Source organism: Quercus suber, unplaced genomic scaffold, assembly GCF_002906115.3.
Source record: "Quercus suber isolate HL8 unplaced genomic scaffold, Cork oak 2.0 scaffold_43, whole genome shotgun sequence".
Taxonomy (NCBI): Eukaryota; Viridiplantae; Streptophyta; class Magnoliopsida; order Fagales; family Fagaceae; genus Quercus; species Quercus suber.
Window position 1 is genome coordinate 1,255,997 of NW_027069508.1, and position 72,089 is coordinate 1,328,085.

General features: G+C 36.2%; 2 protein-coding genes, 2 non-coding genes and 1 pseudogene across 4 annotated transcripts; 4 read left to right on the forward strand and 1 right to left on the reverse strand.

Moving 5' to 3' along the window:
* Nucleotides 1-21,414: 21,414 nt before the first annotated feature.
* On the forward strand, nucleotides 21,415-23,214 carry LOC112037464 (uncharacterized acetyltransferase At3g50280-like; annotated as a pseudogene).
* A 3,004-nt stretch (nucleotides 23,215-26,218) lies between these two features.
* On the forward strand, nucleotides 26,219-31,070 carry LOC112037485 (NADH dehydrogenase [ubiquinone] 1 beta subcomplex subunit 10-B). The gene is made up of 3 exons (XM_024070328.2): nucleotides 26,219-26,620; nucleotides 27,942-27,998; nucleotides 30,897-31,070. Exons 1-2 carry the CDS (start codon nucleotides 26,335-26,337, stop codon nucleotides 27,974-27,976), a joined length of 321 nt encoding a protein of 106 aa, XP_023926096.1. The 5' UTR covers nucleotides 26,219-26,334; the 3' UTR covers nucleotides 27,977-27,998; nucleotides 30,897-31,070.
* Nucleotides 31,071-38,178: 7,108 nt separating this feature from the next.
* Nucleotides 38,179-38,250, forward strand: TRNAQ-UUG (transfer RNA glutamine (anticodon UUG)). The gene has a single exon. It is a non-coding gene; the product is annotated as a tRNA-Gln (tRNA).
* Nucleotides 38,251-40,478: 2,228 nt separating this feature from the next.
* Nucleotides 40,479-40,550, forward strand: TRNAQ-UUG (transfer RNA glutamine (anticodon UUG)). The gene has a single exon. It is a non-coding gene; the product is annotated as a tRNA-Gln (tRNA).
* Nucleotides 40,551-51,378: 10,828 nt separating this feature from the next.
* LOC112037483 (zinc finger protein CONSTANS-LIKE 16) lies at nucleotides 51,379-53,455 on the reverse strand. The gene is made up of 2 exons (XM_024070326.2): nucleotides 52,227-53,455; nucleotides 51,379-51,908 (listed from the first exon to the last, which is right to left on the reverse strand). Exons 1-2 carry the CDS (start codon nucleotides 53,268-53,270, stop codon nucleotides 51,648-51,650), a joined length of 1,305 nt encoding a protein of 434 aa, XP_023926094.1. The 5' UTR covers nucleotides 53,271-53,455; the 3' UTR covers nucleotides 51,379-51,647.
* Between the last annotated feature and the right edge of the window lie 18,634 nt (nucleotides 53,456-72,089).

The window sequence follows — 72,089 nt, forward strand, 5'->3', positions numbered from 1 at the left end:
AAAATTAATTTAAATTAATCATGCGTGGTCGACTCTACCTAGACATAATGCATGTTAACCGTGCAAACTTGATCATCTGATATCTTTTGATCCGATCGTCCAATTTGGAAACTTGACACATTGTTGTGACTGTTAGAATCTTAAGATCATTTTTATGACATGCAATGAATGAATTGATGCATAAAATGCAACCATGATTTTTGGGGTACATGGATGGTCATTTTAGTCATCTTCCTTAATTAAATTATGAGTGCAAAATCGAGTGTCTACAGTCATGTTTGTAAAATACAGCTATAGGATGCTTTAGCCAGGTTTTTAAAACTAGGCCAAAACACATTCTATAGCCACATTTTAAAAAACATGGCCAAAACAAGTCTGTAGCTGCGTTTTAAATATGTGGCTAAAACGAGCTTTATAGCTGCATTTTTATAAACGGGGCTATAGGTCTCAATCTATAACTGCGTTTAAAAAAATGCGGCTATAGACCAGCAGGAGCTATGGTCACGGAGTATGGGCCGCATGTGTAAACGAGCCTATAGAAGCATTTTAAGGGTCTATATCCCTCATTTTTTGTAGTGTGAGAGTAATAAAGTAAGAGTATTGAAATGATAATAGATAAGAGAAAGAAAAACTAATGATATTTGTTATAACTACGAGTTGAGTCATTAAGGAGTGCAAAATTATTGCAACTATAAAGCTAAAAAGAGTATAATTGTTGGCTGCCAAGGAAAACTCATGAAATACAATATTATTCTTTCCTCGTTTCAAGGAAAAATGAAATTAAAGATTATTTTTATGTAATAGGTTGAAAGAATTACAAATTTGAATAATTATTTTCTTTTTATTTTTGAATAGGTTTTTTGTTGAATAATTTGTTAACTCATTTTTGTTTGGTTTAGTCTCCCCCCCCCCCGGGGCCCGATTATTTTTGTTGTTATTTGTGCTTTTTTTTTTTGGTTATTTAAGGGGTATTTTTGGGGTTTAAGGGTTAAGGTTTATTTGTGGGGACATAATTATTTTTAGAGTAATGCTACATCTGCAACATTTTTTAAACAAATCCTATGAAATAATTTGTGATTAGTGGCTTAAAAACTGATGTCAATATTGAGCCAAAATTAGAATTAGTAATCATTTTCTACTTAACTAGCCTTTGAGCACGCGCTTATGCGTGTGCTCAGAGGCTCTTCTATTTTTTGGATAAGGGTTAATTTAGAGCATTTATTATAATTTGAGATTACTAAATTTTCCAATCACAAAAAAAAAAAAAAAAAAAAAAAACCTAGAGGTGTGATGAGTATTATGTGTAGTGAAATAATTTTTCATCAAACCCTTAGTTTTTTTTTTTTTTTTTTTTTTTTTTTTTTTTTTTGTGATTGGAAAATATAGTAATTCCAAATTATAATAAATACTTTAAATTAACCCTTACCCAAAAAGTAAAAGAGCCTCTGAGCAAGCACATGAGCGCGTGCTCATAGGCTAGTTTTAGGTAGAAGTTTTGAGAATATATTTAAATTTAGGTTATGAATTGTTAGACCAAAATATAATTTAGAAAATGTTTATTTTATTTCCCAAACTCATTTCTAGTTAAATTAGTTTAAATTTGTTGTACTCATTTGACACACTTTAAAACAAAATCATGCCTTTTTGTAAGGCCATGTTCAAGTTCTAGTTAGCTAGTGAATTTTCTTACCCAATGGAGCTAATACTAACATTTTTTTCTTTTATGGAAAGTGTGGGGATGAAAGCCCAGCATTGTGTATTGGGCCTAGAAGCCCAGCATTGTGTATTGGGCCTGGGGCCCTTTTTTGGGTTAAGGTATGTCCGAAGAGAAGAAAATGATTGAGAATGATTCTAAATGGGAGAAATATACCTGGAAATGATCAAGGAGGGCAATCTAAAGAGATCATCATCAGGTCAAAGAGCGTATTCTCTTTAGATGTAAAGAGTCTGATCAAGTAAGTACCTGGGAGGTTCAAGTGATCTTCCTGACAATTCCAATGATAAGGGTAAGCTCTGGGTACGTCTGAAGATGATAAGAACGGAGAAATATTTAAAGAAAAAAGCTGCTACACCGTGTTTAATGCACTGAGAACTTTTTGGCCGCATTTATGTGGAGAAGACTCTGAAAGTACAACTTCAACTACCAAACTCTGGAGAACTAAAGAAGAACCTGATGTGACATTACTTAAGTGATTGCTTGGATGAAGAACAAGTGTACGATAAAGATGGTTTAGAAGAAGGCTATATAAATGAGAAAGGTCTACAAAGAAGGGGGATGGAAAAAAAGAAAAGGGGAGGAGGAGAAAGATTTAACTGTAGCTCTAAGAACTGTATTCATTTCAATCATAATATACCTCTTCGAACATCAATATGTTTAGCGGTTAAGTGTGTTTTTATGTTGGTCAATCCCTTAATATCTAGTTAAAGTTGCTAAATTCATAACTAGTACAGCTCTTTCACTCACTCTTACAAATTCATTGTTTTGGCTTGAGTACAAATCTTGACCCTATAATTGGCGCCGTCTATGGGAAGAGCTTGAGCAAGAGTGGAAGCAACGATTGATGATGACAGAACCAGGGCAACAACCAGCAGAATCTAGAGCATCCCAGCACGTTAATCCTTTTCTTAACTTGGAGCAAAGACATGATCGTGAAGGTAGTGTACACACTACGCATACTAATCGAAGCCAGTCACACAGTGAAAGTCACGTGTCTCATGCAGAGAAAAACAAGAACATGCAACTAGAGATTGACAAGCTGAAAAGAGAGTTGCGCCATGCAAAGAGAAGGTGAACATCTTCTTACTCTGAGGATGACTCTGACGATGAGCAGGATGTCTCTTACAGATGTAGGACCAGAACACCAGTTAGTGAGTCTTTCTCTTACGAAGAAGAGCACTATCACGGGCGCCAACCACCAAGTCCATCACATGGGGGTATAGGGAATGATGCTATGAGCAAAGCTTTGAATCAAATCTCCAAATCGTCTTTCACAAGCAAGATCGAACAGGTAGAGCTTCCTCGCCATTTTCATCAGCCGACATTCACTATCTACAACAGGAGGACAGACCCTGTAGAACATGTGAGCCACTTCAACCAGAGGATGGCAGTCCATTCTAAAGATGAAGCTTTGATGTGCAAAGTCTTCCCCTCCAGTCTTGGGCTAATTGCGATGAGATGGTTTGACAACCTGAAAGCAGATTCCATTAACTCCTTCAGAGAACTCACTCAAGCATTTGGTTCTCGTTTTGTCACCTACCAAATAGTGGCCAGACCCTTAGCTTCACTGCTATCCTTGAGCATGCAAGAGGGTGAGACCTTGAAAACGTATTCCAATAGGTACTGGGAGATGTTTAATGATATAGAGGGCAATTTTGATGGGATGGCGCTTAGCACATTCAAGCTTGGCCTCCTTACTGACAATGGTTTAAGGAAGTCCTTAACTGGAAAGCCAGTTACTAACATGCATCAACTCATGGACCGTATTGAAAAATATAAAAGAGTTGAAGAAGATCAACAGCAAGGAAAAGGAAAGGACAAGGTTATCCCCCAGGAGAGGAGGGATTTTAGGTCGGACCGTTACAATAACAGTAAACCACGGAGAGATTTTGCTGGGCAATCAGGATAAACAAATCTTCAAGTAGTCAATGCTGTATTCAAAGAGCCAGTACACCAAGTTTTGAAAAAGATTAAGAATGAACCATTCTTCAAGTGGCCGAATAAGATGGTGGGGAACCCTAAGAGGCGCAATCATAATCTTTATTGCCAGTACCATTAAGACCATGGGCATACCACAGAAGATTGCAAGAGCTTGTAGGATTAACTGGTCCATAAGGGTAAATTGAGACACCTTTTGCACCACTCCAGTAGTCGAGGAAGCCAGGTGAATTCGGAGTCCCGAAGAGATGATTTTTCAAAGCCTCATTTGGGAACTATCAATGTCATCTTCGCAACACCGGGGAGAATAAGATCCTCGCCATCCAAGGTTATGTCAGTGGCCTGGTTACCTGCAGGAGACTTTAGTCATGGTCTGAAGAGAGTTAAATCGGGTACTAGACTGGTGTTAGGATTCTTTGATGAAGACAAGGTTAGGACCATCCAACCCCATGATGACGCTTTAGTGATCACCCTCAGAATTGGAGGGTATGACGTGAAGAGGGTTATGGTGGACCAGGGAAGTGAGGTAGAGATAATGTATCCTGATCTCTACAGGAGACTAAACTTAAAATCCAATGATTTGGAACCATACAATTCTCCCTTGGTGAGTTTTGAAGGAAGAGTTGCTACCCATAAGGGATAAATACAATTGCCTATGCAAACTAGTGCAGAAGTGGTAGAGGTGGATTTCATCGTTATGGACATATATTCGCCCTATACTGCAATTGTAGCCAGACCTTGAATTCATACACTAGGGGCTGTTTCCTCTACTCTACATCAGAAGGTTAAATATCTATCTGAGAGACAGGTTAGTGAAATCTAGGGAGATCAATCTGTGGCCAGATAGTGCTTAGTGGCTGCCATCCGACATAAGCCCGAAATTGAGTCTTTGACCTAGGCCGAAAGGGGTTTATAGCAGTTAAATCCTCAGGCATCACCCATCGAAGATACAGCCGAAGGCGCTAGGTGCGAAGATTTAGTTAAAGTTACTATTGGAAATAATCCAGAAAAGTTCTTTCAAGTTGGGTCTTAGCTACCTTTGCAGGAGATAGAAGAGCTAACAGAGTTCCTTAAAAGAAACCTTTATATATTTGCCTAGAATGCCTACGAAGCCCTAGGGGTGGATCTAGAATTCATATGTCACCATTTGAAGGTTAATCCATTGATTACTCCTAAGAAATAGCCTCCTCGGTGCTCATCCAAGGAGCATGCTGACGCAGTAAGAGAAGAAGTGACAAAGCTCAAACAAGCAGAGGCTATTAAAGAAGTTTTTTATCCTGAGTGGCTAGCAAATACGGTGGTGGTGAAGAAGAAGAATGGGAAATGGTGAGTTTGTGTGGACTTCACTGATTTGAATAAGGCTTGTCCTAAGGATTCATTCCCTATGCCAAAAATTGATCAGCTAGTTAATGCTACTGTCGGCCATCCTCGGATGAGTTTCCTGGATGCTTTCCAAGGTTACCATCAAATACCATTAGCCTTGGAGGATCAGGAGAAGACTGCTTTTGTCACATTTATTGGGAACTACCATTACAAAGTGATGCCATTTGGTTTGAAAAATGCAAGATCCACCTACCAAAGAATGATGACGAGGATGTTTGAGCCACAGCTGGGTAAAAGTATCGAGATTTACATAGATGACATGGTGGTGAAAAGCAAGATCGTCTCTGAACATGTAAAGGATCTTGAAAACATTTTTGAAGTTCTAAAGAGGTACAAGCTACGTTTAAACGCTTCCAAATGCTCATTTGGTGTGGGGTCAGGCAAATTCTTGGGGTACATGGTGACTCACAAGAGAATCGAAGTCAACCCCAATTATATAAAGGCCATCAACAATTTACAAGCTCCTCGGAATCTTAAAGAAGTTCAGAAACTGACGGGAATGACTGCTGCTCTGAACCGATTCATTGCTCGATCAGCAGATAGGTGTAAACCTTTCTTTTCGTTGATCAACAAATGGAAAGAATTCAAGTGGACTGAAGAGTATGTTTTGGCTTTTCAGCAACTTAAAGACTATTTAGCTTGGCCGCCAATCATGTCCAGTCCTGAGCCAAATGAGGTCTTGTTTGCCTACATTGCCGTGGCCCCTTATGTTGTGAGTTTGGTGTTGATACGAGTGGACCAAGGTGTACAAAGACCAGTTTATTACGTGAGTAAATCATTGCATGAGGCAGAGATTTGATATTTGCCATTAGAGAAAGCCATCTTGACAGTAGTGCTCGGCACACGGAAGTTGCCTCACTATTTCCAAGTGCACACAGTGGTTGTTCTTACCTAACTTCCACTCAAAAACATACTCAGAAGTACTGACTACATAGGGAAAATAGCCAAATGAGGCACTATTCTAGGGGCTTTTGACATCAAGTATATGCCACGCACCTCCGTAAAGGGGCAAGTCCTTGCAGATTTAGTAGCTGAGTTTACTAAGCCCTCATTAAAAGAATTGATACCAACACAAGACATGGATGGAAAATCGGTTAGCGTAATCTCCCAAAAAAGCCCTTCATCCTGGGAAGTATATGTAGATGGTGCAACGAACTAGAAAGGATCTGGAGTGGGGATAGTGTTAATATCTCCAGAAAGAATCGTTATTGAAAAATCGCTAAGATTAAGCTTCACGGCCACAAATAATGAGGCTGAGTATGAAGCTCTACTGATGGGAATGGCTATGGTTCAAAGGATGGGAGGAAAGTTAATGGAAGTGTTCTCGGACTCAAAGCTAGTCGTCGGACAAGTGTAAGGAGAATTCGAGGCGAAAGATGAATGAATGCAGGAGTACTTAAGCCAAGTCAAATGCTTGCAGTTGGAGTTTGAATCTTTTAGCTTACTGCACATCCCTAGAAGTGGAAATGCACATGCTGATTCTTTGGCCACGCTTGCCACATCCTCGGTGTAGGATTTGCCTAGAGTTATCCTCGTCGAAGACCTGCATAAGCCTACGGGAACAAAGGGTGAGGTTGTTTAAGTTCATCAAATTAGAGTTGAGTTCAGTTGGATGGATCCTATAGTTAAATTCCTGAAAGATGATATTTTGCCTGAAGAGAAGTTGGAAGCTGACAAAGTTCGAAGGAAGGCAACTAAATTCTGGTCATCCGAGGACCATAAATTGTACAAACACTCCTACTCAGGACCATACTTATTATGCATGCATCCTGAAGCAGCTGAATCACTTTTGGAAGAATTGCATGAAGGAATCTGTGGAAGTCATACTGGAGGTAGATCTTTGGCTCACAGGGCCATTACTCAAAGTTATTGGTGGCCGAATATGGAGAAAGAAGCCCATGAATATGTTAAAAAATGCGATCAATGTCAGCGATTTGCACCAAATATACATCAACCAGGTGGAGTCCTTAATCCACTATCTAGCCCATGGCCATTTGCTCAATGGGGCTTAGATATAGTGGGTCCATTCCCAAAGAAAGCATGAAATAAGAAGTACTTTCTGGTTAGCACAGACTATTTCACCAAATGGGTTGAAATTGAGCCTCTAGCCAACATCAGGGATGTCGATGCAAAGAAGTTTATCTAGAAAAATATTGTCACTCGGTTTGGAATTCCCCATACCCTCATCTCGGAAAATGGCCTTCAATTTGATAGTAAAGCATTCAGGAATTACTGTGTTGAGTTGGCGATCACGAATAGATACTCCACCCCTGCTTATCCCCAAGGGAATGGGCAAGTAGAAGCTATTAACAAAGTCATAGTAAATGGACTAAAGAAAAGGCTAGATGACGCAAAAGGCAAATGGGTAAAAGAGCTGCCACACGTACTTTGGACATATAGAACTACGCCTCGTAGGTCTATTGAAGAAACCCCCTTTTCGATGACCTATGGGGCTGAAGTTGTCATACCTTTAGAGACTGGATTTCTAACACTGAAAACCAGCTCATTTAGTCCGATCGGCAATGGTGAGCTATTGGAGAAGAGTTTGGATTTGATTGATAAAAAGAGAGAAAATGCAATGGTCCGATTAGCACATTACCAACAAAAGCTCAAGTAGGGCTATGATGTCAACGTAAAGCTAAGACCTCTAGAACCTGGTGACTTGGTGCTCAGGAAAGTTGTGGGCACTGTAAAAGACCCCGCTTGGGGAAAGTTAGGACCCAATTGGGAAGGGCCATATCGTATTACCTCAGGGGCTGGCATCGGAGCGTATTTTTTGGAAGACTTAGATAGTCATGTAATACCACGCCATTGGAATGTAAACAACCTTAAAAGGTACTATTATTAATCGAACCTTTTCTTTAATCAATATGTCAATTTATTATATAAAATTTTTGGACAAGTGTTTAAACTTAAATCCAATCATACCTGAAGTACTCGGACTAGATGATTTGGGTTAGTTAACATTCTATTACAGTTCTTCTAAGTGTTTAAACTTAAATCCAATCATGCTTGAAGTCCTCGGATCAGATGATTTGGGTTAGTTAACACTCGTTTGCAATTCTCCTAAGTGTTTAAACTTAAATCCAATCATACTTGAAGTCCTCGGACTAGATGATTTGAGTTAGTTAACACCTTCCTACAGTTATTATTAATACTTAGATTTGAAAGGAATCTTGCCCGAAATTCTCGGATGTGTTTAAGTAAACCCTAACTTACGATAAGCCTCCTTAGTCATGTGTTTAATTCATAATCAATAAGTAGTAATACTCTCTGTGCATGTTTGAGAAGACCTGTAAAGCTTCCATATCACTCCTTACTTTCATTGCTTATTAGTGATTCCTATACAAACTACTCTTTTCAGTATTAATTTAAGTTATTTGCATCATTAGCATAATATCGTGGCTAAGTTTACCTATATTACCATAGTAATAAGTTATAGTTGCAATAATAATGAGTCTTATAGTATGTGCAAAGAAGACATAAGAAATAAAAGAGAAATGATTTCATTGATTAAAAGAAAGTAGTTTGCAAATCATTACATAAAAACTAATACAAGTATGAAATAAAAACTCCTAAACATCTAAGCCTTCATCTCGGTGGCCGAAGAGTCAACTGTCTAGGTAGCCTGAGCAACAGCAGCATCTGGGACTTGAACATCCTCGGTTGGAAGGGTCTGGCTGACTGGGGGCTGCTCTAGAGCTTCTGCGAGTTCGCAAATATTAGGGTGATAATAAATGCTCCAAGGTTGCCTCAAGATAGACTCTGGAGGGACCCCAGCAGCGTTGAGACCTTTGTCCCAAGTCACGTCACTGTAATCTCTGCAGACCTTCGCGAACTCCTCAGTAAGTTTGACCTAAGTCTCCTCTACCCCGAGCTTATAGGCTGCCTTCCTTTCAACCTTGATTGCCTCCTTAGCCAACTGAGCATTCTTCTCAGCCAATTCGGCAATCTCCCTAGCTTTTTGAAGTTCAGTCCAAAGACTCTTCACCAGCGCTCTCTCTATTTCTAGATTAATTAAGTCAAGTTCAGCTGATGGCGTTGGTCTTCGACCTACTTCTCGGCATTTTTAAGACCAACATCTAGACTATTCCTCTGCTTGGTCATCTCTTTTAATTGCTCGGACAGATGAGCATAGTCTTCCTTCAGACTACCCAGCGATTTTTCTACCTCAAACCGAGATTGGGCCTCTGCTTGGGCTTCAGTATAGTCTTTTTGTTCCACTCCTCGGCTACGTAAACCTGTTGGGTAATCTACATAGTAGAAGGAAAAATTTCAATAAAAAAAAATTATCATTACTATCCTAACTAAAGAAGTGGATTAATTTACTTACCATGGCTAAATCCCTTTTTAGGGACAAAATGAGGTCATACTGGCTGAAACGCCTGTAAGATTCCATGTCTCGTGGGAGGAGCAGTGGTTGTTCCAAGGCCTTAGCAACGAGATCTGCCTTCCCCCCATTGTAATTTCTGAGGGAGGTCTCCTAGGGGATTGGAGCATCATCCAATTCCAGCCTTGGGGACTAGGTGCGAGGTCTTCGGCGCACATCAGCTACGAGAGCATCGTCTTGGCTCTCGGTAGATGAAGCACTTTTGCTCCGATGGTCTCTCACCACCTTTTGTTGCTTAGTCCCTTTTTGAGGCACCACCTCTCTTTCTTTATTATAGACGAGGGGCCTCTTCTTCTTCGAATTTGGCAATTGCTTTGAGCCACCATCCGAAGGAACCTGGGGAGGTGGTGGAGGAAGACTGACAATTGGTTGGGACGTACTAGTCTCTTTGGGCCCAGCTTTTTTATTCCTATTCTTCATCAAGTCTCTTAGGCTGGCCATGTCTTCTTCCTCTTTCGAGGAGTCGTCAGGAATAGCAGTTATTAAAACAAGAGGGTGAACACTAGACTGCTTGTCAGTTTCCTCCTCGGCTTCTGAAACTTGTATCGCTTGATCCCCTTCCGAAGCCTCTTCTTCAAATCTAAACTTATTGATTTGCTCTTCAAGTGAAGAGGTTGAAGAAGCGACTCTTTCACCTACTGCTACTAGTTTAAGGGGGACCTATTAAACCAGATGGACTAGTAATGATATACCCTGCGGATTTGGATGTGGCACAGGGGCAAGATCGAACGGTGTTAGGAAATTGCGCCGAGAGACGTCTATTCGTTTGAGCCGATAGTCTCTTTGAGTGATAGCATTGCCGACCGGCTGAAAATCGGTTGATTTTGGCGTGAAACCAAGGATGAGAGGAACGGACCGGAGATGCCAGTCTTCACTTACAAAAATCTCTGATCTTAGTAAGTAGTTGAGCGCGCAGATGTTTGTGAGGCTGAGCCGAGGAGAAATGTGATCCTTATTTGTTAACACCACAACAAAATTTAGTCAGAAACTTGAAAATAACAATACAAAGAGAAGGCAAATTGTTAAAAAACAGAGATCCTAAATCTATTATTAGGAAACCTAAATCTAGGATATCTCACCTGGCTCTCCTAGTTGGGTCGGGCAATGAAGACCGTCATGCCACGTGTCTGAGATGATCAGATAGTCATCTTTTATCCCTTTGTTGGATTTAGGAAGGCAGGAGACGAGCCTGACGACATCGGATCGAGATTTAAGATAGTATCCCGCTCCCTTATGGCTATGACACTCGTACATATGTACCACGTCAAGCCAGGTGAGTCCTAATCCTAGATGAAGGTTCAAAGCGTCAATTGCTCCTAGGATCCTAAAGACATTAGGTGCACACTAATCAGGAGAAATCATGTGGTTACGAAGATAGTTTTGGGTAATAGAACCCATAGGGAGAGTCATTCCTCCTTCTATGAATGCTATCATAGGGATTACGACTTCCTTTCTCTTCGATCGGTTAATACCCTTTCTGGCAGACAATACCTCAGGTTTACCTCCTGTGGTATGCCGTATGTCTCCTTAAATTCCTCTATTAAGGCAGGACTATCGACCAGATATTGAAATCTACCCATTTTTGGTTAACTAGAAGAAGATGCAAAATAATAACTGGGAAACAAGAGTTTGAAGGCCGAGGAAGCTGGCCGAAGAGAAGATGAAAGGCTTGAATAAATGAGAACTTACACAAACTAAATCAGAGAATGACCTTTGAACTCGTAAAAAGATTCTTGCAGATTCTGGGAAGAACTGGGATTGATGATTGGAAGAGCTTGGTGGATTTGAATGCTTGAGTTCACTGGATAATCTGAGAGTTTGCAAAGTAAAGAAGAAATAATCTCTTCTGAGGCTTTATATAGGGATAAATGAAAGGTTAATAGTCATCCCGCCCAAATTACGAGAAAGAACATCATCCGTTGGATTGATGGTCCACCGTTGGATACGAGACAGAATGCCGCTTGGAGTAATTAATAGCGTTGATACTGAAACGACAACAACAGTGATGAAAAGCGTGAACGAATGCTCATACATGTGTGAATTCAAATACTTGTGTTTATATTTCGTAACAAATTAAAATCTTATTTTTTCTTCTCGGATGCGAGAGAAAAATTAAAATTTGAGGGGCTATTGTGGAGGTGAAAGCCCAGCATTGTGTATTGGGCTTGGGGCCCTTTTTTGGGTTAAGGTATGTCGAAGAGAAGAAAATGATTGAGAATGATTCTAAATGGGAGAAATATACCTGGAAATGATCGAGGAGGGTATCCAAGAGATCATCATCAGGCAAGAGCTATTCTCTTGGATGTAAAGAGTCTTGATCAAGCAAGTACCTGGGAGGTTCAAGTGATCTTCCTGGCAATTCAATGATAAGGTAAGCTCTGGGTACGTCTGAAGATGATAAGAACGGAGAAATATCTAAAGGAAAAAGCTGCTACCACCGTGTTTAATGCACTGCAGCAACTTTTTTGGTCGCATTTATGTAGAGAAGACTCTTGAACAGTACAACTTCAACTACCAACACTCTTGGAGAACTAAAGAAGATACCTGATGTGACATGTACTTAAGTGATTGCTTGGATGAAGAACAAGTGTACGATAAAGATGGTTTAGAAGAAGGCTATATAAATGAGAAAGGTCTACAAAGAAGGGGGATCGGGAAAAAAAGAAAAGGGGAGGAGGAGAAAGATTTAACTGTAGCTCTAAGAACTGTATTCATTGTTCAATCAGTAATATACCTCTTCAGACATCAATATGTTTAGCGGTTAAGTGTGTTTTTATGTTGGTCCATCTCTTAATATCATAGTTAACAGTTGCTAAATTTACAACTAGTACACTCTTTCACCTACGCTTTACAAATTCATTGTTTTGGGCTTGAGTTACAAATCCTGACCCTACAGTAAAAGACTCAAACTTTTTTAGTTTTAGTTAGTTTTTATTTTTATTTTTATTTTTGTTAAGGAAAGGCTCCAGATGTGAATCCATATATATATTTCTAGTGGTGTTGTTGTTGTTCTTTTATTTATGACAGTTATCAAGTTGTATTTAATCCTAAAATTTAGCCATGTACTATACATCCACAACAAGAAGTTAAAAATAGCTTATATTTAGAATTTAGCAACTACCATTTTTTTTTTTTTACGGTAAAAGACTCAATTTTTTTTTTGTTTATTTATTTTATTTTATTTTTTTAAAGGAAAGGATTTAGATGTGCATCCACATTTTTTTCTTTTTAGTGGTGGTGTTGTTGTTCTTTTTTTTATGACAATTATCAAGTTGTACGTTTTATCCAAAAAAAGCTACCCCTATTTTGAAAAAAAAAAAAAACATAAAATTATCCCACATTCTATAAAAAAAAAAAAAAAAAAAAACCTTACCTGGCCTTTTTTTTTTTGGATTTCACTTTCCTTACTCATGTTTTCTTTTCTTTAAACAAAAAAAAAAAAAAAAAAAATCTCACGTTTTCCTTTTTTTTTTTTTTTTTTTAAAATTTTAAATCTCTTCTTTATTTTGGAAAAAGAAAAAGAAAAAAAGAAAAAGAAAAGACTCCTACTATAAAACTATTACTATAACTTCTCCATTCATATCCTTAAATTTAGGCACTAACATATCTAATTTTGAAAGAAAATAAAAAGCTAAATTTTAGTGAAATTTAAAAGATTAATGTGGGGAATTGGTGTGACCTCTATCCTATTTTAAAATTTTATTAAAAAAGAAAAACTACACGTTTAAAAATTTTGGATTAAACTATTTTTTTTAATTAAAATCCCACGTTCTATCCAAAAAACACTACTTGGCCACCTTTTTTTTTTCTTCAAATTCAAAGTTTAAAAACAGTACACATTTGTGGATAACTACATGTACTGTTTTAATACTAAAAGTTAGCCACTTACTACACATCCATAACAAAAGTGAAAAAGAGTTTAGATTTCAAATATATTTATTTTACAGTAAAAGGATCAATTTTAATCTTAAAATGTAGTGTTTTAATCCTAATAGTTAGCCACTTATTGCCCATCCATAACAAAAGTTAAAAAGAGTTTAAATTTCAAAGATATCAACTACCCTTAAAACTGAGAAAAAGTACGTAACATTTTTTATGAAGTAGTAAATTAATAATTAAAAAAAAATGTAAATCGAGTTTCACATAGAATTATACAAATGATAAATATAATTTATGTTACAAAAGAAATTTTTTTACAACAATTTCTTAGATAACAACCACTTCATGTGAGGTTTAAATTGGGTAACCATTAACATGATACATCAAATATATAATAATACCCTCTAAAAAAAAAGTAGCGTAAATTACATGGAAAAGCTTGTTTACATTTGTTTAGGTTCTGAAAACAAAACTGATGATTTTGCATTGCTTACAATTTATGTGTGTGGGAAATTGGGTATGTTCAAGTTTGGGAATAAAAATTGGTGTATATGTCAACCTGAGAGAGATAAAAGAGTTAGGGTTAAATATAAGATTACTGATACATTTTGAATGAGAAGGTAATTTTTTGTTTTGGATATTAGGAAACAAAGTTGCGTATAATACCCTCTAAAAAAAAGTAGTGTAAATTACATTTAAAAAAAAAAAAAAAAACCCAGAAAGAGAGTTTGTGTTTGTTTTAAATGGGGTAACCATTAACATGATACATCAAATATATAATAATACCCTCTAAAAAAAAGTAGTGTAAATTACATTAAAAAAAGTAGCGTAAATTACCACTTAAAGCAGCTTAATTCCTTTAAAACCCAACACCAAATTGACCAATCATGCTCACATTTGCTTTGGCCTGCAATGCCTCCATAAATTCCTTAGTCCCAGACCTCGCAATTGTACCCAATTTGTTCACCAAATCTATAACACAAAAACCAGAAAAAGTGTTAACAATCAAAAAAACATTAAATATTAAGTTCTTGGACCAAAACAGAGAAGCATAATATATAAGTACCTGCACACATAAATAGAGAGAGTCTTGTTGACTTTGTCTGTGAGGCTCTCAAATAGAATCTTATCCAATACCTACACACACAAATGCAAAACCAATCAATCTTAATTCTCATCCAAGTAGCTTAATTCCCTTAATAAAAATACCATAAATTCTATTAAAAAAAAACCCAAAAAAGAGTTCGTGTTTAATTGTAGGCCAAAATAAAAAGAAAGACCCTTTACCAATATCTTTTTTCAAGCAGCCAGTTCAAGCACAAACCCTTCTATTTAAAATCTCAAAGTCAACCATGGTAATAAGCCACCGTCAAACACCTTTACAAAAGATAGAACCTAAAATGTTGTTTGAGCCTTTGACAGTAAATGTCTTCAATTTGAAGAAGAATGAGAGATAGAAAGTGAGATAGAAACTGGTAATGTACATGAGTTTGTGGGTGTTAAAGTGTAGGAGTTTTAATTTACATATTTATCCCCGTTAGTTAAAAACTTGTAAGTGGTTATGATGAGGGTACTTTAGGCATCAAAATTGTGGAATCCAAATAAGAGAAGCCCCTTACATAGTAGTATAGATACATAAGATTTGTTGTGAAATTATTGTAAAAAGTTGTGAATGTAACATCACTCCTACTTTTATTAAACCAAAATTCTTATAACTTTCAAGTCAGGGTGGTCAATATTTTTATTAGGGTGGTTCAAATAGGTTAATTTAGTGCATATATATATATATATATATTTTGCAAGTATATATATACATTTTTTGGCAAGTCGAGGCGGTCCTGTGACCACCCTGAGTTACAAGTATCGCTGCCTGTGCTTATATCTCTTTGACTTATACTCTTTTATTAGTTATTCTTTGATTTTATCTTATTGTTAGTTGAATAAAGTTTGGATAGCTTTAGAACAGAACTTTGTGATATGGACCACTCTATCCAAAACTTTGCCTACAAGATCGGACCACTTTCCCATTAACCCATGTCTTCAAAAGAATCAAAATAACTCTACTTATCAAAAAAAAAATGATTGATGACATTCTACTTTACTCAAATACAAATGCACATTTCAATTCTCACTATTCCACATTTAACTCCCATAAAACTCTTTCAAAACAACCCCACATGTTCCATTTGAATTCAAATAACTATTAGCTAAAAAAACCATTCATCCTCATCTAAATTCACATTGAAACCCACTACTATTAAGCGGTTAACCAACTCAAACTTATCCACTAATAAATGTTTCTCCAGATGAAGTTTCATACATTTTTCTCTATGATGGTGGCTAGTGCGTCAGCTTCCACCCATTTGGTAAAGTAATCTATATCGACCACTAGGAACTTAAGTTGTCTCATTACAGTTGGGAATGGGCCCATGATGTCTAGCCCCCATTGAGCAAAAGGCCACTAGGCCATCATCGAAGTGAGCTCTTCTGTTGGTTGTCTAATGATGTTGTTAAACCTTTGACACTTGTCGCATGTTTTGACATAAGCTTAGGCATCCTTTTGCATGGTAGGCCAGTAGTATCCTACTCGAATCAGCTTGTGTACTAATGACTGCGATCCCGAATGGTTCTCGCAGATTCCTTCGTGAACTTCCCTCATAACATAATCTGCTTCCTCGGTGGCTAGGCATCTCAAGTACAGTTGGGAGATTCCTCTTTTATACAGGATGTCTTTTATTAGGACGAACCGTGCCGCCTGGACCTTTAACTTCCTTGTGGCTTTTTTACCATTGGGTAGTGTGCCCTCTCTAAAATACGAAACTATTGGTGTGGTCTAGTTGCCTTCTGAACCCATTTCCTACATAAACATGCCATCTATCAAGGGCGAAAGCTAAACAAAAGAAAGTACCTTACTAGAGATGAGTGTTGATGATCATTTTGGGAATCCAAATAGAAAGGGGAAGCCTAGCAACGCGGGTAGAAAAGAGTTGGTAAATGAATAGAAAAGCCATTAAGCCCAAGTGGCAGGAATAATGGATCATAGGTACATGAAATAAATAAATGGGCCTTGAGGAAACAAACGGGCTTAAAGGAGCCCAGAAAGAGAGAAATAGCAAATCCATGGGCAGTGTATGATGTAGAAAAGTGAGAATGGGTCACAACAGGCCTAAAGTAATGCAAGCAAAAAAAAGTAAGGGGTTGATGACAAGCCCATGAGCCCCAAGGATGAGGGATAAGATATTTGGGCTAGAAAAGCCCAAACAGGTTAGTAAAAGCCCATGGAAATGCAAATTTAGGAAAAGGGCAAGGAAGCCTGAGGAAAGCAAATGGGCCAAGGATGCTTAAGAGAAAACAAATGGGACACAGGAGCCCACAAGTAAATGTAATGAAAGGAACCACTGGTCGTGCTGAGCAATTGGTAGAAGAATAAATGGCAGGCTTAAAGGGGCCTAGCAGGATTGGGTCAAACAACGTCATGGTAGGAATGACAAAGTGGTATGGCAGAAAATGGTAACAAAAAAAGAGCAGGTTGAAGAAGGCAAAGCCCAGCCCCTAAGTGGAGCGAGCCATAAGAGAAAGAGAAATAAAAAACCAACTCACATAAGAAGTCAAAGACGAACGGCAGACTGTGCAAGCAAACCACGGCGAATGAGCAGCAGACAGATTTTGGACATACATAAAAGAGAGGTATGCGCAAGACCCAAACATCATCAGCCTGTACCCAGCCAATACAGGACACGATGAGGTCATGGGTCAGAGGTAAGAGGGCATGTTTTGGTAGTGGGGAGAGGGGAAAACCTATTCTAAGGTTCCTGCTCAGGCTCTTTTGAGGAAAATGTCCTATTGGGATGACATATCACTCAAAAGAAGCAAGACTGAGTTGGAATCACTAGGTGAATGCCATGAGGGATAAGCAAAGAGAGAGCACCACACCGTAGTAGGTAAGGGTGCCATGGCAAACAAACAAATAAAAGAGTCTTCTTTGTCTGGTGATGAGGAGTGGCACAGTCAACACAAACAGACCAATGGTGGTCGACAAGTACACCAAGACAAGACAAAGGTGGTTAAAGGCTAAAATAGTAAAACTCGGTCATGGCAGACATTATAAAAGGAGGCCCTTGCCGTGTACAAGAGGGGGGGGGGATCACGGTAATAGGAACCTCTAAGATAAACCACGAAATAGAAAGCAAAATTAAGAAAAACAGAAAGGAAAAGATAGAAAAGGAATACTAGAAGAGAAGGAAAGGAAAGAAAAATAAAAGAGAGTTAGAATGACAGGCATGTACCAAATAGGTTAATTCCCCCCCTCTCTCTCTCTCTCTCTCTCTCTCTCTCTCTCTCTCTCTCAAGAATGACAGGCATGTACCAAATAGGTTAATCTCTCTCTCTCTCTCTCTCTCTCTCTCTCTCTCTCTCTCTCTCTCTCTCTCTCTCAAAGTTCTACTTTCCAAGGGTTTCTTCTAGGCACCGATCATTCAGGTTCGTTTCCCTAAAAAGTGATTAATTTCCACGATAGGATTTCTCTGGGAGATTATTCGAGTTAAGAAGAAACGTTCTTCCCTCTTTGTTCTTGGTCTTGCGAATCAGATTTATCTGATTAATTTCTTTTTTGATTAGCTCGTATACTACCCACTTATTCCCCTTACTTTCTTTACAAAAGCGATTGTTATTATTGTGATTATCTTTCTTAATTAGGGATTATTTATTCACTTTGATTAAGAAGTTGAAGTACTTTCTTTTGTCATTATTATTATTATGTTTGTTTGCCACAACTCCTTTAAGGGAGCTCTGCCTGTCGTAAGCATGTTCTTAGCAAATAAGGCATAGTTTGCGCACAAGTCGGACCAAATTGAATTGTAGTTGGACTGGTCTCAACTTCCTGACTTAGAATATTTGGGCCTAGTATCGCAGGAGGTAGCCCAGCCCAATATCACAAAGGCCCACAACAATGAGCATGTGTTCTGCTAATGCGGCCTTGGCAAGACGGTCTGGTTGCTCGTTCTCTTCCTTTGAGATTTGAACAAACTTGGCCTAAAGGTCGTTCTCTACCCGCTTCCTTACTTGCTCTAGGTACTTCTTTATCTGTTCACCTTTGCACTCGCAGTCACTATTCACCTGACTCATGATTACCTGAGAGTCACAATAAACAATGACACTTGTGGCCCTTACTGCTTTAGCTAGGTCCAATCTTGCCACTAAGGCTTCTTACTCCACCTCATTGTTGGTCATAGGGAAGTTGAGATGAACCATGCACTCGATCTCGTCCCCTTTTAGAGAGTGGATCACTATTCCTGCATCGCCAGCTTGTCTGTTGGATGATCCGTCCGTATGGATAATCCATTGAGGATGCGCCTCTGCCCCCTGGTCTTCCATATTGGTGAATTTCGTGATAAAGTCAGCAACTACCTGTCCCTTTACTACAGTGCGCGGGCAATATTGTATGTTGAATTTGCTCAACTCGATCGCCTATAATGCCATTTATCTGGCGGCTTCCAGATTACTCATTACTCTCTGTAGGGGTTTGTCTATTAAGACGACCATCGTATGGGCCTGGAAATGGGTTTTAAGTTTGCAAGTTGCGGTAACTAGGGCAAAAGCTAGCTTCTCCATAGGGGGGTATCTTTCCTTTGCGCCTCAGAGTGCTCGGCTAGTGTAGTACACAGGTTTCTACACTTTTTCCTCTTCTCTGTTTAAGGCTGCACTAACTGCAGCTAGGGAGATGGCCAGGTAAAGAAATAGCTCATCTCTAGGTTTGGAAGGACTTAGTAATAGTGGGGAAGAGGGGTATGCTTTTAAGTTCTTGAACGCTTGTTGACATTTGACTGTCCATTCGAAAGACTTCTTCAATATATGGAAGAAGGGCCAGCATTTATCCATTGCTCTTGATACAAACCTGTTCATTGCTGCTACCTTACCGTTGAGGCTTTGTACCTCCTTTACATTCTTAGATGGTGTCATCTCTATTATGGCTCGGATCTTGTCTTGGTTAACTTCAATGCCCCTTTGAGACACCATAAGTCCTAAAAATTTTCCAGCCGTCACCCCAAATGCACATTTACTTGGATTAAGTTTCATGTTATAAGAACGGAGTATATCGAAGGTCTCCTTGAGGTCTTCCAAATGATGATCTTCCCTTCGACTTTTCACTAGCATATCATCCATGTAGACTTGGATGTTCATTCCAATTTGATGTGCAAACATCTTGTTCATGAGTCTTTGATACGTAGCTCCTGCGTTTTTGAGACCGAATGGCATTACTTTATAACAGAAGAGGCCTTGACTGGTGATGAATGAAGTTTTCTCCTAGTTATCCTCATCCAGCTTGATTTGGTTGTAACCAGAGAAAGCATCCATGTAGCTCAGTAACTAGTGCCTCACTGTTGAGTCCACTAGGACATCGATCCATGAGAGTGGGTAGCTATCTTTGGGGCAAACCTTATTTAGTATGTGAAATCTACACACATCCTTCACTTTTCATTGGCCTTCTTGACCATTACTACATTGGCTAGCCAATCGGGATAGTATACCTCCCTTATGAACTTTGCATCTTGCAACTTGTGGATTTCTTCCGCTATAGCTTTGTCTCACTCTTGGGCAAACACTATCTTTTTCTAGCGGATAGGGGGAAAAGAAGACAATACATTTAACCTGTGAATCATGACTGAGGGGTCGATCCTGGGCATGTCTTTGTGGCTCCAGGCAAAGACATCCTGGTTCTCTCTTAGGAAAGCCGTGAGCGCTTGATGAATTGGTGGATTGGCGAAGGTGTCGATCTTGGTTGTCTGCTCAGGTTGGAGTCATTGAGAAGTATCATTTCCAACTCCTTAATCTATCTCTAACATCACTATGTAGCATTATCGTACTGCCACTTGGTCTCCACGTACCTTTCCTACCCTGTACTCGGTGGGGAACATGATCATCAGGTGATAGGTCGAAGTCACGGCCTTCCATGTATTGAGTGTAGGTCGGCCCAATATGGCATTGTAAGTGGATAAGCAGTCGACGACAAGGAAAGTCACATCCTTGGTGATCTGTTGAGGGTAATCTCTGATGGTTATAGGTAGTGTAACTACCCTAATGGGATATTCTTTCGTTCCTCTGAACCCAACCAGTGGTGCATTGGTCAGTATGAGTCGTTCTTTCTTGATTCTCATTTGTTGGAATGTCGGGTAATACAGGATATCAGCCGAGCTTCCATTATCGACTAGGACCCGATGGGTGTTGTAGTCTCCCTCCCGTATGGTAACAACGAGAGCATCATCATGGGGGTGGTGGAGACGTCGAGCATCTTCCTCTAAAACCCAATTATGGGGTTGTCCACCCGCGCCATCTTTAGGATGAACTCCATTAGCTGGACATTTTGAACCATCCTAAGGTAAGTTTTTCTTGCCTTCCTAGTCGAGCCAGATGCTGTGGTGCCCCTTACTATCAACCTTATGTCCCTTAAAGACGGCCTAGGGTGCTCGTTATTCCTCATACCAGCCTGTTCTTGTAGCGGGTTATTATCTGTTCTTTCTTTGATGACGAATCGTTGTAGCTTTCCTTGTTTGATGAGGCCTCGATTTGTTGTTTCAAGTTGTAGCATTCAGATGTGTCGTGACCATGGTCACGATGAAAACAGCAGTACTTGTCTCTAGACCTCCTATTGGGATCTCCCTTTAACTTGACAAGCCATGTCAAGGTTGTATCGTCCCTGATCTGTATCAAGACCTAATCGATTGAGGTAATCAACGAGGTGAAATTAGTAAACCTTTTAGTAGGTAGTTTGGAGCGCCTATCCTCCCATCGGTCTCCATTTCTAGTCATCTTCCATCCTTTTTCCAGTGGGGCATACTCAAATATATCTCTAACATTAGACAAGAGTATAAACTTTACCACTAGCACTAGTTCATTCTAGGTGGGGAGGGAAGGGACCTAACTTTATATATATTATCATTAGAATTTAATAATGCTTAATGGAAAAAGAAAAGAAAAGGGAGAGCTAGAATCAAACATTTGCAAATCTTCAACTATATAAACCAAAATAGCTATTCAAAACATCTGTAAATCACTTCCCTTTAGCCCCTTGAAACAATTCTAAGACCAACAATTCTGAGACCCATTTCTAATGTCTACTACTCCCCCCAAAATCCAATACATTTTAGAGAGCTTTATCAAACCACAATATGCTTTAGAAGAGTCAAAGAGGCCTTTATACCTGACACCATGGGATCTTGCCATGCTTTCAGGAAAATACATGCAGAAGGGCCTTCGTTTTACCAAACCTCTAGCAGTAAATTCCCAAGAAGACTTCGTCAAGTCTCTCTTGGATAGGCTTAAGCATTCCCTCTCTATCACCCTTGCCCATTTCTACCCGCTTGCAGGCTGCCTTGTGACCTAGGAAGCATCAACGCGGTTGGAAGGGTGCCATAGTGGAGTTTGACGTGAGGTGCGGCCACTAACATCGTTGTCTGCGCATCTGAGGTTGTTTTTTTTTTTTTTGGGATTCGCATTGACTCGGCTTCGAATGAGGCCCAAATATCCTAAATCTGTCATTCCTCAATTTTATTTTGAATATTTGTTGCTTCTTTTGTGTTTTCTTTTTTGTTTTGTGTTTCTTGCCTTCTTCTTTCTTTGTTTTGTGAACTAAGGCCATAGTAATGTGTTTTTTAAGAATATTTTAATAGTAAAAATATATAGAAAATATAAATAAAAATATTTTTAATAATTTTTTAATCACCACACCCCGTCACACCTGCACCCTACCTTTTTAAAAATTGCCGAGTCCCACACTTGCGCCCGCAGCCGAATTTGGAAACGCACCTGTGCTTCATAGCTTGTGACACAAAAACATGAAAACTGACCTTCAAGCTTGATTTTTGTTGATTGCAGTAACAACCCTAGAACTAAATTCATCTATGCATATCTAGACATGACAATATCTGATATCCTTTCTTCGATTGACGTACCATCAATCTTTCAATCCTTTTTTGATCATGACAGGGCAGTCAACTATGATGGTCATACCATGCCTTTGCTTTCCATTCAAGTGATAGAACTAAAAGATGGTATCTTTATAGGCTGTTCCACGAACCATTGCATTGGTGATGAAGCCTCTTATTGGCATTTCTTTAACACTTGGTCTGAGATCTTTCAGGCACAGGGAAATAATATTTCCATCACACGCCCACCAATCCGCAAACGATGGTTTCCTGATGGTGTTAGTCCAATTATCAACCTCCTTTTCACACACCAAGATGAGTTCATTTCCATATTTAAAGCACCAAAACTAATTAGAGAAAGAACGTTCCAATTCTCATTTGAATCCATAGCAAAACTCAAAGCAAAAGCCAATGCAGAATCCAATACCAACAAAATATCTTCCTTTCAGACCTTGTCCGCACTTGTCTAGAGGTGCATAACGCGTGCACGTTATTTGCCACATGATCAGATAACACATTGCAAATTGGCCATCGATAACAGGTCAAGAATGGAGCCATCCTTGTCTAATGATTACTTTGGGAACTCACTTTACGCAGTGGGAGGAGTAACGACAGCTGTTGAATTGCTTGAACATAATCTTGGGTGGGCGGCTTGGAAGTTGCATGAGGTTGTGGCTAATTTCATTGACATTCTTAATACCTAGCTGCGGTCTCCTTTTGTTTTGCAACTTGCTCAGTTTTTTGACCCATACAGTGTAAGGATGGTAAGTTCACCCAGGTTCAACGTGTATGAGAATGAATTTGGAATGGGGATAGCAATGGCACTTCCTTGTGGGAATACAAACAAATTTGATGGGAAAGTTTCCTCATACCTGGGTCGTGAAGGAGGAGGAAGCATTGATTTGGACCTGTGTCTTCTGTCAGAATCAATGAGCGCTCTTGAGTCTGATGAGGAGTTCATGGATTCTGTCTCTCTATCCCACTAGATTAGGGGTGTGCATGGGTCAGGTTGGGTCAGATTAAGGAGATTTTTTGACCCAACCCACTATGGTGGGTCAAAAAAATTCAACCCATCACATAAGTCCAACCTAACCCACATGGGTCGGGTTGAACCCAAGAGTTGGACAAATTTATTATTATTATTAAATTGACTAGAAAAAAAATATAAATATAAATATATTAAAAAACCCAAAGATTAGTATTAATGTGACTCCTTAAAGCCAAACAATAACTAAATAACAATAGTAATTTACTAGGATTTGTGTGAACTAATTGGATTTTATATAGGATAGAAAGAGCTAGTTATTTTAAAAAATTTATTAATTATATAATATATTTTAAATATATATATTAAATATATGGGTGGGTTGGGTTGGATTTGGCGGGTTTGGAATTTTATGACCTAAACCAAACCTGATCCGCTATAAAAAAAAATTTTGTGACCCAACCCAACCCACCAAGCCCTAAAAGCCAACCCAACGAGTCGGTTTTGGTGGGTTGGTGGGTTGGCTGCACACCCCTACACTAGGTGCACAGTGTGAAGAAAGTGTAATTTAATGAAAGATTTGTCAGAATTCACATTAAATAAAAAGTTGCTGTCTCTCTGCCCCTCCAGATGCACTAGCATGAAGATAGTGTAATCCAATTAAAGATTTGTTAGAATTCTCGTATAATAAAAAGTTATTAAGTTGTGAAAGTTCACGTCCAATAAATAAATGTTATTAAGTGTGTGTTCGGTATGACTTAAAAAGTCAGTTTTTTTTTACTATTCAGTTTTTTTTGTTACTATTTATGAGTCTCATTATACTTTTTGGTATTATTTATGGGTTCTATTGTACTATTTCAACTACTTTTAGCTTTATCTACATTACTTTCAACAAAAAGTTTTCAGTTTCAACTAAATAAGCTGTTCCAAAAACAGACACTGCCTGTTTGGTAAGAAATTTCTAGTAACGTTGTTTAAGTGTTATGAAAATACATGTGGGTAAAAAAGTGTTGTGGAAATACGTGTTGTGATGTTTAAATAACAAAAACTATTGTTCAAACAACATTACCAAACAAGCTTTAAATAGTATAATATTACTTAAAGTTACACAAGATTCAACTTAATAATCCATCATTGTCGTGTGTGTATATATATATATATATATATTTTTTTTTTAAAATTAATAAATAAAAAAGAGATACATCTTTAGCAACATAAGGTGGTGAGACACTCCTCTAAGCAAACATCGCTACATCAATAACATTTTGCTAATTGAGACTTGTAGATGATCTTCACCCCCTTGAACTTTTGCTTGAACTTTCTTGCCCATGGCCGTCACAACCGTCACAACTCTCCCTTTATGATCACAAGCTAAGATCATCACTCCCAAGTCCAACTAAAAAAATTTGAGAACTAAAATAATAAATTGCCATTTTATATTTAATATTAAGAATTTGATGAATTAATTAACTAAATCAAGGTTTATTTCATAGGAAAATTCTTAAGTACTCTTGGAGTATATTGAAATTGTGCTTCCTCGTCTCACATTCATGATAGATCTTGCTATGAATTTAATGAGTATATCCCACTATGAATGTGAGAGAAGAGAGTAACGTTCACCGTACTCTAAGAGTATCTAAGAATTACTCTCTTTTATATTGAGAATCAAAGATCATAGTTCGAGCATAAAATTAATAAAAAGAAATGAAATTTTATTATTTAAAAAAAAATTACTTTTACTTTAACTTGGATAGAAGGTGATGTATGGTTAAGTAAAGTTGTAAAAAAATTTTCAAAATTGATTTTGGAGTTAAGAGAGACAAATAAAGATTGTTTGGTGTGCGGTCATATGGAAGATTAGGTGACTAATGTTAATGACTTACCCTATAATATATTGGTTTAGAAAAATTAAAGTTTCAAGCTACTAAGGAATATTAATTATCATTGATGATTTATCACATTTATAACAATTATTTTTTCCAAATAGTTTAGGGTTCTAATTTGGTTGGTTTTCTATTGATCCAATATTTTAGAACCTTTGTTAGAACAATAGCATTAGTGTATCAAAAAAAAAAAAAAAAAACTCATTTTACACTCTAAAAAGTTACTTTATATATCTTAGCATACCACAAAATCAGGAAAAAAAAAAAAAATAAGATCAACCCAAAACCATTGAACCCACCACCATAGCACTGCTACAACATCACAATGAACCCTACAACCGGATGCCCAAAACCAACCTCGCAAAATCACAACAAATCCAAATATCAAATCAACCCAAAACCACCGAACCCACCATCACTTCACCATCATAACAAACATAACAACCCAACACCAAAAACCATCGAAACCCAAATTTGCCAACCCAAATCCAAAATTGCTAACCCAAACTACGCACAACTCCATTACAACTGCTGACCTACACCTTAGAGGACGCTTGGTGAGAGAGAGAAATTTTTGTCACATTTTAATTTCTTAAAAGTTTTAGTTAGTGTGAGTTTAGGAAGCGCGTTTTGCGTGTTTCTTAGCGGGTGTGTTTTTTTTTAGTGGGTCCTGTGCACTATTCACGGGACTTACAAGTACTTTTTCAGCAAAACCAATTTCAAAATTGGGTCTCACAACACTATTCACACATTTAAAAATTATTTTGTTACAGTGTTTTCAGTTTTCAATAATAAAATGTATCTAAACAGACCCTTAGAGCAGAATTTTAAATTTTTTCGAAACTTAGGTAATAGAGTTTTATCCAAATTAAACTAAATAGAATTTTTAAAAAAACTCAGAATTATTCAGAAACGGGCCTATAAAGGAGAAATTCTATCTTTCTCACAAGGAGGTGAACTCCACATGTGTAGCACCCACCTCCTTGTGAGACAGGATATATGTTTCGGAAACTTGTAAAACTCTCTCCCAATAAAGGCCTCCTATAACCTTTATACAATCAAAGCAAAAGCCCAATCGATTCTCAGGAAAAAAAGAAAAAGGAAAAAAAAAAGGCCCAACAATCCAACCAACCATTACTCAAACTCACAAACAGCATTTACATTTCCAGGTGGGGGCTGAGGGAGAAAGAGAGTGAGAGACTCTGATTGAGTGATAAGAGAGATTGAGAGAGTGAAAAATGGGGAGAAAGAAGGGATTGGAGTTCGATGAATCGCCCCCAGATGACTTCGATCCATCGAACCCGTACAAGGACCCGGTGGCGATGCTGGAGATGAGGGAGTACTTGGTGAGGGAGAAGTGGATCGAAATCGAGAAAGCCAAGATCATCAGGGAGAAGCTCAAGTGGTGCTACCGCATCGAAGGCGTCAACCATCTCCAGAAGTGTCGACACCTCGTCCAACAATATCTCGACTCCACTCGTGGCATCGGCTGGGGCAAGGACGGTCGCCACCCCTCCCTCCACGGTCGCTCTCTCATCATCATCTTCTTCTTTTTTTCTACAAAATGCTTTAACTTTGAGATTGAAAATCTGGGTTTTTTTTTTTTTAAACAATACTTTCATATATGAAGTGGGGTCTAGGTGCTTTGATATATAGATAAGCTATTTTGGGTCAAAAACTGTTTGGTTTGGTTTCCGGGAAAGCTATGAGAGGAAAAAAAGAAAAGGGTACTCCTTGATTCATGTTATGTTGTTCTGAATTCTAGAAATTGAATAAACATTTGTGGGATTCATTTTGACATCTTTTTGAACATCATTCTGGGTGTTTTGAAAATTAAAGAGGGATTTTAGTGAATTAATTAGGAAGAATAGAAGCAAATGGTTGAGTGGGGTTCAGTTAGTAATGAAAATATGTGCTTCAAATTTGGGCTTTATGAGGGGGTGGTGCAGACTTCCCTTGGAAATTTTGTGTCTCACTGTAGGTTGTGTTCTTTTCTTGTTGTGTGGCATTGGAGAGGATTTTGACAACAGATAATTTAAGGAGAAGGGGTCTTATTGTTGTCGAGTGGTGCTTCGTGTGTATTTTGTTTGTTTGGGTGTTTCTTGGGTGATGGAGGTGTTGTTGAGTTGGAAAGGGAGATTTGGTGGAAGAGTTGTTGAGGAGGTAGGGCAAGCGGTTCCTTTGTTTCTTTAGAGAAAACAAAATGCTCGGTGCTTAGGGTCAAGAACTTAGCGTGATGAAGTTGAAATACTTGTTTCTAAAGTCTTTATACGAGTAGACTTTGTTGTATTTTTCATTTTCCATATAGGGGTTCTTAGATTTCATAGACTTCTCAAACTTTCATTAGTTGCTTTCTGTTCTTTTTTGTTGGTATTGAATCCTTTTTTATGTGCCTACTTCTGTACACAGCCCATGTATTGGGCTTGCACCCTTTTTGGCTTTTGATGAAATTATTTATTTATTAAAAAAAAAAATTTGCTTCAAAGTTGTTTCACACACACACACACACACATGTATATTGTTTATCAGGTGCTGGGGAAATCCCTCACTTGCTCCTTCTAGTGGTTAGGGTTTGTATATAGGGGGAGGTAGGGAAAAGAAAAGTGAGAGAGAAGGAGAATTGAACCAATTGGTTGAATTTAAAGTATGTACCATGTTGTTTTTGTTTGTAGAAGTGTGAATCAAAGACAAATGATTGAGCACCTGTTTTTAGTTTTGTGGGTTTTATATGGTGAAATGTGTGAGAGTTGAATTCATTTATTTTCACTTGACAGCTTCTGTTGTGATTGTATGCCCATTTTCTCTCTCCAGGTCACTGACTCTCTCTTTTGATATTCTAAATCAGGTCCAAAGGTGGTTGAGTCGGTTGAGTCTGACTGATTCACGGCATAAGCTATTTAAGGTATGCTTACAGTTTGGTTTGTGAACTTTATAATCTGTCTTTAAATAACACTTCTGGATTGTATGAATCTTTCTCTTTTGTTGTAATTATTGTTTTTTTTTTTTTTTTAAACTTTTTTGTGCAATCGTGAAGGTTTTTCCCCCCTTTCTTTCCTCCTATGGTTGCCAAGTATATGGAGGGGAGAAAAAAAAATTGACAAAAAATTCAATTTATTTACACCTAAATCTTTGTATATTTTTTAAAATTTTGTAGCAATCTAAGGTAGCATTTTGGAGAATAAGCTACTATCTTTTGCATTCCTTAGGGAAAGAAGTATGTGCATTGGAAATGTGAGATGTATGGATTCTGAATTGTTTCCCATGGTTCTATATGTAACTGAAATTGACATTTTCTTTGTATCTTGGAAAAATAAGAAGGTCATGCCGGCAACAACAAGCCAATTTCATATAAATTTTAAGTTTCAGGGGCAGTTTTTAATTTTCTGGCTTCTTGGAGATGGGCTGTACTAATAGTATATTGGTTCTTACTGTGTTTTTATTTAAGTTGAGTTATTTAGTTTGGAAATTGTAGTAGAAGCTCAAGGAGTTCAACTCTTATTAGGGTTTCAAGATTTCCCTTGGCATCCCCAGAGAAGATTGCTTCACACGACCTCAAATTAAGCTCCATAGCTATGAAAATTTAGAAAACTTATTCTTCTATTTTTAATAGAAAGCATTATGTAGAAGACTAATACCTATTCCTAGTAGAAATTGGACTTCTTAAAACCTTAATAAGAGTCACCTTGGGCTTTTACTACTAAGACCAACTAAATAACTACACTTAAATAAAACCCAAGATAAGACCTAATGGACCCTTAGTACAACCCATGTCTAGAAATTGAGAAACTACAAAATTTCCCTTGACACTTAAAAGTAAATAAAATAAGATAAAATTGAGATCGTGACATCTCATTGCAATGCTTGCATCACCTTATTCGAGGACCCTTCAAGATCTCATCAAGAAATTTAATTTAGTGTTGGGTTCCTAAAGATCCTACATCAATTTAATTACCTTTTAAATTTGGAAGAAAGATCAATATTGTGATATCGCTGATTGTCTGGATTGTGCAGTGTCGGACTCAGATTGTATGAGTTTGTATTGTGCAAGTGTGTTTTGAGTCCTGTATTAGGTGTGCATTAGGTGTTACGGATTATATAAGCGATTATGAGAGCCCAGTTTGTAGCTTGACTAATCTTTTTAGGGTGTAGCATAGATGTGACTAGCACTTTTGTTGAGCTGTGATAAATTGTATCAGACCTCACCTGTGAATGCCGTGTGGCTTGAGGGAACTGCAGTGAAATGCGGCCTTGACAACTTTGTTAGGATGGATTGAAGTTGGGGAGAATCTAACATCCTCTAGATTGGGTGGATTGTTTTGGATTAAATTAATGAGTGTGTATTGCTGGGTGTTTTGAGTCCCGCATTGGGTGTGTACTAGGTTGATTTGGGCTATATAAGTGATTATGGGGAGTCCTAATTGTAAATTGATTTGTCCTTTTGGCCTCTTGGGATAAAGCATAGGTGTGACTAGCACTTTCCTTTGGTCATGACAAATTCAATTGCAACTTTTGGCTTTGTTGGTCAGATCTGATGTTGGTTTATTGAGGTTTTACATTATTTTTATATTTAACATGGGGTTGCAACCAGTTTTACCTAGAAAATGGATTCTCATGATGCATGAAAAGGGAACTGGTAAAAAAATGTGCCATTTATTTGTGTGTGCTGGATGGATGATATGTTAGTACTTAGTATGGTGCCTTTTTCTGCTTCAAAAACTGTATTTCTATCCAATCAAGTGTTGGCTCAATTGAATTTTAATTTCCTTGTAAATGGGGATATGAGATATGAGGGAAAAAATAACAAGAAAAGCCTCTATTGTTAGAGTTACCATTTCAAGAAAAGACTATCATTAGTGTGCAGCCAGAGCAATGTTTCATGTAGAGACCATTGCTTGGGCCTTCATAGACGAATTGTTATTATTTTTCAAAGGAGAAATGACAAACTCATTAATATTATGATAATTACTCTGGATTTTTTAAATCTTTTTTCTCAGTGTTATTTTATTTTATTTTCCTTTTTTCTCTTTGGGGGCTGGGCCACATTAAAAGGGAAATCAAGAACGAACATAAAAAATCCTATGCTTCACCACCCTAGGCTTCACCACCTTACGGTGCTTGGAATTATTCAAATTGTATTGCTCAAAACAATTTTGATTTTTTTTTTTTTTAATAGGCTTCCAAGTATACATCAAAAGGAAAGTCTCAATCAAGCAAAATACACTGCGTAAAATCCTCAACAATATTAAAACTAAATTCAAAATTCAAAAAGAAATCTAGTTCAAAATTCAAAATGAAATCTGGAAATATAATAGATTCAAAAATAAAATTGATTCTGCTCCTGGCATGTGATAAGATTGTTTCAATTCACCATCTGCAATGATAGCCAATCCTTTGCTTTTGAGTAGGCTACCATGTAGATTTTTTTGGGTTATCATGAGAAATGCTACCTTGTCTGGAAAGGTAAGAACCTGGAAATGGGCCAATAGGTGCAGAACCCATATCTTGAGAAAAGAAAAATGAGTAGTATTTAGTTATGTTGGTTGACTGGCTTGCTAACATGACTAGGCTGTTGATCCTCACCCTTTGATGTTGACCATGGTAATTTGTTTATGGAGTGGTAATTGATTGGGCATCTGATCTTGGCTGGCCTTTTTACATTTTAAAGTTTCCCACCATGTACTATTCTGCTACTTTTGCTATTTTCCTGTGCCTAAACAGAGATTTTTTTGTATTAACTTTTAGCAACAACGTTCTTGCCCCACCTATGATAAAGGAATTAAGTTCTGCTTCCTTCTTGCAGGGAACTCAATTTGGGCGGTAGCTGAATGCTCATGGATGGAAGGGGGGGCTTGCTCTTGTAGCAGTTTGGTTGTATTGTTGTTCTTTTGTTTTATTTGGACTTCACAAATATCTCTTTTCATTTGCTATGTGCAGAGGCCAAATGTTATTGCTCTGGCTTTCATCTTAGTTTTTATTCCTGATGGCATCCAAAAGAAAAAAGAAAAAAAAGGCAGGTATCTGGACTTGGCCATGGATGAGAGTACCTCAGTTGATTAAATAATATTTCTTGTCACAGTTTGGTTGCCCCTTATGATGCCTTGTAGTTAATAATGCCTTGCAATCTGTACTCGGGTTGACTGCTGATATCAAGGAAAACTACCTAGGAATTTCATTGCCACTTTGCATTGGAAGGGTGATTATTTAAGGCTTCAATGTCTTGTATCTTGCCAAAATGCCTTTGAGAAATAAATTGGACTATTAGCTAATTTTAGAAAGGAAAATGCTAACGAATGCTCTTAGGGTAATGTTTAATAATCCATTTAAAGAAAGTTTTTATGGAAAAAGAAAAAGAAAAAACAATTAATGTTTTGACAATTTTTTTCATTTCCGGTGTTAAAACTTTCCTATAATGGATTGTCAACTATTGCTCTAAAAGTACTCGTTAGTATGAACTTTTTACAAATTATCATAATTGGATAGGAGTGTACATGCAACAGTGGGTAGTGCCAAGTGCTAGTGAAGATATCTTGGGAGACTATCCACTTGCAAGAAGTGAATGGTTCTAGAAATTGCTTAATAGTTATTGGGGAATTACAACAAATTGATCTTATTTTGTTTTAATATTGGAATCCTTTGTTTGCATGTTTCATTGTTAGGCTAATGGTTTCCCTGATAATTTTGTTTCCCATGCTGTTACATATGATACTTCTAAGTTTATACATTTGTTTTTAAGTGGTTTATTTATTTATTTATTGAGTAATACCAACTACTAACAATAAATCAAAAGGATACATCAGAATACAAAAGGATATTATAAGGAGGGACTTGGCTCCATCTCTCTTGGGGGAAAAAACAAGAGTAGGGATCCCTCATAGTTACACAAAAGAGGCCATTTAGATATATTGTGGACAACAAAATTAGTTTCTCTAAAGGTATGATGTGATTAACACTCCACCCTGCAAAAGAGTTTAAGACAGGTATAGTTTCAATAGTGATATTTTCAATGGCCTAGTGTGATTGCACTGAGAAATTTTGATACGGGCTGATTACATTTAAAGCATACCCTTTGCACATTACTAATTTGTATACTAATTTCGCTGATTTTAACACTGAACCGGCTTCAGCACTATCTGTTCTGTTCTTCTACAAGTTTAGTCCTATCTTTTTAGTAGTTTCTTCCTATGTCCGCTATCCATGCTTCGTCATTTCTCACAGCTTCTTGCATTACTTGAATCTGCATATTCCCAAGAAAACAAATATTCAGTTTATAACTTTTAGTAAATGAGCTTACAATCTAAGGATCAATTGGCCATGGGGATTGAGTGCATATAATTTTTGTTATTGAGTAATCTACGAAAGACTAAGTCTTGTACCACATGAACTGGCACAATAAATGTCACAATTCGCCCATTTGGTGAGTTGTGGTTGGTGGAGGGGTTGTGGTGGGTCCATATGGAGACACCTCTCCACCAATCACAACTTGCCACATGGGCGAATTGTGACATTTGTTGTGCCACTTTATGTGGCACAAGACTTACTCTTTATGAAAATGTTTGCAAGAGTCTCCTCTTTGGCACAACATAAAACGCATTCCATTTCCTCCGCGTGGTTTCTCTTTTGTAATACCAACCTTGTTAGGATGATTTGTCACGTTATCTACCATAGTGGTATTAGTCTCTCATGTATTTTCAGCATACACATTATTTCCTTTCTTTTCCTTCCAATGGGCGGGCATCTTTCATTGTTTCTCATATGTTGGGATAATTGGTATTCTAATTTTGTTGATAAATTCCTCAAGCTTGGGATCCAGATCATATTGTCTTCTTGTGAGTTTTGGGGAAGGTTTATCCTGTGGGTCTCGATGAGCTTGGGATGCTTATCATTGTGTCTAACTGGGGTGCTTTCGAAGGTTTATTTTTTAGGTAATAGTGGGGTAGGGGAGGTGGGGAAGGTATTTTTCATTCAGTTGTTTTGCACTTTGATTTGTTCTAGAGCAATGTTTTACTAAATGGGTGAGAAATATAGTTTTTTTTTATAGCATCTCTCTCTCCTCCAAAGATGCACAAACAGAAAATTAACCAAAACTTTCCTTAACAAAAAAATTGGTGTCAATCATGTCTGTTAAAAAGAGTTCTTTCACATCATTCTGAATGAAGATCTTGTAAGATTATTAAAACATTTCTGGATCTTAAACCTTAGTCTCGCTTCGTAAGTTGTTTGTTAATAAAAGTCACTTTTGAGTTAACTTGTTAAGCAACAACTCTAGTATTAAAGAATTTTTTTGGATGCTATCTAGGATCAATATTTAAAAATTTCATCTGCTTTGCTTTGCTACTTCGGTGAGTGAAAAATACAATGGTGTTAACGGATACAGTTGAAGTGGATCACAATATATATCGTTGTTTCTCTTACATTTGAAGTCTATCAGAGTTGTATTGCTCCGTTCTCCACGACCAAACGAAGAAAAACCCATCAGAACAGAGGAAAAAGTGGGGAAAAAAGTTCATAACAAAACAAGAATGAAGAAACTTTATCATAATCCCTCACAGTTGTAAGTCTAGGAACTAGGAAGCAGCGTTGGGAGAGTGGTCTCTCTCACTCCAATATCTTTGACACTTGGGGTTAAGGCTAGCTGTTATTGTTTACTTCACCATTAAAAATGGTGGGAAGACTCGCAGTTCTTGAGCTTCTTAAAGCATCTTGTACTTCAGTTCTTGTGGCCTCAACTGTCCCTACGGTGCTGGCATCATCAACTCTCCTTTATATCCTATCCTGTCAAAAAGCACAAAACTTTGAAATAATATGCAAGTAAAACCAAGAATAGGATAAGACTAACCACAATTCCAACCCTTATATTGGTATTAATTTGATCGATCTACTACTACTAAACCAGGAAAATAATTGGCATAATATTTAATAATGCAAAATATACGAATATATATGATGCAAATGTGATTGAATAGGGAGCTCCCTTCAGTCCAATGGGCAGGCTAAGCACGCGGAAGGAGTTGCTCCCACACCATGCAAAAGGCCAACACTTAACGTTTTGATTTCTGTGTATTCATCTTTCTCCACCTAGCTGAGTCTTGAGAAAACATTTAAGGGTAGCCTAACGCATGAGATGGCAGCTCTAGCCACTCCTCAGCCTTCACTATTGGACTAAAAGGAGCTCCTTAATTATACTCCTCACCACCCTGTTCTATATTTCCCCACTCTCTTTCTTTCTTTCTTTCAATAGCTAAAAAGGAATGAGCAAGTTGTGTAGGGAATGGTCTCTATCTTTTGGTTATTATATACTAAGTAATATATACGGCTTTTCACTTCAACATAGATTTAAGATTCCTTACGCCAAGTACTATTGGCAATATATTATGCTATATATTGGGGATCTTCTCAATTCTTTAATGTTTTTGTGAATGGGATTCTTGTGAGAGGCCTTGTCCTCATTCAAAAGATCTGCATCTCATTCCTGGAATCAGAACGTCAGGGTCTTGATTGTCCTTGTTTGTAATCCCAATGTAACACATAAGACTTGTGAGGATGGACGTACCAGGATTGCTCCATTCATAGTAGACAAACTAGCTTTACATCTACCGGGGGAGTCAATAATTTTTTTACTTAGGGAGGCTGGATTATAGCATCGAATCAAAATTGAACTACATATATAGGATAACAAGTGTCTCATCAAAGTTGAGTGGGAGACACCATTTTTTTTTTTTTTTGGGTATAAAAGTGGTTTTATCGTAAGTATTCAATCGGTTAAGCATCTCTTATATACTTTAGTAATTTGAGTGGAAATTGTTAAATCAACTTTTATTCTTACTAGAAAAATAAAAGGTTAAGGAAAATTATATTTTTAAAACCCTATAACTTAATTAGGGGTGTAACCAATAAAACCCTTAATTTTAAACAGTATAATATATCATTTGGGTCCATACATAATAAACCACTATATTATCTTTAAGACTTTAACACCCACCTCAAATTCAAGGTGGAAGATTGATGAAGCTTTGAGTTTGGAATAAACTTTATACATAATGGGATAGAGGGGATTTGAATCTTGAATATCTTTCTTGAAAATACCATGAAGTTTAAGTTGAGTTATAAGGCACTTGGTAATCCTTATCCTAGCTATGTTATACAAGACTCTTGGCAATCCTCATTTTGTATTTAACCTTATACACAATGTCGTTCCATTTGAATGGATCAAGGTTTAACTTGTTAGAATTAAAATCAAATTGAAATAGAGAATATTGTAGAGAAGACGGAAGCAAAGAGAGAGAGATATGGAACACAAGGGTTAATTGGTTTGGCTTAATGGCCTACGTCCATGGTGTAAAATCCTAGCATCTACATCTTTTATTGTATGATGAAAAAAAAAAATCCAAAGAATCCTCATAGGGTATATATAGATGCTACAATGTCTAGGGTTAGGTGTACATGGACTTTACACTAAATTTGACCACTTGGGCCAATACATAATAAACCACCACATTATCTTAATCACCCCTATCAAACTCAAGGTGAAAAATTGATAAAGCCTTGAGTTTGGAAAATAGCTTAAGAAGATCCCTTAAAGAAGCATTGAAAATTATTCAATTGATTGGATGTGGACTAGGCAAGATTGAGGAGGAAACGTGCAAAATAGGATGACAATGTTGAAAGATTGTTGAAAGAAGGCACTAGGCTTGTAAATAGGTTGGGCTGATTCGGTTTTGGACCCAATCAAGGCTCGACCCACCAGCATTGGGTGGAAGGAGGAGGGACCCAAAACAGATTGCCGACATCAATTGGGCGAGTTGGTTTTGGGGTTAGGTGGAGGTCATCGGATTCTATAAAAAGTATCATTTTGCAAAAATTTGCTGAAATTTGCTAGGATTTGGCCAAATCTAGCTAAATTTTGTCGAATCTAGTTAAGATCTCACTAAATCTAGTCAAGATCTTATTGAATCTAGTTGAGATCTCTTCGAATTTTGCTGGATCTCCCCAGAACAAACCTTGATCTTGCCGAATTTGGCCAGATTTCTTATATAGCATCGATTGGGTCAAGTGGCTCGAGTTTTGGAGAAGGAAACCTGCCACTTAACCCGCTGGTGTCGGTTCTTGGAGGCAGATACCTGCTGCCGACCGACTAGAGCTTTGGTTCAGGTTGGTTTAGAGTCAAAGTCAAGCAGTTCCGTCTGTATTTTGGGCTCTAGTCATGTTAGGACACCCCTAGTTACATCAATGACCAAAGAAGGACTATTATGGCCTGAGCACAGCAATAAGGACTGTAGAATGACTACATTGATGGTAGGCCGGAAGAAGATCGACAAAGGAGGATATTGTAGTGGAACACGTGTAAGTCATGATCCAAATGAGCCTAATTGAGTGATTTAGGAGTAATTAATATCTTCTTTACATTAACAAGTGAAAAGGAAAAGCAACGTAAAATTAGTTTAGAGATGGTCCTTGGGTGCATGCACCTTACTATTGAACATAGATTTAGCCGTACTTCAATATTCCTATGAGATCACACCTGCCTCGCTGAACCAAAGAAGTTTGTCATTGTTCAACGCTTTTCATTTGGCCCCATCTCAATGCAAAACGACAAGAAAAACTGTTAAAGGTCTGATTGGGTTCTTTTGATTCTTATAGAGTTATAGGTCGGTGAGAAGTAGAGCAGGATGGGCATTTTGGTAACATGACTTTGTCGAGTTACGAGGAGACATTGGTATGGCTGTGTTTTAGCATTTGTCTTGCTCCAATATGCTTGGATTCTGATTCTCTCACTCTCTTAACTATGATCAGCAGTTTAATTTAGTCTTGTGTCTGTTTTAGGAGATTCATGTTGTTTACATTGTCTGTGTATGTGCTTATATTTAACATATATTCGTTTTCAAAGTTGGTTGTAATTAACTTGTAAGTTTGGAGAAAAGAGGATCAGTGACAGCCTGATAGGTAAAGGGTCAATATAAAAATAAATCTCTTTATTATGAATAATAAATCCATTACATCATTTTAAGAGATGATAGAGAATATAATTAAGGACTATTATATTTTTTTGGGAGAATTATATGATTATGGATTATGATAGAATGGTAAAATAAAATACATAGAGCGGATTTTGATTAGTTAGTATAAGTGCTGGCCCTACAGTAGATGCAATTGATGTTATCGCTTAAGACCCCAAGTAGAAAAAATGCCCTCAAATTTTAACCAATAGAGTTATTTTTTAATTAATTAAGCCCAAATATTAGCTAATAAATAAAATAAATTTTTTTATCTAATGAAAGACAAGAAAAAAAGAGAGAAAAATGCTACGTTTACAATATTTTTACAAAAAATCTTAAGTAACAAATTGTTACAGGCCGTTATTAATGGCAAAAAAATAATTCTAGTAATAGGTTTAAATTAGAATCAGTAACAATTTAACACTTAGGATTTGTTGTGAAAAATATTGTGAATGTATCACTTCTCAAAAAAATAAAAAGAGAGCAATACCACCAAAAAAAAAAAAAAAGAGTTCACAACATTTTTCACGATAGTTAAGTTAGTAAACTTTTACTAGTTTTTACTTAGGTCTACCACTAACATCATTCTTTTACTCATTACTATTAATCTACCGCATTAATTGGTGTAAAAAATTTTGTCAAATTTTTTGTGTCTATAGAATTTCTATTTTTTTTTTATGTGATTCATGTTAATTAGTAATAATTTTGTATTAAAAACAAGATAATAGAGTATATATATATATATATATATATAAGGCCTCAATGTTAGTTTTTGCCTTAAGTCCCAAATGTATCAAGCTTCCCTAGCATTCTATAATGGATTCTAAGGTTTTAAGACTAAAACTTGATTGTTGTATCACAACATTTTTTTTAATAAAAAAAAGACAGATATAAAAAAAGCCTTTAAAATATCATATACATGGTTCTCGTCGGCAATCTATATCACTGAACCAAAGAGGTAATTTACTTGTGTATATTAGCTTTTGTGTTGTATTATTGTTGCGTTGGATTTGAAATTTAATCAAAATATTAAGTTCGATCTCTGCACGGGAAATTCTACCTAATTTGCCGAATACATTTTAACAAATCGGTTCTATGGTGTAGTGGTTAGCACTCTGGACTTTGAATCCAGCGACCTGGGTTCGACTCCCGGTAGGACCTCTCTATTGTCATTTAACTTTTACTTATATAAAAAAGATCGAAGTTTAACCAAATAAACAAATCAGTCTCTATTGTTTTTTTATTGACCGAGTCAAATGTTAAGACGTACACTACTTTTATATAATAAAAGAAAATGTGTGACATACATACAACCGCTTTCCATATGAAAAATACTATTTTTTTTATCCCAATTTTTTGTATCATTTATGCTTTGTATTCCCAAAAGAAAATATAAGTTTGTTAATTTTGAAGCAGTTAATATCATATATTGATCAATCCCATAGTTTTTTTTTTTTTTTTTAAGAGTCAAAGTCAAGCAGTTCCGTCTGTATTTTGGGCTCTAGTCATGTTAGGACACCCCTAGTTACATCAATGACCAAAGAAGGACTATTATGGCCTGAGCACAGCAATAAGGACTGTAGAATGACTACATTGATGGTAGGCCGGAAGAAGATCGACAAAGGAGGATATTGTAGTGGAACACGTGTAAGTCATGATCCAAATGAGCCTAATTGAGTGATTTAGGAGTAATTAATATCTTCTTTACATTAACAAGTGAAAAGGAAAAGCAACGTAAAATTAGTTTAGAGATGGTCCTTGGGTGCATGCACCTTACTATTGAACATAGATTTAGCCGTACTTCAATATTCCTATGAGATCACACCTGCCTCGCTGAACCAAAGAAGTTTGTCATTGTTCAACGCTTTTCATTTGGCCCCATCTCAATGCAAAACGACAAGAAAAACTGTTAAAGGTCTGATTGGGTTCTTTTGATTCTTATAGAGTTATAGGTCGGTGAGAAGTAGAGCAGGATGGGCATTTTGGTAACATGACTTTGTCGAGTTACGAGGAGACATTGGTATGGCTGTGTTTTAGCATTTGTCTTGCTCCAATATGCTTGGATTCTGATTCTCTCACTCTCTTAACTATGATCAGCAGTTTAATTTAGTCTTGTGTCTGTTTTAGGAGATTCATGTTGTTTACATTGTCTGTGTATGTGCTTATATTTAACATATATTCGTTTTCAAAGTTGGTTGTAATTAACTTGTAAGTTTGGAGAAAAGAGGATCAGTGACAGCCTGATAGGTAAAGGGTCAATATAAAAATAAATCTCTTTATTATGAATAATAAATCCATTACATCATTTTAAGAGATGATAGAGAATATAATTAAGGACTATTATATTTTTTTGGGAGAATTATATGATTATGGATTATGATAGAATGGTAAAATAAAATACATAGAGCGGATTTTGATTAGTTAGTATAAGTGCTGGCCCTACAGTAGATGCAATTGATGTTATCGCTTAAGACCCCAAGTAGAAAAAATGCCCTCAAATTTTAACCAATAGAGTTATTTTTTAATTAATTAAGCCCAAATATTAGCTAATAAATAAAATAAATTTTTTTATCTAATGAAAGACAAGAAAAAAAGAGAGAAAAATGCTACGTTTACAATATTTTTACAAAAAATCTTAAGTAACAAATTGTTACAGGCCGTTATTAATGGCAAAAAAATAATTCTAGTAATAGGTTTAAATTAGAATCAGTAACAATTTAACACTTAGGATTTGTTGTGAAAAATATTGTGAATGTATCACTTCTCAAAAAAATAAAAAGAGAGCAATACCACAAAAAAAAAAAAAAAAGAGTTCACAACATTTTTCACGATAGTTAAGTTAGTAAACTTTTACTAGTTTTTACTTAGGTCTACCACTAACATCATTCTTTTACTCATTACTATTAATCTACCGCATTAATTGGTGTAAAAAATTTTGTCAAATTTTTTGTGTCTATAGAATTTCTATTTTTTTTTTATGTGATTCATGTTAATTAGTAATAATTTTGTATTAAAAACAAGATAATAGAGTATATATATATATATATATATATAAGGCCTCAATGTTAGTTTTTGCCTTAAGTCCCAAATGTATCAAGCTTCCCTAGCATTCTATAATGGATTCTAAGGTTTTAAGACTAAAACTTGATTGTTGTATCACAACATTTTTTTTAATAAAAAAAAGACAGATATAAAAAAAGCCTTTAAAATATCATATACATGGTTCTCGTCGGCAATCTATATCACTGAACCAAAGAGGTAATTTACTTGTGTATATTAGCTTTTGTGTTGTATTATTGTTGCGTTGGATTTGAAATTTAATCAAAATATTAAGTTCGATCTCTGCACGGGAAATTCTACCTAATTTGCCGAATACATTTTAACAAATCGGTTCTATGGTGTAGTGGTTAGCACTCTGGACTTTGAATCCAGCGACCTGGGTTCGACTCCCGGTAGGACCTCTCTATTGTCATTTAACTTTTACTTATATAAAAAAGATCGAAGTTTAACCAAATAAACAAATCAGTCTCTATTGTTTTTTTATTGACCGAGTCAAATGTTAAGACGTACACTACTTTTATATAATAAAAGAAAATGTGTGACATACATACAACCGCTTTCCATATGAAAAATACTATTTTTTTTATCCCAATTTTTTGTATCATTTATGCTTTGTATTCCCAAAAGAAAATATAAGTTTGTTAATTTTGAAGCAGTTAATATCATATATTGATCAATCCCATAGTTTTTTTTTTTTTTTTTGGATAGTTACAATGGAGGACGGGTGAATTGAACAGTAGATGTCTCAAATGAAAAGATTAAGATATGCTAACTAGTTAAGTTATAAGATTTTTGGTGACTAACCCTATAATTTAAATTTCAGAAAGTTTCTTCTTTCGGAGTAAAAGGTAAGAATTAAAATAAAAAATCTGAAGGTCACTTGAAGAATATCCAATATTCATATTGTAAATTGCTAAAATTTTAGGGAGATATAATTGCAATAAGGACTTCAACGAGGACCAAATGGTGATGGATCTCAACAAACTTGATAAACACTTTACTAAGAAAGAAAAAACTTAGTTCAACCACGACCAACCTAGGGGTTGGCCAAAGAATGCTTCGATGGTTAAGTCAGTGAACTAGTGGGAGAGGAAAAGAAACGAAAATAACAAAGTAATAATGCCCAAGGCTCCATATCTTAGTCCGTGGGATATAGTAGTTTTTATATGTGTGAAAAACTAGTTTTTTAGGAAAACCATTCCCCCAAGACTAGCCAGCTGGTTGGTCCCCCAATTCGACTAAGAGGACATGCGTTAGGATAACAGTTCCCAATTTGTTGATGGATGGGACGTTGCTTATTGGTATTAAATGTGATGATTTATCTTGGACACAATAAATGCTAATATGAGCAAGTTCAGGGCACCCTTTTGAGGATTGTTGTACTAGGTCAATCTATGTAGTCGGCTGTCGGCCTAAGAAGATCGAGGTCGGTCGAATTGATGTGGTTAACCTGTTTCGCATTTCTTTAGTCATGTCACGACTAGCCTCCAACGCATATAAATAAAAAATTTCCATGAATGCTTCTAAGAAGAGGTCAGAAAATATGGACAAAATAATTTAGTTTACGAAAAGGATTTGAACCTAACGCCATCATTTTTTCCCTCAAATTAAAGTCCAAAATGTTACTAAATTATGAATAATAAAGCATACTAATACATCTATCTCCATATTTTAGGGTGTTATCTCCAAATATATAAACATAATGATACTTTCATGAAGTCCCCATCAAAAGTGAAATAACTTGTGTGATAGAAGTGAAAGTTGTGTGGCACTTTTCTTCCTCTTGCTCTCTCATCATACTTCTCTCTCTCGTCTACAGAATAAGAAAATTATTGGCCCTAATCTTTGTCAAAAGAAAATATATGAGATCATAATCTGTCCCTTGATGTTGACTAAATCTTATATTATATAGGATTAGGATACACTTGATAAATTATAAAAAGAAAAAAAAGAAAAAAAAAAAGAAAAAGAAAAAGAAAGATAAAAGCCGCTATCAAGCAAATACATAAAACTTTGCCAGTTTAACCAATATCATTGACGCTGTTCTTTTCATGATTTCATCATTTTGATATCACATTTGATGGTGAACATTGAATTTAAGGTCAATTTATATTTGAGAGGGCGTGTACATTGCACGTCTAGATACCAAAGGATTTTAATTTAATCCTTGTCTATTTTATTATTAAATATTTTTAATTTCTATTAACATGTTTACAATTCAGACAGCTTTTGAATGTTGTCCTTTCTGGTGGAATTGCATGATCAGAACTGCCTCGAAACATATAGCCCACCCAAAGAGCAAGTACTCGGCCAAGCGCAGGCCGCCCAATTCTCTTAGCCCAAGCAAATCAGTCCAAGCAAAGCCCAATTTGTAAACAGACACTCAGGTTGAGTAAAGCTTGAACTACAGACACTACAAAGTCTCAGTATTAGTTTAGGTAAATTAGATCTAAGAGCATCCACAGCAGTGGAGCTAAAAATTTAGCTTTTTAGCTCCACCAAAAGTTACTTTATCTATTATACCTACACACATGCTACAGCAGTGAATCTATTTTAGCTTTCAACACAATAAAATAATATAAACATCACAATAAAATAATATATTTTTTACAAAAAAAAATATATCTTACCGACTGAAAATACATATGCAGCACCCACCTCAACCGACTCTACCATCAACCACAACCACAATCACCACCACCACCGGCCACCGGCCACCGGCCACAACCACCACTCTACTTTAGCCACCGGAACACACCGGCCACAACCACCACTCTACTTTAGCAACCACAACACAAAAAAAAAAAAAAAAAAAAAAAAAAACAAAAACAAAAACAAAACCAAGAACAAGCTACTGCCAAAGCCAAAATCATCCACCACCACAACCACCACCACCACAACCAAAATCTACAAACCCACTATCAAAATCATCCACCACCACTACCATAGCCAAAATCAACCACCACCACCACCACAGCCACCAAACCCATATGAAAATACATAAAAATAAAAATAAAAATAACTCAATCACAGCAAAGAGAGCTGGCCGGCGATGAGGGATGAGGGAGCTGGCCGGCGGAACAGATCGGCGAGCTAGAGAGAGGGAGCTGGCCGGCGAGCTGTTGAGTGAGTGAGGTGGAAGCGGTGTTGAGTGAGTGAGGTGTTGAATGGAAGGCGGAACTGGCCGGCGGAACAGATCGGCGGAACTGGCCGGCGGAACAGATCGGCGGAACAGGCCGGCGATGAGGGAGCTGGCCGGCCGGCGACGAGGGATGAGGGAGATGAGGGACTGTCCGGTGAGCTAGAGAGAAAAAAAAATTGAGGAAGAAAGAAAGAAAGAAGAGAAGCCGGAGAGAGAGAGAGAGAGAGAGAGAGAGAAAAGTTTATTTAATGGGAGAGGTGAGAGAAGTGGATTAAAAAAATATTTTTTTTTTTAGATGTGTGCTACAGTGCACATCTAAATATAGATGTGCACTGTAGCGGAGCAGCAAAAAATTTTGCTTATAGCTCCACTGCTGTGAGGTTTTTTTATGTGCAGTGGTGCTAAAAAATAGCAATATAGCTATTTAGCACCACTGCTGTGGATGCTCATATATAAACCTATTTTACTTTATATTTTTACTCCCATTTGGTCTATATATATACATATTTTTTTCTAACACCCATTTGGACTATAGTACTTTTATTTATTTATAATTCGATAGTTAATTTTTTATTTATTTATTTATTTATTTATTTTTATACAAGATATAATTTTTATTTTAGCATAATCTAAGTGTATATGCATGTGAAATTCTCTCATGGAAACTTGAACTCCGGCTTTTACTCTCCACACCCTACAAGTATTTATACTTATAAAGTAACCACAGTATCAAGAGTGAACAGTGGTCGATAGTTAAAAATTAAACTATGGAAAAAGAAAGATTCGAATCTTATATTTTCTAATAAAGGAAAGTAGATTACGCCATTTAATTACAATGTTCTTGACCATTTATTCTATACTTTTCTCTAACAAGATATGCGTGGGTCACCCTCAAAAAAAAAAAAAAGAAGAAAAAAGAAAAAAAGAAGAAGAAGATACGCGTGGAGAATCGATAGAATCGTGGTACAAGATCGCATAAGAGTTCTGTGAAATGACTTTTTGTTTTTTGGAAAATTGAAAAATGACTGGCACAAATTTGATCCTGTTCCAGCCTCACAAAATGCAAGGCACAAAATGAAGTCCTTGGTAGGGCATGCAGTGCGATCAAGACAAATGGTTGTCCAACAACCCTACCCTACCAAAAGAGAAAAATTATGTGATCCAAAGTGACCCAGAAAGCCCAAAAGATGTGAAGCATTAAGTGTAATACCCAAAAAAATAAAAAATAAAAAAATAAATAAATAAAAGGAGGGGTAGTTAAAGTAAATTTGTTCATGGGGTCAATTTTATAATTAATTTTATTAAGGAGATTTTTAGAAAATAAGGTTGAAACCTTAACTATATATAGTTTAATTTAAGTCAATGTAGAATGACAAATATTTTGAAAAATAATACTATCTAAAATACTTAAGTAAAGAAGGTTTGACTACACAATTAAGATAAAAGCCTAAAAATCTCTTTCTTGTCAAATCTAAGTTTTATTTGAAATTAGAGTATTTTTTTTTGTGTGAGTATTTTGACGTACCAATAGTGAAACTATTTAAATATTCAAGAGTTTTAATGATGCAAATGAAGAAAAGGTTAGATTTATTTTTTGGTAAACTGGACGATGTACCTGTAGATTTTTTTAGATTCAGCAATTTAGGTGCGTATTTTGTACAATAATTTTTTACTGTTTAAATAACATTACATATATTTTTACACACTTTTTTACTCATATATATTAAAAAAAAAAAAAAAACTGTGCAAAAATCCGACCCTTGATCCATTCCGACTAAATCTGCAGCTTCAATCTAGGCTTATCGCAACAAGTGTATATATATATTTTAAAAAGAAAAAGAAAAAGAAAGGGTTTCTGCACAATTTTTGTGTTAGGAAACTGTACCCAAATTGATGGATTTGGAAAAAAAAAAACAAAAAAGTTAGGATTGAGGTCTAACAAGTTTAAACAAAAAGAAAAAAAAAGGAAAGAAATAATGGCTGTTTTTCCGTATAAGGCACATGGCCTAGCTTGTACCTGGAGTTGTCATCATCTCAAAAGATGATAATACTGGTAGGTGACAGAAAAAGAAAAAAGAAAAAGAAAAAAGGAAAAAAAAAAAAAAAAAAAAAACTGGTAGGTGACAGAAAAAGAAAAAAGAAAAAGAAAAAAGGAAAAAAAAAAAAAAAAAAAAACCGTGTCCTTGAAGAGGAGTCTACGTGTTGCTCTTCTTTTACTAGTGAGTTTTACCCCTTATGCATTCTAGAGATCTTATCCCAGGATATTATTAGTGGCAGAAAGTAAAAAAAATATATACGGAGAATACGTGAATTTTTGCGTTGAGATAATAATGAAAAATTATGAGATATTTTTAATAGTTTCTCTTTTGATGGGTACAATTATAATTTTTTTTTTGAATTATTTGATTATTGAGTATATTACTTGAAAATTGTTTAGATGATATCTAAGAATTTTAGAGAAAGTGTTAGGGAGAAGTTTTTTATGGTGAGCTAGTTAATGTAAGTAATCTTATCTTAATTGGTTTTATTTTGCGTATTTTAACTATTGAAGTTGTTACAATTTTATTTTAATTTTTTTAGCTACATTGATTTAAAGTAAAGAATAAAGAATTATGACAAATATATTTGATTTACTAAATATATAATTATATATATATATATATATACTTGAATGAGATATATTTTTGTTTGAACTATAGTTTAATATATATGATTTTAGACAATTTGACTATATTTTGACTCTGATACCCAGCCAATGGAGGTTATTCATTGGTAATAAAACTAGTTCTATCTAGGACATCACAAGCCTATTGTATTTCTAGACCCAGCTAATGGGGAATATACTTTAGCACATAACTAGTTTCATCTGAATCTGATGCCCAGTCACAGGGATCTAGTGTGACCATAGTCGTAAAGATTGTTAAGAATATGAATTATGTTAAATATTTGAATTGTTTAAAGTTCTTGAAATTGTTTATGCGTTTTTGGAACTTATTGTAAATTATAGCTTGATATATATGGAAAATTGATTAATTTCTAATTTATCTTTGATATATTTGTAAGATTTAAAATATTGATCTATATACAAATTATTATTTTACGGATTTATTTTCTTGATAGAACTTTTTAAGACATTGGTTACTTATTGAGTTGTCAACTCACCCCCCTCTTTCTCTTTTCAGATTCTGATAAGGAAGAGTAACATGTATTTGGGCTTTCGCTGAGATGTGCGTATGAGTGAAGTTTAGAAATCATTGGAATAAGATTTGGACTTTTTGGTTTAATATTGTTTTTTGTTCAGACTTTAGTCTTAAAAATTTAGTTTATTTTCTTTATGATGTTGGAAGATTATTAATTTGGAGATCCTTTGAGAATTGCATTATTAAAGATATTTTTGGCTTTATTAATGAATTTTCTTTGAGTATAAAGTCTTTAGTTGTTAAGAAGGCCTTTCACATATGTAGGGTGTAAACTTTATAAGTCTGTGGTTGTTGTCACGTGGCTAACATTTACTTGGGTTATGGGCATGACAATAAGGAAGAGTAATTATTAGATGCTTTTAAAGCATAGTGACGTCAAATGTGGTGTTTTGTCCTCTCATAATTATGGTGGATTGATCTCACTAATTAAATTTATGGCGAGATCTAATCTGAAAAATGTGAGAAGAAGGAACACTACATCACTGTACTCCCAAAATACTCAACAATTTTTCTAGAAGGAAAGGGTAAAACCCACATTTAGTGGAGTGGTCTTAAGTATTGTAGATGAAAGAATGAGCAATCAAACAACATAATATATATATATATATATATATATTTGTGTTGAGGTAAAAAAATATTGAAATGACAATTCATTTTATTAAAAATAGAAGATGACAATTCATGAGATACATAAATTGGAATTTTCCGAGCAAAGCAAACCATACAGTATTCCATCATATTTGAATGTCAACAAAAAGTACGAATATTAAGGGTTTGTTTGAAATTTGTTTATTTTGCTGAAACTGAAATTTTTTTGCTGAAAGTATTGTAGATAAAAGTAAAAATTAGTTGAAATAATACAGTAAGATTCATGAATAGTACCAAAAAGTGCAGTAGAACCCATAAATAGTAGCAAAAAATAAGCTTGTATAGTAAAATAAGTTGACAAAAAATAAGTTACCCAAATGCAACCTAAGAGTGTCAGGACCACAACTAGTACAACATAAATTATATGTTATGTAAATGTCCCTAAAAAGTTTTGAGACAATGTCTCACTCACAAAACTGTCGATTCAATCCGTTGGTAATTGGACTGACCTTGCCCGTGAACCAGATCTACAGAAATAATCCAGTGACCTCAGGCGTTGTCTACTGCCATTTCATACAAAATACTAACGTTGAGTTTCTGAGCAGTAGCCATCTTCATCTTTACAGGGTGTGCTGGCACCCTTCTTCTTCTTCTTCTTCTTTAGATTCCTTGTATTTTTGTCCCTCTATACTAAAAATTAGATTAAACTATCTATTATATTTGGTGTATTTGCATTTTATACTTTTATGTTTGAAAATTTTCATTTTCTTAATGTTTGTTAACACACGGATCAGCAACAAACCCAAAATAACATACCAAGGTTGATCCAAGTGATAACTGAACTATTTTAACTTAATTAAAAAAAAAAAAAAAACTTAATCAATAACAAAAAGAACAAATCCAAGTGAAATCAGAATTTTGAAATTTAGAAAACGAAGTGAAGAGATTGAAAAAACAAAACAAAACCCTAACCCTAGTAGATTTGGGATCGCTGAGCGTATATAATCCCTTGATCACAATGGAAACCTACCAAATAGCATCACATTGCACGGCTAAGGTTGAGGAACAACTCATTAGATTCGAGCCCCACATCTAAACTAGGCTGAGCTAAAGTATTTTGGTTAATTTCGACTGCTTTGCTTTGATTGACGATGAGTTCTTTGACATGAAACTTGATACTTTTCAGATGGATTGTGTCCAGTAACTTCAAACTATTGATATTGTCTAATTGAGGGTCAAATCTAACCCGCTCAAACCCATGATTAGCCTTGTGCATGGTCAAGTCTCAACGAGTCACGATGGAGCCTTAATGATGCACCCTTTGCACATTGCATTGTGTTCTCTCTCTCCTAAAACATACACACACATAAGTTGTACCACTATCATCTTCAACCCCTGACTGTCGCCAACTCTAAGGCACAATCTACTTAAACATGAAAAAATTCAACCCATGTTGCTACCACTCTCCACCTGCCAGTAACCATAGAGAGAGAGAGAGAGAGAGAGAGAGAGAGAGAGAGAGAGGAGCAAAAGAATATGTAATTTATTTATTGATTATTAATAATAATAAAAAATAAAAATAAAAAACTGATGTGAATTAAACATTACTCAAAATGAAGTAGTTTCAAATGGGAAATTACGTATTTTGAGTTTTTAGGCATTAATTTAACGGCCGCGTCAATCACGGAGATAGATGGAAGAATGAAATTGAAAACGTAATCAACCTAAGAGACTAAAATGAAATCTTTCAAACATATAGGGAAAAAATATATTAAGATGATCAAGATGTTTAATTAACAAAATATAAAGGAATAAATATATTTGCTTCTTTCGAAAATAGATATCCTTGTCAAAGCTGATCAAGATATTTAATGGATCGCAATCCTCTAATCATCTTTGTTTTTAAATAAAGTCTTCAAACATTTAGTAACATTAATAATGTTTAATAATACATTTTATTTCTTATCATTGGCACCTTAAATATCAAATTTTTTTTTGATGTTTTCTTAAAGCATATTTAGCAATTTGACACCACAAAAAGTGATTTTATCTATTTTACCACTTTACTTTATAAAACACCTAACACCAGTGGTTTTATTTTAGCATTCAATACAATAAAATAATATAAACAACGTAATAAAATAACATATCTACTAAAATAAATAATAACCACCACTATTGACACAATAAAATAATATATCTTTTAATAAAATATTATTATTTATTTTATCATCTTAGCTACAGTATACAACCATCTTTGGCTATGCATTATAGCTCAACAGCAAAAAAATATAACTTTGTTCCATTGATGTAGTACACTTTTGTTATATTTAGTTGCTAAATTTAACATTTTACCAATTTGCCTTCATCAATACTGATGTAACAATAACTTTCAAGTGTCCATCATAGTATTTCTTAAAGATTTGTCCCAAGCTCAAATTATTATCTATCATGCTTGGCACATCATAATAATAATAATAGATATCAGAAATAGATTGGTGATCTTCATTCTTTGTAAGGATTAAAATTTTATATTTTCCTTTTACTGAAACTTTGGATGACTAGCATTCCTAACAAATAATCCATCAAATTCCAAAAACATCTTTTTATTCCCATACATATAGTAGCTAGTGCTAGTGTCAACATGCCCCCACATTCTTATCTTCTTTTTGTCTTCTCCTTTGTATGCTAATAACAAAGTCGACCCCACTTCTTCAATTTTTTTTTTTTTTCAACAAAGTTATCTGTTTCCTCAACATTATCCTAGACATTTCTACATTCTTAAGCATAGTGTATAATTCTTTGGCAAATATAACATTTACTACTCTCTCTATCCCAAGTTGTTGGTATTCTATTCCATTTTGGAATATCCCAGTATTTAGTCATCTTTGAAAAATTAATATATATAAATCTCTTAATTTACCCTTTACTTTAATTAAAAAGTCAATGCCATTCTTTTATTATAGTTTTAATTTATGAGGTTAGTAGTGTAAACTTATACCCTTTTAACTAATAAACAATGCATTAAATAATATTACCTTAAAAAGTTAGATCTCTTATGATTTGTGAATTTTTACTTTTCTCTTCATAATTAGGTGAATTATGACCATCAATTCCTCCAGGTTCTCTTCCTCAACCTTGTCCAAATCCTTAAGACTCTTTGGTTACTTTCAAGACATCATTTCTTATTTAAGGCAAATTTAGATTGTAGAACTTACTCCAAAGGCTCTACTTCTTCATGTTGATGAGCCTTTTATTCTTAGGCTTGTAAATTTCCAACGAGCTGATCAATGGTCATTGACTCAAATCTTTTGGCTTCTTAATCGCCACAACAATATAATCGAATTTTGAGATTAGTGACGGTATGATTTTTTCTACCATACGGACATCATCCAAAATTTAGCCATACCTCTTTAATTGGCTTACAATGGCCAATGTTCTTGAAAAAAAAATCCAAGATTGATTCAGGCTCTTTCATGTTCAAGCTTTAAGACTCATATTTTAATGTTTGAAGGCAAACTTTCTTTACCTTACCAACTCTTAGAGTTTTGTATAATATCATACTCGTTAGCATAAAATTGCATTTGCAACTTTCTCGAATATGGTTTCATCCAGATCTTGATAGACCAATGTAAAAGCCGGTTGATCTTTCTTTTAAGCCTTTTGAAAGGCTTTCTTTTGATTCGGAGTAAAAAATGCTTCATATTGTGATTCCACATAATGTTTCTCCACAATCTCCCATACATCTTGGAATCCAAGTATATTCATTCGGATACTCCAAATATCAAAACCTTCTTAGGTAAAAAGTAAAATTTGAAATAACATCATACCGTTCAGTTAACATTAACCACAAACTAAATGAATTTGATACCACTTTGTTAGAAGTTGGTGGGCTTTCACACGCTCATCCACCACTCAATGGAAGAAACTCGAACTACAAAGCACACGAAGGTAGAGAGAGTGGAAAGGGAAGGGGAAGAGAACTCTCTCTTGTATTTGTGTTTCTTCTTCTTTCACTCTTGCATTCAAATTGATGAATACATGCTTTATACAGCCTTCATGCCCTTTCATAACCTTTATTATATTTATTACATTAAATAAAATAAAATAAACTCTCATATTTATATCCTATACTAACTCATCTCATGAATAAAATTCATTAAAATAATCACGTTTGTTTCTCCAACAAGCATGCTGTTTTCAGATCAATTAACTACCTCTGCAACCTTTTAACGAATTGTTGTCCCGTAAGGAATAAATGTTTCTGAAGTTTAGTACTGAAAATTGAATTGCAGCATAAGCAATATGTTAAGAGTTCACAATTTGAATTTATGGTTAAAAATAAAAGAACAACAGCTTCTATATTCTCAAAGGATTAAGGCTAACATTTTCTAACTAGTATAGGGACATAAGTCCTCTTAGAGAGATAGAGAGAGAGAGAGAGAGAGAGAGAGAGAGAGAGTTAAAGTAAGCAGAACAACTTACTTCCATTTATTCTACATAAAAAGAAACTGATATATACAAACCATTTTATTCTCATTTTGCCAAGCAAACTTGGCTGTTAGTGGTTATTTTTTGAGGTAAGGAAAAGCAGTACTAGCCCCCATGAACGACGTCCTCTTAACAAATCTCCCTTTCATTCTAGGCCTCTTCTCCGCGTTCAGTTTCCTTACTTCGTACCTTATCTTCTTTGAAAACAAGCGTGTTCTTCTCTTTTCTCTGTACCTCGATACCCTTGCTTCTCTACCTTCATCGCGGCCTCCCACATGGCCTCCAACTCCTGTGTCTCCTCCTCCATATTGGTGATGAAGATCTCCATTGTACAAACCCTTTAATTTTACAGACACATTTTTAGTGCGTGTCAATCAATACTAACCCTTAAACAATAAGGAAAACCCTATTACACACACTGTGTTGTTATGATTTGAAAACGTGACTTTAAAGATTCATGTATGTTTTGTTATGCACTGAGTGTGTCAGTGTGCATGAATTATGATTAACCTCGAATCCATCATAATATTGTACCATTTGACAGATTATAGATTGAGCCCTTTGCATGTGAAGAGTGAATGAGTATATTGTGTTTTGAATGCAAGTAGGAAATGAAAATAGGGAGAGAGAGAGAGAGAGAGAGAGAGAGGTAGTACCATGAAGTCTCGCCAGCAGTCATCAGGATTGAAGTCTGGTCTTGTTCCTGTTGTCCAGGGAGAACCTCGGCTATCCCAAGCTGTTATGACTGCCTCATGGTTTAGCCTCAAAAACATTTCCCTCTTCATCTCCTCTTTACATTCTTTGCCATTCATCATCTTAGTCTCAGCCATGGAAATTAACTTCACCTCCTCTCCAGCTACTGGGGACTCATAGTCAAAGTTCCAATCCAATGTTTCACTCATCATATCCACCGGCGGATTTAATTGACATTCTACGATAGCTTCTATTTCTTCTTCTTCTTCTTCAACTTTGACTCTTCGCTCTCCAATATCAGTGCACAAATCAATATCATTTTCTTCTTTACAATCTGAAAGTCCCAATCCTTTGATGTCGCAAGACTCTTCATCAAGACCCTTGCCTAATAGGCTCTCAACATCAGCTGCAAACTCAGCAAGATCCATGTCTGAGGGCAAAAGCCCATGTAAATCATCCAAGTCACATACCCCATCATGTCCACAACCATCAGCCACCGCTTTTTCCACTTCGTTATTCTTCCCCATAATGCTTTCATCACTTCTCTCATCAACACTTGTTTTCCCCATTTCATTGCAAAGTTCAGAGGCAAAAGGGTCGAAGATAGGAACCCGATAAAGAAGCTGTTCTTCATTGCTGTCATCCTGTGAAGCCTCTTCACTGCCAATCTCTGGAACAAAAGGCAGAAGGTTCAAAAATTTCTCCTCCTCTTTAGCTTGTTGCACCAATGAAGACTTGTTTTGACGTGGGGTTCGGGCCTTGCGTTTGAAACCCTGGTGCCATGCCGGTGGAGAGTCATTGTTGGGCTTGAAAGATGAAGTTTGGAGACGAACCCTTTCATGTCTGCGTGCTAACTGGTTAGCAGAATGCACCGATGCATCACATGCTTGGCAAAGAAAAGCATCATCAGCTGCACAAAACCAACGAGCCCGCCTACATAAACAACTATCACAAGCTCGTGCTGTCTTGCCTCCCAAGGCATTTGCAACTTTCTTTTCAGTTATCATTGAAGCAATTTTATGTTATGAACTACAAAATGTTTAAGTGATATGAATTCACAGAAGAGAAATATGTAGCAAACAACTATCACAAGGAATATCATTGAGGTGCCTTCATATTCATATACTTATTTTGGGGCCCAATTGATTCAATTATTGTGAGGGGTTAGAATTAGACCCACATGGGCGCTTTTAATTACTACTCCGCTCATAAAAAAATTCATTCTCTGAGCATGTGGTGAGCCCGTGCACTTTTGGTGGTTTCTACAGGAAAAAGATGGTGAATTTTGGGACCCAATACTTGGTCTTATCTCAGTGTTTATTGGCTAGACTTTCGAGTACATCTTATACTCTGAATTCCTATTGGCTATCTGTCTAGAGAAGGGATTTCCTTGTGGGCCCAAAGGGCGGTAGAGAAAGATCAGTGAGTTTGTGTTGGTAAATTTTGAGTTAGACCCCTGTGTTTTTTTGCTTCTTCAATTCAATTATTCCACTTAGAGCCTTAAATTAAAACTTTGTTTTGCGGTCCCCACTCGTTGCTTTCAAACTCTCACTCCTGATTTACTGAGCAATTTGAGCTAAATAAAGATCCATTCTCCACCAGTTGATAGATGCACAATAGTACGTACGAGTAGTTAAAATTTTTGATATTTTGTTAACTGCACTGGTCGTTACTTCTGTTATGTTTCAAACAACACTCACATTCCCACCAATCAACCAAATCCAAACAAAGCCAACCAACCCAATACTTCAAAATCAGACACCAAAACCCAGAACAAAAGATGGAAAAAAAGTTTGAATAACCTTTGTTGTCGAGCTTTTTCATCCTCATGAGAAAGATCCAGTCCGAAATCGCAGAAATCCGTAAGACTTAACCCATTGCAATCGACAAACAAAGTTAGTAGCCCATCTTAACCAATGTACTACTGTATTGAAAAGTAACAAAAATTGATAAACAAATCTCTTTAACTTAAAAAGTTACTCAACTCCTTAAAAAAAGTATTGATTTTAATTAAGGAAAAAAAAAAAAAAAAAAACTCAACTTTAATTAATTTACTTTGACTCTTATCAATCGGACACTTCTATCAAAATTATAATTGATAGATATGAGGCGAACGGTTCAATTTTATCATTTTGCTCGGAAGTTCATAACACAATTGATATTACATACATGCATGGTTTTGTAATTGAAACAAGGAATCCTTTTGCAAATTTTCCGCATAAAAAAGTTGAGATCTTTCCAAGCAAGACAATGTTTCACATATATCTTGCTGTAAACTTCTTGCTAAAAATGATATTTTATGTATGATTTTGGAATTATGGTTAGGTTTATGCCATTCACACCGTCCTCGACTAAAGCATATTTTGGTCATCTAAATTCCTTGTCATGGACGCCGGGATATCTCTAAACTCCAAAAAAAAGAGGAATCTTAGTACCGTGTTGTTATCATTTTGATGATGATGGTCTAAAATCCAACAAAACTGATGGAATGGATGTATCATTTATCTTTGGACATCTGGTCTGGTGAATTTTCAATGAGAAGGAAGTAACTCAATTTTTTTTGTGTCTTGACTTGACTCCATGCATGCTTAAATCATATTGTTAGTCAAAATTAGTATTTAATGCTAAATTAAAAAAAATCCAATTTATGGGTTGTCAATTCATTTATTTCATCATCAATGTTATAAAGTTTTTTCATGTTAAAGATTCCCTGGGATAAAACCAACACGAGAAGGACTAAATAGTTACATCGGGTGTCCTACAAAGGGACAAAATCAATTTTATTTTCATTTTAGGATCAAAACAGCAATCAATAAGGTATATATACTGGTATTAATAGCTTTACATTTCAGGTTGATGAATGTTAGGGAGTAAAACATCTTGGACTCTCAAGTGGACCAAGATGTAGGTGATGAGATCCTACCTTAAGCTAAAACAATAATTTGATATTAAAAACTCTTTTATTTTTTTGTTACTATTTGATGTGGATACCATTACGCATAATATTCCAACAAAGAATGTGGTCTGGCATCTCTCAGCCGTGATGATATTGAAACTACACATGAAAGCATGGACAGAATTGAAAGGTTGAATGTTTCTATTATGTATTGGTGGAAACAGCTTCTACGATATGTATATCAGCAAATTATCTTATGAGATGTTGTATAAAATATCTCTCTCATAACATGTGTGAGATCTACATATGTGAAACTCACACACATTGTGAGATAAATATCTTATAAGATTGTCTAAAGAGATACTTTCTCCTGAATAAAGTCTTAATTGCAAACAATCACGCTTTGATTTTATAAAGATATAAATGATTTGTTCTAATGAATTTTGTTTGCATTAGAAAAGAGAGTTCTTAGGTTTCAGCTGCAATTGTATCCAGGATATTATATTCCTCCTCTTGCACATGCAAATTCTTTTCCCATTACAGGACCAAAGGAGGGGATTTTCTCGTAATTAAGCAATACTATCTCTTTCGAATTTCTTAGGCTTTCACTCTTTTTTAATTTTTTAATTATTTATATTTTTTTATACCAAATAAACAGAAACATAGACTTTCACTCTCGTGAATTGCAGGTTTTTATTTTGTAAATTTAAAATAAATAGATAAATTTAAGAGAAAAATCCTATGTTTCTTGCAGATAAGTCTCGGAATGATGTTAATGTGAATGTGAATAGTGTAAATGTGAAAAGGAAATTTGTCTTTTTATCCCAATGTCCAGTTGTGAAGCTATTATCCGTGAAAGGCGTTGGAGATTGGTTAAAGGGCTTAAAGCAATTATATCAATGTGAAAAAGCCATTGCGATCATGACACAAACCTTCTACATTTGAATATATGGTATCAAAGACAACAAAGATAAAGCTAATGTTCCACAGCTTATTCAAGTGTCTTGCGGCAGTGATTACCTAGTATTGCTAGCTTGTTAACACGGCACTTTTTCAAACAACTCTATTTTAGAAAAGCTGAAAGATATGATATTGCACATTCGAACTGCTTTTCTACTCGGAAAATTCTTAACTTGGAGTATGATTATGCTCGTGACAAGGTTATACTAAATTAAGGGTTATGTTAACGGACGCCTTTAAAGTAATTGTTAATAAATCTTAATAAGAAAGTTTTGATACAACTTTTATAGAAAAAAAAAATGTCAATAACATTTATTGTTTTATCATTTTCTCAATAAAATGCTTCTAAAAATAGTTCTTAAACTAATATCCTTTGGGCATTAGTTAACATTTCCCATAAATTAATTAGCGTTATTTGTATATACCCTAGCCATGACCCTTTATTATGCCATAAACAAGGCATATCAATTATTTTTGATTTGTTTCTCAAAAAAAAAAAAAAAAAAAAGCGCCGAACCTTTTTCTTCTCTAGCTTACTGGATTCCGCTATAACCCATAGCATCAACCAATAACCATTGGTCCCTTCCAAACTGCTTCCCATAGTACCAAAAGACCTTCTCACAGATATGGGTGTGATGAGAAAAGGATTTGGTTAAGAACCTCTCAAAGATGTATCAATGGAGAGGAAGAAAGTAGAGGAATTTGAAGAGTCTCTTAGGTGAAGATTGTGGATAAGGCAATCTTGTTTTCTCTAGGGTTTCTCTCTCAAAATTCTCTCTGGAAGCTCTCTCTATTTCGTGGGAATGAGGGGTATTTATATTAGGGTGAGAATGGAATGTGAAACGTCGGTTTTTTCCAAACAGGGTAAGTTGGCAACTTGACCTCTGAGTCTCAAGTTCAAGCTGCGAGCTAACGGCCTGGCTAGCTTGGGACTTTTGTCCTGTAGTGCGATAGCTGGCACGACTCTTCAGCTTCTGGCATGCTTGGCACGTGTGTGACTTTTGGTGACTTGCAAGCCACGAGCTACCCGCGAGATCCAATTGCGAGTCCTTGTTTCTTTGCACAATCTTGAGCATTTCTTCACATACTCTCTCACTCACTACCCTTATAAGATTCCCACCTAAATACAAGGTTACTTAATACTAAAATACAAGCAAATTTAGCACAGAATAAAGCCAAAAAGATGGTTGATTAAATTCAACCTTACAAATTTGTTGTACTATATTTTCTTTTGCTTCTAGTGGCTTTCCTTGCTTTGTCTTACCCGAGGAGTGGACTTTTCACTCTTATTTAGTATTGTTTTTATTTCTTTACTTCCCTTTTCTTTGTTTAAGCTTTCTTTTGTACTTCTTGCTTTCTATGTGTTCCTTGTCTATTCTTTTCTAGTGTCCTTTTCTTCCTTCTGTGTCTGTTTGTGTTGGAGTTTCCCATATGGATGACCATTTCACAACACGTGAATATGGTTGGACTGAAAGTAGTGGCTCAAATATAAGCAATGACCCTTTCGCTGATGATACTGAGTCTAATCAACAGTCTTTTGAGGGAGATGAAATTCCTTTTGCGAGGCAAGGTCCCATTATTGAAGCTGATCCTGAAGAAGTCAACATGCAACGGGATTTCTGGGGCCTATGTGCTATAGGTTTCGTCCTTGACTATAGGAAGTTCTCTGTTCAACATTTACAACACATCATAAATGTTGCATGGAGAATCAGAGGCTCAGTTACTATTGTTGGTAGAGATTCTCATTTCTATTTGATCCATTTTGAGATGATTGAAGACTTAAATCATGCATGCAAAGAGGGGTCATGGGCTATGGATGGTGCCCTCCTTATTCTAGAGAAATGGAGGCCAAATTTGGTCTTGAATAGGTTGCAGTTGAATTTTGTTTCTCTGTGGGTACAATTCCATGGTCTTCCATTGGAATATTATTATCCTGAACTGGCAGAAAGTATAGGGCAGATGATTGGGATTGTAGAGAGAGTGGATTAGGAAGATAAATTGCCAAGAAATAATAGATTTATGCAAGTCAGAGTTCATATGGATCCTTGGATGCCTGTGCTTACAAGATTCATGTTAAGGCTAGATGATGGCTCAAGAATCTAGGTTCAATGCAAGTATGAACGAGTGCATAAGTTATGTACAAGGTGTGGACTAATTGGACATAATCGAGGTTAATGCACTTAGGATATGGGTGCAATTAAGGGATGGCTATACAGACAGAGGCATAGAATTCAACGATTACATCAAGTGCAATTTGGTATTGATGTTTTAGAGCCTATGTTTAGCAATGAGCTTAAAGCATATCATAATAGGAGGAGAAGATGGACTACACAAATATGTTTTGGCCATCTACATCATCACAATCACATGCATCCCCAAGGAAATCCTCACATGCATGAAAATCAGAATTCGCCACCTACACAATAGGACACTGAAGTCAATCAACAATCAATACATGTGCAAGAAAGTCATTTCCCATCTCACATTGAAAATGCCCATCCTTTGGCACCTCAAAACACTACCACACAAGCTGAGCATATGCATGTAAGCCTAAATTCAACAATACACTTCTTAAATTTAGGTAATAACACTAACCCATACACTGATAAGGTTTTACACCACAATGCTCCCAATCTCACATCGACCCATCAAGCGTCCAATACCATTAATCCTACTGAGAATGTGGAGTCTTCCTTCACAATGTGGCCTCCTTGGCAACCCCCTGCTTCTACTAATCTGAGATGGACTTGGGTTGGGGGTGAGGGCCTTTTTATCACGAATGGTGAAGTGAGAGAAGCTACTCATGATTCTTCGGAGACAGAGAGTGAATCCCTTACTGAAAGGTACTTCAATTTGGATAGGTTGAATGAGACGAGACCTGAAGTTAGAACAAGGGAAGCATGGAGATGTGGGCAAATTCCAGAATCACTTGAAGAGTTTGTGGAACCACTTGTATAGAGGGTTAATCGTGGAAGGTCGTTTTGAAATAGGCAACTCTTGTTTTGATTTGAATTGTAAATAGGAGTTGGAGAACACAACCAATGTTGTGGGGGAGACTAATGGAGATTCAACTACACCATAGAGTAGGGGTCTAGGCCAAACCAGGAGTTTGGACCTGGGCTTGGATTTTGGGATGAACTCAAGCCCATTATCAACTGTACTTGACCCATCTTCCCCGATGACTACAAGGTCCGACCCAGGGCCTCAAATGGAAGTGCAAAAGGAAGAAAATTGAGGGGCGGTTCCTGTTAAAACATCTACTACAATAGAATCAAGGAAGCGGTTTAGAGTGGAGATTGGAAGATTGGGGAGGAATATTAGACAAAGACTACTCTGTGAATTATGTCACAAAGAAGGTACTTTTGAACTTAATGAGGCTTCCTCTGAATATTCTTTATCTATGCTTAACTACTTGTTTGTTGAATCTAAATTTGGGAATAGAAATGGGCAATGGGAAGCAAGCCCTATGCAGCTTCCCTAGGAGCCATGAAAATACTGATAGGCCAAAAACATATTGACCTCTTGTGATTAAATCAATTAATTAATTAGCCAAGTTGTTAATTAATCAATTTATCATGCAAACGCGTGGTAGCGTAAACAAATCACCAATTAACTAAATATGCAGCGGAAATTAAATGACAAAGTGATTTGTTTATGAATGGGGAAAACCTGACGGCAAAAACCCCACCAGGTGATTTTCAAGTCACCACTCCCGAAACTCCACTATTATCACAACAAGCTTACAAGTAAAGGAATCCCAAGTACCTTACCAACCTACAGTTGAACCCTTACCCCAATATCCAATTGGACTTGTTCTGTAGTGACAGTTTTCCCCTTTTGATGCACGACTCCCAAGTACGTGACTAACCAATGCGTGGATCCTAGCACGCTACTTCAACACCAACTGAAAAAGAGGTTGGCTGCAAAATTCTTCAATTAATCCTACACAATGAAGATCAAGAAGATGCTTGGTCACAAAACCCAAATGTGCACATACACAGCAACTTCTACAGAAGAGATGAACTAGGGCAAAACTTTGTCTCTGGTCACAGTTTGCTTCAACAGAGTTTTCTCAATGCTTTAGCAACTTGCGAACTCTTTGATGGCCCTTAAAACAATCCTTTTATATGTCTAGGGTTAGGAGAAAAGAAGACCCAAAGACACATTCACGAATTCCAAGAAATCATATCAGAATTCTAATTTTTATAAACCTCGATAGATAGAAGTCGTCGAGCATCTGTCAAGTAGGTGTCGAGCTTACGGGCTAGAACAGCTCTCTAAACCTCGACACATACTAGCTGTTGAGCTTTAATAATCTTGCACTTTCAGCTTGTTTTCTTGGACAGACTTGAAGGCTTCCATACTTGATCTTGAAACATAGTTTCTTGAAGTATTTCAACACATCCTAGATCTACCCAATTACAGGTAAAGTGCATTTTGTCAAAGGATTAGCCAATTACATAAAAGAATGACATATATTTTCTAATAAGTGAAATCACATATGTCCTAACAATCTCCCCCTTTGGCAATCTGTGACAAAACCACAACAAACAAATGAAATATGAGAGAAGTCATAAATCACTCAACTCATATTCACTTATTGAATACAATAAAATCTATCCTAATACAAACCCTTGAAAAACTTTGCAAGAAAAGAGTTTATGGTAAGTAGACTTTGACAACCTGTATTTCTGAAACACTTTAAACAAAACTCATCAAGGCATCTTGTGTGAAACAGAAATAATAGATTGCATACAAGTATAAAAAACATGTGTATAAAGATAGAAAAGAAAAAACACATGTAAAGATAGGTGAAAGAAACATACATCCACACATAGAGAAAATAAGTACAATGTATGTAAAAACTGGTCACAAGACCTAATATACAAGAACAATGTATCTAAAAAGTAGAAAAGAAAAAGATACATTATATCCTCACTACATCCTTCAAGTATTAACACTCCCCCTAACAAAAATGTCCTATACTAACTCTCCCCCTAAGATGACTACTCTTATATCCCAAAATTACTCCCCCTTTTTGTCACGAGTGACAAAAGGTAGAGTGTCAAGTAGACATCTCATCAGTAGAGCTAGCATCTCCATCATCATCATCTAAAGCATCATCATCCTCGTCATCATCATCCTCAGAATTAGAAGCCGCTGGAGGAGGTAGTGAAGGAGTAGCCTCAAGAGCAAAACCACCCATGGTCGCCTGTCGTCGTGCAATACGACCAACACGAACATTAACCTGATACAATTTCGTGGAGAGTGTATCAAGGCAAGCATCCATGTACTACAGCTGCGCCATGATGTCTCCAAGGGACACATCGCTCATGGAGGATGAAGGAGCAGATGTAGATGGAGTTGAACGAGATGGAGCTGAACGGGAGGAAAGAGTGGAATCCGGCTATCTCGACCTAAACTGAGCCTCATTACATTTTACGGTAGCAGCATCTATGGCACACATGAAAGTGCAATGGTCGGACACAGGAAAAGGAATGGAAAAATGGCGTAGAATCTCGTGATCGTAGAAGGAAATATGAGCTTATCACGATTCGCCGCATCCAAATGAACATCTATAATAGACAAAATGAAATAAGAAGGAAAATCTATGGTAAGATGCTCAAGAAGGGATAACAAAAATCGAGCACGAGGTTTTGTGATAGAGTTGTAGTGAGAAAGCGGATGAAGTACAAAAGTCATCACCATGTTTAAGAATCTAGGACCTTTAGCAAAAGGCCGACATGATGTAAACTAACGCTCACCCCACTTCGAAGGGCGCTCACAAAAAGCAAATATGAGCTCATTCTTGGACCCAGTCCGTAGATGCTCACAAGAAAGATAGTCAAGAAACTCTATCCTAGGGACCCGAAGCACATCCGCAACAAGCTGTGGTGTGACATGGATGCACATACCTCGAACGCGTGTAAACAAAAGAGGTACTGAACGATCAATCTCGTGCATGTTGGAGTAAAATTCCTGAATAAGCAAGAGAGGACATGTGACCGGGACATCACACAGTGACTCCCATCCCTTACTGTGAATGATAGAGGGAAGGTTAGTATCAACGAAGTCCGCCAAAATGACTTAGCATTCCGAATGAACACCTCGTCTAGAGAAATTCTCTAAGAATGCCTTGTGGGCATCATCTTCACGGAACCGAAGATTAAAAGGAACAGAATCAAAAGAGGAGAAAGCTCCAGAACGAAGAGGGTTCCGAGCAGAAGTGGATTTACACTTAGGTGCCATAGACACTACTAACGTAAACATAAAGAGAGAGAGATAGAGAAAGAGCCAATCAGAAAAGTCTTAAAACAATTCAAATATATCAAATATATTGAATAGAGAGTACGTATGCATGGGGAATTCATGAACATGTGACATGAAAAAGAAATTTCATCATGGGCTTAGCCCATTCCAAACCTACCAGCACATAAACATATTACACACATCTAAATGCATGAAAATACCATTAGAATGCAAATGTGACGTAATGCATGAGATTTTGAACACCTTTAAAAGAAAACTCATTCCAAAATTTCAAGAAAAACTCATCAATTTTGAAAAACCCCAAATTTTTCAAAAACACCAAAACCTAAGATTCAAAAACATGAAATGCATGAAGAATAAAGGGAAAAGAGATCATACCAAGTGATTTGAAGCAAGGAAGGGCCGAAAATCACGTGGGTTGAAGGTTTTTAGTGAGAAAAAGGAGTTTGGGAGGTGAACAGGCGCGGACAGATCGAGAATGATCGAGAAAGTGAGAACCGGATCGTGAACAGGGCTTATATAGCATCCTCAGTAAATCTCGACGGATGAGGTATCGAGAGGTGTCGAGACAGCTGTCGAGGAAGGTGTCGAGGAAATGGTCGTCGACAGATGCTGGTGTCGAGGAGGTGTCGAGGAACAAACCACCAAAACCAAGAACAGAAGCTCGATTGATCTACCTGGTGTCGACAAGGTATCGAGGAGACAGAAACTTTCTTGATCGATCCACTAGGTATCCAGGGGGTGTTGAGATTGCGATAAGGAAAAAGCTTAAGAAGCTTGACAGATAGCTAGGTATTGAGGAGGTGTCGAGCTTGCTTTTAAAAACAGTTTTTCGAGAAGAGAAAAACATATACATGAATGCAATCAAACATGCAACTCAACCAATAATCCAATCAACATGTTACGCTCTCAAAATCATCTCTCAACAAAAATATAAGCACATGAATCCTCCAAAAACACACACACACACTAAACAAGTCTAACTAATTTTATATTTTAAAAACGAGTCAAGACAGTTTAGTGAGCATACATTAGCACATGTTAAACCTTGTGATGGCCAAATCACATTGTACCTGCACGTATATCAAGAGTAGCAAAGAATATTACGTGTTGTGTGTGAAAAACATCGCAAGAGCATATGTGTATACATGTTATGATGATCTGCGATATGAGAAAATAACTTTAACTCACACATAATCATAAATGTTTGATGGGCACTATCACCGTCGAGGTATATCCTATAACTTCCACATCTCCTAGATTACACGCTTGCAATCATATTTAAAACATTTTTGATCTTTTTGCTTTTTATTTTCTTTGCATATTTTCTTTTATTTAGCATATCATGCATGGGCATATAAAGGAGAGAAAAGAAATACCCAACATGTGAAGCATAAACATTGCACTTTTGCTATGCCAAAGCATACAGATGTCTTTAACATTGCACTTTTGCTATGCCGAAGCATATAAGTGTCATATTATGATTGGCAGGCAACAATGGTGAAATGGTTATTTATGCCTTTCTCTTAGGATTTTCTAATCCTACCCATCAAAAAGAGTGATACGAGTGTTAAGTTCAAGAGATGACTTAATCTTACTCATCACAAACAAGAGCCACAAAGCTCACTTACTTAATTGTGCATAGAGATGCTCATCTAAACTACAAAAGATACAAAGTTTAGAAACTTTGTTTCAATGACCATCCAAAGGTACACAAGTACCAAAGTACACAAAACACACACTGTTTTTGTATTTTTTTTTTCAATTTTTCAATTTTTATATTTTTATATTAAAAACAAAATAATCAAAATTGAAAGCAAACACACAAAAACATATTAAACAAAAGCAAAGCATAAAACTAGAATATCTCAAATTAAATGCAAAACACACAAGTAATGCAACAAACAAAAACAAGAAGATAGAAGAAAGTGATAAAATCACTTAGAGTTATTTTTCTTCCACACCCTGGAAGAACCTTTCTTTTGATTGAACCCTTGAACCTACGGTGAGGGGGAAGAATTGAAACCATTCAAGTTCGAAAGGAATATGAGGGCTTTCAGAAGATCTCCAAAAGGAGCAAGAGAGGATTGAAGCTGATCTTGGCTTCCAGATGCTATCATGCCGTTGCTCTATTGAGTGGCTAACCACTTATAGCAATTTGGTTGTATATGACCGGCAGCTCCACAATGATGACAAAGATGTTGCTTCTTCTGTTTTGGCTTTTGAGAGTTAGCCTTCTTAGCCCTAGGGTTTTTAACATCTTTCTTATTCTGCTTAGGGGGTGCTCCTAAGATAGATTTACCCTTGTCTAAGTTCTCACTAGCTAATTCAGTTTAATCATTAGTATTCTCAATTTTAGTATTATTAGCAGGAGAAACAAAAATAGTAGTACTAGTAGAAGCAACATGAGAGAAAGAAAGACCATACCCTAAACCTGTTCGATCTAAAGCAGATTTCTAAATGCTGAGCATCTCATCAAGCTTTGCACTTGAAGTCTTCTCCAATTGAGCTCTAACTTGAAACAGCTCCACTTCAAGCTTCTTGGTCTTTTCTGCCAAGAAATTGTTTTCAAACCTCAACACTCCAATAATCTGATTTGCCTCATCAAACTTTTTGGATAACTCTTCACGATCAAGTTCCACATCACTGAGCTTCTTGGTGGCCAGCCTATACAATTTTTCATGCTTCTCAGACAACTTGTACAGTTTCTCAATAGGCTAAATGGATATCATCTTGATCATCCATCTTCTCACACTTAGAATCCACCAATTCTTCTTTTTCTTCTTCCACGTCTTCAACAATCCCTTCAGTAGGATTGACTGTGGCAGTGAAGGCATTCAAGATTCTGTCATCTTCATTGTCGGAATCATCCTCAGGCTCAGTGTCACTTAAGGTAGCAGCAAGTGCCTTACTCTTCCCAATGCTCTTGTGATATGTGGGGCATTCTTGCTTCATGTGACCAAAGCCATGACACCCAAAGCACTTAGGTTCTGTGGGAATAGTGTACTGACCGCCATTCCTTGCATCCTTCTTCCCTTTGTCTTGGCCCTTAGACTGAAAAGAACTGGATTGTCTGCAGTCCTTGTCGAAGTTTCTTCCATTGGCATTCTTCATAAATTTCTTAAATTGCCTTATAATGTAGGACTTCATCTTGAAGTCTTCATCATCGAAAGAATCATTTGTGTCACTGCTCTTTGCCTTTAGGGCCATGCTCTTGCCTTTACCCGACTTGCCAATCCTAGATAATCCTAGTTCGTAGGTTTGCAAGTTTCCAACCAGCTCTATCAATATCCTTTGATTCTTCTGTTGCTGTAATCTTGGCATGAAATCTCTTGGGTAGAGATCTGAGCACCTTCCTCACAATCTTGGGTTCAAGAATGGTTTCTCCAAGATTGAAGGCTGAGTTCACTATGCCCTTGAGCTTAATATAGAACTCATCAAACGACTCATCCCTCCATCTTTATTTCTTCAAAACTTGTAGTGAGCCTTTGAAGTTTTGAATCCTTGACAGCCTTTGTACCCTCATAGGTTGTCTAAAGGATGGTCCATGCTTCCTTTGCAGTTTCAGTAAAGGATATCTTCTTGAACTCCTCACTGTTGACTACACTAAATAGGGCATTCAACGCTCTGCTGTTGAAGTTTGCCGCTTTGATGTTGGCTTCATCCCAATCGGCTGGCGCTTTGTTTGGCTTGGTCCAGCCAATCTCTACAGCTTGCCACACCTTCTCATCTAAAGACTGCAAGAAAACTCTCATGCGTAATTTTCAATATGCATAGTTAGTGCCATCAAATAAATGAGGTATGATTAATGACTGTCCTTTATCCATGACAAGCAGGGGTCAATGGATCAACACAGCAAAGATTAACCTAATCAGAGTGTGCCTGCTCTGATACCACTTGATAGGCCAAAAACGTATTGACCCCTTGTGATTAAATCAATTAATTAATTAGCCAAGTTATTAATTAATCAATTTATCATGAAAATGTGTAGTAGCACAAACAAATCACCAATTAACTAAATATACAGCGAAAATTAAATGACACTGTGATTTGTTTACGAATGGGAAAAATATGTCGACAAAAATCCCATCGAGTGATTTTCAGGTCATCATTTCTGAAACTCCACTATTATCACAACAAGCTTACAAGTAAAGGAATCCAAGTACCTTACAACCTACAGTTGAACCCTTACCAATACCAATTGGACTTTTCTGTAATGACAGTTTCCCCTTTTGATGCACGGCTCCCAAGTACGTGACTAACCAATGCGGGATCTCAGCACGCACTTCAACACCAACTGAAAAGAGGTTGGCTGCAAAATTTTTCAATTTATCCTACACATGAAGATCAAGAAGATGCTTGGTCACAAAACAAAGTGCACATACACAACAACTTCTTCAGAAGAGATAACTAGGGCAAAACTTGTCTCTGTCAAGTTTGCTTCAACAGAGTTTTCTCAATGCTTTAGCAACTTGGAACTCTTTGATGGCCCTTAAAACAATCCTTTTATATGTCTAGGGTTAGAAGAGAAGAAGACCCAAAGACACATTCACGGATTCAAGAAATCATATCAGAATTCTTATTTTTATAAACCTCGAAGATAGAAGCTGTCGAGCATCTGTCGAGAAGTGTCGAGCTTACGGCTGAAAGCTCTTTAAACCTCGACACATACTAGCTTTGAGCTTTATAATCTTGCACTTTCAACTTGTTTTCTTGGACAGACTTGAAGGCTTCCAACTTGATCTTGAAACATAGTTTCTTAAGAATATTTCAACACATCCTAGATCTACCCAATTACAAGTAAAATGCGTTTTGTCAAAGGATTAGCCAATTACATAAAATAATGACATATGTTTTCTAACAAGTAAAATCACATATGTCCTAACAAATACTAAGTTGGAACTGCAAAGGTCTGGGCAAACCTACTACAGTTCTGAAATGCAAAAAAAAAAAAAAAAAAAGGCCCTATAACTAAAACATGATATTATGTTTCTAATGGAAACAAGGCTAGTTAAGGATAAAGGGAAATTGGTGTGGATTAAATGTGGATTTAATGAGGGTTGGGAGGTGCCTAGGGAAGGTTTAGGTGGAGAGCTGATTTTGGCTTGGATGCCAGGCTTTAATGTTTATATTGTCTATCATTCTAACCATATCATTCACACGGATTTGATAGACAGTAAGGGCAACCCCTTGTCTATTACTTTCATTTATGGTCATCCTGATCATTCAAGAAGGACTGAGGTGTGGCAACAACTTAGGAATTAAAGCATGTAGCTCGTCCTAGTTGGTTATGTATTGGTGATTTCAACAAAATACTCACCAATGAGGAAAAGTTCTCTTTTAACCATGGTTCTATTATTGGGGCTGATTTGTTTCAACACCTCATTTCTGACTTGCAACTGTGTAATTTAAGAGCTGTGGGGCAGAGGTTCACTTGGATGAACAATAGAGAGGAGGAGGGGATTTGTGATAGGCTAGATAAAGCTTTTACTACTGCTGATTGGGTTAATTCTTATCCACACTATTCCCTACATAACTTGCCAATAGTTGACTCTGATCATGGACCTATACGGCTGAACTTTGAGTAGCTTCTTCCTTTTAGGTACAAACCCTTTAGGTTTGAATTAATGTGGATAAATCATCCTAACTGTAAGGATATGATTTTTTAGGCTTGGGGAATTCAAACTAAAGGTTCTAGAGCTGCCTAATTGTTCACAAAACTATCTAATGTTAAGAAGGAAGCTTTAAAATGGAATAAGTTGGTTTTTGGGAGGCTGGATAATGATATAAAAAAGAATTTGGCTGAATTACAGGGAATTCAAGATTCCATTAACTCATTAGAAGCTGTTAGGAAGGAAAAAACTATGAGAAAGGAGTTGGAAGTTCTCCTAAATAGGGAAGAAACAATGTGGGCACAAAAGGCTAGGAGCAATTGGATTCTAAATGGAGATTGGAATACTAAATACTTCCAAACTGTAGTTAGACAAAGAAGAGCTAGGAGTAGAATTTTATATATTAAGGATGAAGAAGGCTTACTACTAGAGGATCCACTAGAAATTGAAAATATATTGGTTAACCATTTTAAGTCTTCCTATAAGGATACAGCTTTGCTTAGTGTTGATAGTATTCTGAGTGAACTACAATCTTTGGATATCCCTAAACTATCACACTAGCAGTGCTTGGATATGAGTAGACCAGTCACCTCATGGGAGATCGAGGACACTATTTTCCAATTAGGTCCTCACAAAGCTCCTAGCCCTAATGGAATACCTACCTTCTTTTATCAACAGTATTGGGAGGTTGTCAAAACTGATGTTGTCAACACCATTCAAGCCTTTTTTCATTCAAGGTCCCTTTTTAAGCCCCTTAATCACACTTTCCTCACCCTTATCCCAAAACCCCTTTCTTGATGAAGTAACACAATTTAGACCCATTAGTCTTTGCAATGTGATATACAATACCATCTCCAAAATCCTTGTTAACAAATTAAAGCCTTTCGTGGACAGTCTCATTTCTCCCTTTCAAAATGCATTTATAAAAGGTAGCAGTATTTCTGACAATATTCTTATTGCTCATGAAATCATGGACATTCTTAGGAAGAAAAAGGGTAGAAAAGGTAGCTTTGGATCCTTAAAAATTGATATAAAAAAGGTTTATGATAGGGTAAGTTGGAATTTCCTTAGGGTTGTTCTAACTGCCATGAACTTTAGTCAACAATGGATTAATTGGTTGATGGAATGTGTGACTTCAGTACAATACATTCTTCTTGTTAATGGCAGTAGGTCTAAATCCTTCAAGCCTTGTAAGGGGTTGAGACAGGGTGATCCTCTTTCTCTTTACCTCTATCTCGTGTGTGCTAATGTTTTGTCATTGTCTTTACAAAAAGCTGAACATGACAAGCCAATCAATGGAATTAAAGTTGGTAGGAGTGGCTGTACTTTTACACATTTTTTGTTTGCTGATGACTTTTTGTGTTTCTTCGAAAAGGACAATAAATTAGTAGCAAACTTAAAGAAAATTTTGGATTACTGCTATAAGATCTCTAGGCAGGACATTAATTTTGGGAAATCTGACCTTTATTGCTCTCCAAACATGCCTCTGTCTGAACAAGAAGATTTGGCCAAACAACTTCATGTTAATTTGGTTCAACATCCCAGCAAGTATCTTGGTATTAATTTTAAGCTTAGGGGAAATAGAGTGGCTGACTTCCAATTCCTGTTGGACAAGCTTCAATCCAAGCTTGAAGGATGGAAAGCAAATCTGTTATCTCAAGCTGGGAGAACCACTCTAATAAATTATGCATTCAAACCCTCCCCCTCTATACCTTCTCTTGTTCTAAGGTTCTAGAAACAATATATAGGAGGATGGATTCTATAGTTAGGGCATTCTGGTGGGGTCATGCACCTAGGATTAAGAAATTATATTCTCTTAAATGGAGTAAGATATGCTGTCCTAAGTATTGGGGGGTTTAGGTCTCAGAAGATTTAGTCTTTTGAATTAGGTTATGCTGGCTAAACAATATTGGAGATTATGCCATAATCCTAATTCCTTAATTGCAAGAACTTTCAAGGCAAAGTACTATTCTAGAGGATCCTTCCATACCTGCTTTCCTAAACCACATCAATCTTGGGTTTGGAGGAACATCATTAAATCTAATAATCCTAAGCTTAAGGAAGGAAGATTGTGGGTGAATAAGGGTTTAGACATTCCTTTAAGGGATAATGAGTGGTTTAGGTGTAAACCTAATATGTTGAACATTCCCTTCATAACTAATGGTTCTGTAGCTGACCTTATTAATCAAGGGAATCACTCGTGGAATGTAGATTTAGTGCGAACCTATTACCCTTTTCCTATCTGTGAGGAGATTATGAAAATTTCCCTGCCAAAAACTAATGCTGAAGGTGACAAACTATTGTGGAAGCACTCAAAGAGTGGGGACTTTGAGGTCAAAACAGCATATAGGCTTCTCCTTAAGGACTACTTGGCTTCTTCTACTGATTGTCATAGGGTGAATCTGGTTAAAAGTAAAATTTGGGCATTGATTTGGAAGATAAAGCTTCCACAGAAAATTTGTACCTTTATTTGGAAATTATTGCATGATTGTCTTCCAACTTTGCAGCTTTTAAAAATCAAGGGTATATCTAATGATGGGCTATGTCCAATGTGCAACTATGAGGAGGAATCAGCTTCTCATTTGTTTTTATTGTACCCTTTTGCTAGAGCTTGTTGGCATGGTTCATCTATAGCCATTCATTACCTCTAATTTTAGCGACATATCTGTACAGCAATGGTTAATTAATCTAATTAATGCTCTTAACTAGATTGAAGAAGGATCTTTTGAATATATGCAGTCCATCTTTACCACATTGTGGACTATTTGGCTCCATAGGAACAAGGTGGTACATGAAGGTAAACAACCCAACCCCATAGAAGTAATCCTAATAGCCCAAACTTTGTCTTGCAGGTACAAGGAGGTCTTCTCTAGCCAACCTAGCTTTGATGGACGCTGTCTTCATAGTCAAGAATCATGGTTTTCAACGGATCCTTATTTTGACCAATAGTAAGGACTTAATTCAACTTGTTAGTAAGTCCAAGGAACCGACTTGGCATGAAAGGTCTCTCATTGCTGACCTGGATGTTTGTACCTAGATGGACTGGTTTGTAAGTTGTTAGAGGTTCTTAGGATTGTACTTGATTTTGTTTATAATGCTGCAGCTATGACAGTTAGAATGCCAATACATAACAGTTGGGCTAATCCAACTTCTTTTGTAAACTGATAACTTTGTATCTTCTTTTTGTGGTATCAAAAAAAATATTTTTATGTTTTAAGATTTCAATTTTTTACATATATTTTTTAAAAATTTTGTATTGTTATATTTGAAATTTTGAATTGTTTTTATGTTTTTAATACTTGAAATTTTATACGCTTTGAAAAGATGATGTAATGTTAGAGCCTGTTTTTATTTATACGTTTTATTAATGCATGATATATTTTAAATAAACTTTTAACAAATTATATAAAAACGAATTGAGTGTGGCAGGATGAGGGCGGGTACCCACAAGGATGGAGTGGAAGAAAACCATCGTCTCGTTGCCATTCACTCCTCAATGATATACCCAAGTGTTTAACATCAACAATATGAGCTATTAATTAGTCAATTCCATGTTGCCATCCCTACTCACTCAATAATATACCTAAGTGTTCAACATCAACATTCAAAAAAAAAAAAAAACAACATGACCTATTAATTAGTCAATTCCACGCAGTGGTTCCACCACCTTATGGTATTAAATAATGGAAAATTTTGACAGTCTTCTCAATTTAATTTCTTCTCTTTGAGAGGTTTATTTGGAATAAAAGCTCTCTATTTTACTTTTTGTATTTCTCTTTTTACTCTGCTAATCATTGCTTGCCACAATTTTTTTTTTTTTCATTTCTTATAAAATAACCAAAGTTTAAAATGAAAAAAATTTAAATATATGGCAAGTCATAATTGATGGAACATAAAGTGAAATACAAAAAATGGGACATGAGATTTCTATTCGATTTATTTACATTAACAACCAATAAGAAAGATGCATGCGCTTGACTCATTGTTAAATATACAGATATATACAAGTATAGGTTATAATATATGTTGAGTGGGCCCAAACACATTGCAATCAATAGTAATCAACAAATTGGAAGTAAGCTCATAAA

Coding starts and splice junctions, on each gene's coding strand:
- LOC112037485 (XM_024070328.2), top strand. CDS start 26,335: ATGGGGAGAAAGAAGGGATTGGAGTTCGATGAATCGCCCCCAGATGAC. Junction 26,621..27,941: donor TCGCCACCCCTCCCTCCACG/GTCGCTCTCTCA, acceptor ATTCTAAATCAG/GTCCAAAGGTGGTTGAGTCG.
- LOC112037483 (XM_024070326.2), bottom strand. CDS start 53,270: ATGATAACTGAAAAGAAAGTTGCAAATGCCTTGGGAGGCAAGACAGCA. Junction 51,909..52,226: donor ACTGCTGGCGAGACTTCATG/GTACTACCTCTC, acceptor GTAAAATTAAAG/GGTTTGTACAATGGAGATCT.